The sequence below is a fragment of the Zingiber officinale genome, chromosome 11B, assembly GCF_018446385.1.
Source record: "Zingiber officinale cultivar Zhangliang chromosome 11B, Zo_v1.1, whole genome shotgun sequence".
NCBI lineage: Eukaryota > Viridiplantae > Streptophyta > Magnoliopsida > Zingiberales > Zingiberaceae > Zingiber > Zingiber officinale.
In genome coordinates this window covers 35,915,967-35,988,055 of record NC_056007.1, presented here as the reverse complement: position 1 = coordinate 35,988,055, position 72,089 = coordinate 35,915,967, and the positions used below count along the sequence as shown (strand labels likewise).

Genomic DNA, 72,089 nt, shown 5'->3' with positions numbered 1-72,089 from the left:
TACAAGCTCATGCCTATACATTAGTAGAATTATATCACAGTGTAGGATTTCGAGGATCCTACTAGACCCTTGGTTGCTATATCTTGTCAACCATTGTCTCCCATTCATAGTTGAAAAGTCATCAGCGACTATTAGTATATCCTGTCTCCCATGCATGAATGAGAGAGTCATTAGTGACCATTGGTTGTACCCTGTCTGCCCACAGGACCATCTGTAGTAGAGTGTTCTCCCACAGATAGTGACTAATTATTTACCATGTCCGCCCACGGGACCATCCGTGGTAAAACATTCTCCCACAGACAGTGACTAGTCATTTACCCTAACTGCCCACGGGACCATCTATGGTAAAGTGTTCTCCCGCAGTCAATGTTTGTTAAATACTTGTTATATGTCGGTCATGTATGTTCGTGCAGGTTTGGATGTACTGTATGTACTCTCGATTTGTTGGTTATTCTTGATTGAGCATGTTAGTGAAGTGCTATGTTATTGATTATACTTTTGGTTAGCCGGTGATTATGTTGGGACACTTACGTTGGTTAGTAAGTATTTTACCTGAGACTGTATCCTTTGATCTCTTGACAGTATATTATTCATGCGTTATTTTCTTCTATCCACTAAGTTGTACTCACTACCCCCTTGCTTTTCCTCTGACTTTCAGGTTATAGATAAAGGAGGTGTTGTGTGACAGCTCAAAGGTCCTGGCCACCAGTCCCACTCAAGTTGGATTTATGCCGAGGTGCTTCGTTTTATCGTTTTCGTTGCTTATAGTTATAGTTCTTTCTGTTCTAGATTTCTGAGTGTTTCACATGTACATGCATACATACACGCATTATTTTTGTGGCTTGGTGTTATTATATTATATTGATATTTTGTGTTGGTTTGAATTTGTTTGATATCGTATTTTCTATATTGTCACTAGGGGTACTGTCCGGTTTGGCGGACAAGTATACCCTCGGGGCGTGACACTTATAGTATTTAAAATGCCAATTAAGGCCACCATATCTTCTAAAATTAAAAAAGCTTGAATTTAAGCATGCATCATTCTTTTTCAATAGTTCTATTTGTTCTTTTAATTTTTTATTTTCAATTTTTAACTTGTTGAAATCTTCTAATCGATAAGATTTTGCTAAAGTTCCTTTTAATTCTAAGTTTTCCTTTAATAATTTTTTATTTTCAGTTTCTAATTGACAGAATTCTTAGATAGTATCTTAATGAACTTGTATAACTTGTCAGGAGGTAGAGATCATACCTGACTTACCTTGTTGATCTTGTTATGTGATGCTCCCCCTGTATTGTTGCTTCCCTCTGACGTTGCTTCTCCTTCATCAATGCTCTCGATGTTCATGTCGGATGAGCTTGCTTCGTCATCTTCTTGGTGACTTGCCATCAGCACAAGTCTGGCGTAGGCTTCAATCTTCGACTCTGATGATGACGTTTCATCCCATGTCGCCTTTAAGTTTTTGTACTTTTTCTGGGTCGGTCTTTTGTCCTTGACCTTGTCCTTCAGTTTTGGGCAGTTGTCCTTAAGATTCCCTTCTTCTTCGTAGTTATAACATCGTACCTTTCGTTTGCTTCATGAAGTTTTCTTAGCCTACGACTTGTTAAATTTGTTAGACTTAAAAAATTTATTGAATTTTCTTACCATAAATGTGGCTTCATCTTTGTCAAGTGACATGTCTGAATCTAGTTCGCCTTTTTGGTTAGCCTTTAGTGCTAGGTTATGAGCTGTCTTTTCTTCTTTGTTTCTACACATCTTGATTCGTGAAGTTCAAAAGTGAAAAGCAGATTTTCTAATGAACTAACTTCGAGGTCCTTAGATATGTAAAATGAGTCGACTATAGATGTCCACTCGGGTGTTCTAGGAAATGCATTTAAAGCATACCTTAATGAATCTCGATTTGTTACCTTTTCTTTGAGATTCGTGAATTCTGTGATGAGTTCTTTGATCCTTGAGTGTAGATATGCAACTGTTTCATCTTCTTCCATTCGAAGGTTGCTGATTTGGTACCGCAGCAGGTCCAGTCTCACGAGTTTTACCTCCGAGGTCCCTTCGTGCAATTCCAGAAAATTCTCTTAGAGCTCTTTTACTAACTCGTAAGCTCTGATTCGGTTGATTTCTTATGGTGGTAAGACGCTCAGCAGATGAAATTTTATCTTACCGTTTGTCACGAAGTTAGCTTGCTCCTTCTTTGTCCACTGATATTATTTTTGTCGCATCTTTGCTGATCCTTAGGTGCTACAAAATTGTATTTCATTATTAAAAGTAAATCTAAATCTATTTTTAGAGTGCCTCCATCTTCTTTTTCCAAAGTCGTGAATTCCCCCTTGAATTTTGACAGGTAGATATTCAGTCCGACCATTATCTTGTTTGCTTCGGTTGGTGGTTAATCCTTCTGAAGCGGTTGAGCTCTAATACCATTTGTTGATCCCAGTATGGCTGGCTAGAGGGGGGATAAATAACCTGAAATAAAATTCAACCATTTCTCGATCTTTGACTTGATTAGATTAGCATAATTAATTAAATTAAGCAGCAATAGATATAAAAGAAGTAACAACTTATAAAAAATAATAAGTAAGAATGTTGGGATTTTTACTTGGTTACAACCTAGGTGGTTAATAATTCGAGACAGTTGCAAAGCTCCACTAAAAATATCTCCTTTGTTAAAGGTGGAGAAGCATCATACACTCTTTGAAAAGCTCAGGTATTAGTTAGGGAATAAATACTGAAGTTGTTATTGATTTTCTAGCTCTAGAGGTCTTTTTATAGTCCGTGGAAAACTCTATTCATAGCTTGAAGGCGCCTTCAAGTGGGTCCAAGGTGCCTTTAATAGGCTAAGGTTTATCTGCCGAACATAAAGTTTTATCTTCGGCTAACAGCTATAGAAGGTGCCTCCAACAGGCTGGAAGGTTCCTTCGACACTATTCATGGAAGACACCTTCCAAGCCATTAAAGGCGCATTCCCTAAGGCAAACCAGCTCCTTAGCTAATTTTCTTTGTGTGGGTGATGCTCCAGTTAACTGGAGTTGAGCTCACCCGAACCCAACTCTGACTTCTCCTCAAGCAGGCTTCCTTCCCGGCTTCTCGTCCCTCAAAAGTCATGTATGTCCTTCTCGTCTACCAATGCACTCTTTCACAATTCCTCGTCCCTCGGATGCACCAGGCATATTGGCTCCTTTTTCCTGTGTCATCCTTCTTGTCTGCTGCATCTTTCGCTTGACTTCTTGCGCTCTTAAGTTCCTGCACACTTAAACACAAGGCATCAAACATAAGCATGACCTAACTTAACTTGGTTGACCACATCAAAACTACCATGGGATACTTACATTGTTAACTTTTGGGCCCAAATTTTATCGTTTAGGCCCTCAACTGAGCCTCTGAAAATTTTATTACTATTTTTAGTCATTTTTATTTTATGGTATTTAAAGTGATTTTAGTATTTCTGATATTTATAGGTCATAGTTTATCTATATCAACATCCTATTCTATCAAATTTTATTTTTTTTTCCATGAGATATATATTAGGATTTCTTTCCTTTCTTAGTTATAAGGTTTGGAGGCTATATAAGCACATGTATAATTGCATAGAAATTAATCTCTCATTCATTAACAAAGCTTCATTTTTTAGTAAATTCGACGAGTTTCCCTTGTTTTTGGCATTCTTTCTTCTTGAATTCTCCTCCAATCTCCCCTTTTGTTATCTTGCAAGATAATTGCTAGCTTGTCCGGTATCACTCTCCCTCTTATCAGAGTCGATGATGTAGATCTAACCTAGAACCCTACAGCTCGTGGATGGAAATGGAAGCGCCTCTTCCCAACCACGTCAAGGGCTTGTTGGTGACGGATTCTAATGATGAAGATGAGAGTGCCTCTCCCAACTAAGACAAGGGCTTGATGCAAATCGGAGATGGACTTTTGGAAGCTAAGAAGGTGGAAGACCTGTTAGTTAGAGCCCAAGAGCCGATAATTTGATGATTGTATTATGGACTTGTTGTATCATATTATTATATAAATAAAGGCATTTGTTTTGGTTATTATACTTACTTGTATTGGTGCCAAATAAACTAAGTATAATAGCGTCCTTGAGTAGAAGGTTCTTACCTATATCAATCGGTTAGTTGAACCGATAGTGAGATGATATAGGGAACACTACTCTTAATCATTCCTAGTCGAGTATTAACATTCAGGGACAATGTTAATGTGACGAGACTAGCATGTAGGTCAACTCGATGACTTGATCTCACAAGTCATGGATATAGAGATATCAAGTTGACACATGGGTATGCATTGGAGAATGTATACTGAATGACCCGCCATGAGAAAGTATCATGGATCGTTATATGAGTGTCATATACTTTCTCATGTGGCTATTAGTATGACTACTAGTCCTTAGACCTGAAGTCATCATGGATCCCTACATAAGGAGTTATGTACTTTGGTTTCGTCAAACGTCACCCGTAACTGGGTGGACTATAAAGGTGATTACTGGGTATATAACGAATTATGCAGAGGGATGTGAGTGATGTAGAGGGGATCTATCCCTCCTATATGACGGGAGCGACATCGATATTCTTGATAGAGTGAGACCACGAAGTACATGGTCATGCCCAAATGAGTCAATATGAGATATTAAGCTCATTTGATTTAGTGAGTCTACTTGGAGATCAAGATTTAGATTGGTCAGAGGATGACACGGTCTATGCCTCACATTGATCAATCTAGATGTCTAGGATAGAAGGACACTTGTCATATATTGTGAGGAGTCACAATTAGTAGTCACAAGGTGATGTTGGATCTCAACATTCTTGTAACTTGGGTAGTAATGATGTGTTGCTAGATACCGCTCATTACTTATGCTCCTAAATAGGTTTAGGGGAATTGCCAACGTTACAAGAACCTATAGGGTCACACACTAAGGACAATTAGATGGAGATTAGGTTCATATGATGAACCAAGAGGATTAGATTCATGTGATGAATCAAATTGGATTAAGAGTAATCCTAATTGGGCTAATTGAGTTAGACTCAAGTTGATTCATGTGTTCAATGAGTCTAATTTAGATTATGACTCATTGAATCAATTTAATTAAATGAATTAGATTCATTATATTAAATTAGCTTGAATTAAATGGTTGGATTAGATCAACCATGAGAGAGATTAAGTCAAGTTTGACTTGACTTGAGAGGAAGAGGAAGAGTCAAGTTTGACTTGACTTTATGTCACATCATTTGTGACTTGGCATTAAGTGGCCAATGATGATGTGCCACATCATCATGTTTAGCACAAGTGTGTGCCACCTTATGGAGGTTACAAATCTCTTTAATGGCCACATTAAATGAGAACTAGACCTTAGTTATTATGAAAGTGTGTGCTCTTAATCCTGATATAATAACAAGCATGTATATTTAATATTTATTTCTTTGACTTATCAAAGGGTGAGGTTTAGCTCGATAAATCAATATGCCCGATAAATTGGGAAATGATATTACTTATAGTATGTGTTGTTGATTATAGAAGGAATCTGTGTCCTAGTTATCTAGGTTGAGAATGTCCCCAAGAGGAGCTCATAAGGATTGTCATGTTAAACCCTGCAAGTGGACCTAGTCCAACATGACAATAAAGTTGAGTGGTACTACTCTTGGAGCTAGATATTAATTAAATGAGTTGTCAGTAACTCACTTAATTAGTGGGCATTCGTAATCTTAAACACAAGGAGACTAACACACTCATGATAAGAAGGAGCCCATAATGTAATTTGGGATTGGTGCGGTAGTGCGGTAATAACTCTCTAGTGGAATGAGTTATTATCGATAAACTTGAGTTGTGTGTTCGGGGCGAGCACGGGATACTCGAGCTCATCGGAAGGCCAAAACCAATTTCTCCTCTAGGTCACTGTTGTTGCCTCAATAAAGCCTCAAGTCCATCCAAAGAAAAGTCTATCTTGGTGTCCAAGAAGGGGCCGGTTCATTGCTTGGTGACCAAGCAATGACCGGCCACATATTCTCTAGAAGTGGCCGGCCCTTGCCTTGGGCAAAGGGGCCAGCCGCAATATTTAAATTAGGAAGGTTGTTTTTGAATTTTTAAATTTCCTCAGATATTTACAATTTTTAAAAAGAGAGATTTTAAAAATTTATAAAATTTTCCTAATTTAAATTAGGCCACAAGGTTTTAAAAGAGAGTTGTAAAATTTATAAAACTTTCTTTTAAAAAGAAATATTATTAGAGATGTTTTAAATTTTAAAACTTGGTTTTAAATTTTAAAACTTTCCTTTTAATATCCACATTAGAAAAAAAAAAAGAAAGTTTGTAAAATTTTATTAGAAGTTTTCTTCTTTTAAAATTTTATAAAAAAAATTTCTTTCTTTCCCTTTTAATAAGTGGTCGGCCACCTTGCTTGGTGCCCAAGCAAGGGGCCGGTCAAATAATTAAACATCAACAAATAGTTGTTTAATTAATAAATCAATCTATGATTGATTAATTAAAAGGAAAGAAAAAGAAAAAATTAAAAGGAAATAGGAATGAGTCTAATTTTTTATAAAACTCTTTCCATAATTTTCCGTTGGGAAACTAATATAAAAAGGGGGGAAGGGGAGGCCTTGAAAAATATAACAATTGATATTGTGTTGTTGGAGATCATCAAGTGGCCGGCCCCTCTCCCTCTCTTCCCTTTGCTCTCTTTTGCTCCTTTGTGGTGGTGGTGGACGAATTCTAGAGAAGGAGGAGAAGCTTTCCGGGTGGTATTCGTCTTAGAGGATTGTCGCCCACACGACGTCCAAGAGGAGGCGAGGGATACGGCAGAAGATCTCGAGGTTTTTAGCATACAAGGAAGAGGTATAACTAGTATTTAATTTCCGCATCATACTAGTTAATTTTTCTTTGTATAAATACCAAATACAAGAGGCATTCGATTCTTGTTTTTCGAATTTAATTTCGATGTTGTGTTCTTTTTCTTTTTTCCTTGTGATTTGATTGTTCCTTTTGGTTAACCTAGAGTTATATAAGGAAATTAAATATTAACTTTCCTTAAAAGGCTTTGTCTAGTCGGTGGTGGTTGCTCCCATATCCAAGAAGGCCAAGTGCCTCGTCATGCAGTACTGGAAGCCAATTTTGGAAACTAATATTTAATTAAATTTATAACCTAGGTGATTTGGATCAAACGTGTTAAGTTCCGCAGGAGATCCAAATCTAAACCTAAAAGAACATATAAGTTAAACTTGGAATCAAACGTGTTAAGTTCCGCAGGAGATACAAGTTTAACCTAAAAGAACACATGGTAGCTAGGAAAGGTTCAGATCACGTACAAAATTTTTGTACAGTGGAGCCATTGGATTTTCCGAGTAGCAACAAACAATTGATTTTTTCATTCAAGTGAATTCAATTCATCTTCTTCCTCCTAGAGCTCTCTCTTCTTGCTCTCCCTCTTCTCCTTGGCCGAACCACCTAGGTGCTAGCACACCTATTGTTTGGTCTTCTCCACCTAATTAGTTCGTGTGGATACACATAGAGAGTTGTCTACTTTGACAACTTGAGATCCGGCATCTCCTTGGACAAGCGGGACTCGCGAAGGGCACGCATCAAGGGTAAAAGGTTTTCTCCTTGTAAATCTAGTTTAGAACTAAGTCTAAGAAACTCGTACTCATCGTTTTTCGAATGTTTTATTCTTCGCACGGATCCGGTGGCGGGGTTTCGGGGTTTCTGCGACGCGAAAAAGCGGTTTTCGCGGCCCGAAAAATCCAACAGTTGTATCAGAGCCACGTGTGAAGACTTGTACGAGTTTAGTTTGTATTTTTATGAAAAATATAGATTCTGTAACATTCTGTAATTTTATGATTTTTAGAGTTTTTATGGGTATTTTTCTCGTAGAAGCGAAGCACAAGTGTTTCGACACTTGTAGGCTTCGACTACCGAGAAGATTTTTCTGAAACGGCAAGGTTTCGCCCCAAAACTTTTTGGGACAGCGGGCTAAGGCGCTGTAGGATCGCTTAGGGATACTCGCGATGGTTAGATCGCGGGTAGGGGCGATGCCCCTGGCCTCGCAAGGGGATTCGTTCCGCGATTGCGCCCGAAAATCGCTAAACGGGACCGCCGGGAAATTTTACTCATAAAATTGTAAAATTATGGAAAAATTATAGAAAATTATGAAAATATATAATTTAGAATTATATATTATTTTTGTGATAGTCATGGCCCAAAAAGACCCAATTGGATTGGTATATTTGTGTTGTAATTCATATTACGGCCTGCGCGCCGTCATTTGTATTGTGTGTGCTGTATATTTGATACGCGACCTGCGCATCGTGCCTTTCTCCATTTATTCTTGTTGTAAATTAGTTTAGACTCGAATGTAACTCGAGTTTCAAAATTGTAATGTACAAAATTGGAGCGGTGGAAGGTCCACTCGAGACGGAGTTACGAGGAGGGCACGAGCAACACAAGGTGGTCAAAGGGAGGAGCTTGAGAAGCTGTTGACCTTAGGTTGACCATCCAATCTTCTCATTGGCTTGAGAAGATCGTAGTAGGGCCATGACTAATCATAAATAATTTAATTAATTGCTTGTCTGTATGTGATGCATGATTAGTAATTAATTAGTGCCTAACAATTAGATTAGATCTAAATCGTGTACAAGATGCACCCTCTCGATTAGATTAGATCTCAATCGCATCAACTCTAATGCCTACCATGCCGTGATACCTATCACTACCTCGATCACATGTGTTGTTGAATCTGCCAAAGCAGAGCAACACATATTATCTTGGTAGGGTACGAAGGGACAATCTTGGTCCCGCTTATCAACGCATGGGCGAGTACAAACTCAATTAGATTGAGTATTCCTAGTTAACTCGGTTGGATCGAGTACAACTATAGGCATTCTTCCAACGGTTGGAAAGATAGGACATAAATCACATTTATATTAATTCTTGGCCGTATTAGCCAAAGCTAACTCAAGTTTTAATATAACTGCGGATAATGATCCTATGAACAAGAGTTGCATAGAGATGTAATTGGTAAATCGTTACCTACCGATCATACTAAATCTTGGGCGTATTAGCCAAAGCTAACTCAAGAGTTAGTATGATGTGGATCTTGTCCCACATGAATTATAGAATTCAGTGGGAGCATCATTTAGTTAAAGGCCTAATTAAATGATTTAAAAGAATATGATATTTACTTTCTGCTTTAATTTTTGTTGTAGATTACCATGACGTCGAATACAAACTCCTTCTCCTTGCATTCTGTCCTTGAGAAGGACAAGCTCAACGGAGCAAATTTCCTAGACTAATACAGGAACTTGAGAATAGTTCTCACCAAGGAACGTAAACTGTACGTTCTGGAGCAGCCCATTCCGGAGGCTCCTCCTGCCAATGCCACGCGAGCTGACAAAGATGCTTATAAGAAGCATCAAGATGATGCATTAGATGTGTCCTATCTAATGCTCGCGACCATGAACTCTGAGCTTCAGAAGCAACACGAGTTGATGGGCGCTTACGATATGGTTGAACATCTTCGTCAACTGTATCCAGGACAAGCGCGGCATGAGATATTTGAGATCTAAAGGGCACTATTTCAGTGCAAGATGTCAGATGGGGCTCCCGTAGGCCCATATGTACTCAAAATGATTGGGTACATAGAAAACTTACAGAGGTTGGGATTCCCGCTTGGCCAAGAGCTGGCCACTTGCCGGATAGCTATAGTCAATTCGTTCTAAACTACAATATGAACGAAATTGACAAGCCACTACCCGAGCTGCTTAGCATGTTGAGAACTGTTGAGCTGAACCTTAAGAAGGCTAAGCCCCACTCTGTTCTGATGGTTCAGAAACACAAGGGCAAGGGCAAGCCCAAAGGCAAAGGAAAGTCCCAAGCCAAGGGCAAAGGCAAGGCACTGAAGCCTAAAGGAGGGGTCGCCAAGGATGCTACCTGCTTCCACTGCGGTTAGACCGGGCCCTGGAAGAGGAACAGTAAGGTGTACCTGGAAGATCTTAAGAAGAAGCGAAGTGAGACTTCCACTTCAGGTATATATGTTATAGAAGTCAATCTATCTATTTCTTCATCATGGGTATTAGATACCGGATGTGCTTCTCACATTTGTACTAATGTGCAGACGTTGAGAAATAGCAGGGCATTGGCAAAGGGTGAGGTGGACCTACGCGTAGGCAATGGAGCACGGGTTGCTGCTATTGCTGTAGGGACTTATTTTCTATCTCTGTCCTCTGGGATTGTATTAGAGTTGGATGATTGTTGTTATGTGTCTGCATTAACTAAGAAAATAATTTTAGTTTCTTGTTTGGACAAGAAAGGTTTCTCTTTTATAATTAAGGACAAATGTTGTTCTGTTTATTTAAAAGATATGTTCTATTGTAGTTCACCTCTGATGAACGGACTCTATATTCTAGACCTTGAAAGCCCTATCTATAACATAAATACCAAGATGTTCAAGTCAAATGAATTGAATCAAACCTATCTCTGACACTGTCGCTTAGGTCATATAAATGACAAGCGCTTATCCCAGCTCCATAAGGATGGTTTGCTGGACTCATTTGATTTTGAATCTTATGAGACGTGCGAGTCATGCCTACTAGGCAAGATGACCAAGACTCCCTTTAGTGGGCACAGTGAGAGAGCGACTGACTTGTTAGGTCTTATACATAGTGATGTATGTGGCCCTTTCAATATCGCTGCTAGAGGCGGTACTTCATCACATTTACTGATAACTTCAGTAGATATGGTTATGTGTACTTGATGACACATAAGTCTGAATCCTTTGAAAAGTTCAAAGAATTCAAGAATGAAGTACAGAACCAGCTTGGCAAGAGTATTAAGATACTTCAATCAGATCGAGGTGGAGAATACCTTAGCCATGAGTTTCATGACTATCTAGCTGAGTGTGGGATTCTATCCCAACTCACTCCTCCTGGAACACCACAGTAGAATGATGTATCCGAAAGGAGGAATCATACCCTATTAGATATGGTACGATCTATGATGAGTCACACAGATCTTCCGACATTCCTTTGGGGCTATGCTCTAGATACGGCAGCTTTTATACTCAACCGAGTTCCATCCAAGGCCGTAATAAAGACACCATATAGGATATGGACTGGGAGAGATGCCCAGGTGTCTTTTATGAGAATATGGGGTTGTGAGGCTTACGTTAGACGTCAAGTCTCAGACAAATTAGGACCCAAATCCGACAAGTGCTACTTCATTGGATATCCCAAGGAAACTAAGGGATATTACTTCTACATTCCCAGTCAGCACAAGGAAGTTGTGGCAAAGATTGGGGTCTTTCTAGAAAGGGATTTTGTTTCTAGAAAGACTAGTGGGAGTACGTTCGATCTTGAAGAAGTTCAAGATGCGGACCATAGCACTGAAGCCTCGATGGAAGTTGAACTGGAACCACAAAGTGTTGTGGATGATGTTGTTCCACAAAGAGTTGAGGAACAACAACCAGTTCAAGTAGACATACCTCTTCGCGTCTGATAGGGTACGTCGTCAGCCTGAGAGATACTCATTTCTCTTGTCTGACCATGATGACGTTGTGCTCATAGAGGATGAGCCTACCACCTATCAGGAAGTTGTGATAAGACCAGATTCTGAGAAATGGCTAGAGGCCATGAGATCCGAAATGGAATCCATGTACACCAACCAAGTATGGACTTTGGTTGATCCACCTGAAGGGGTAAAACCCATTGGGTGTAAGTGGGTCTTTAAGAGAAAGACTGACATAGATGGACTTATCTATAAGGGTCGCTTGGTAGCTAAAGGTTTCAAGCAGATTCATGGTATTGACTATGATGAAACCTTTTCTCCAGTAGCGATGTTTAAGTTCATTCGGATCATGCTTGCTATTGCAGCATACCATGACTATGAGATATGGCAGATGGATGTCAAAACCGCGTTTCTGAATGGAAACCTGCTCGAGGATGTGTACATGACACAACCTGAGGGTTTTGTAGATCCACAGCATACTAGCAGAGTATGCAAGCTGCATAGGTCCATTTATGGACTAAAGCAAGCTTCTCGGAGCTGGAATCTTCGATTCGATGATGCGATCAAACAGTTTGGTTTCATCAAGAATGAAGATGAACCTTGTGTCTCCAAGAAGGTTGTAAGGGACATAGTTGTCTTCCTCATATTGTATGTGGATGACATACTACTCATTGGGAAAGACATCTCTTTGCTACAGTTTGTCAAGACTTGGCTAGAGTCATGTTTCTCAATGAAGGACATAGGTGAAGCATCCCGCATTCTAGGGATACAGATCTATAGAGATAGATCTAAGAGATTGCTTGGCCTAAGCCAGAGTACATATATTGACAAGGTACTCCTACGGTTTGTCACTGATTGGCACTAGTGCTAGTGAGAGATTGTTAGTTAGAGCCCTAGAGTCGATCATTTGATGATTGTATTATGGACTTGTTGTATCATATTCTTATATAAATAAAGGTATTTGTTTTGGTTATTATACTTACTTGTATTGGTGCCAAATAAACTAAGTATAATAGCGTTCTTGAGTAGAAAGTTCTTACCTATATCAATCGGTTAGTTGAACCGATAGTGAGATGATATAGGGAACACTACTCTTAATCATTCCTAGTCGAGTATTAACATTCAGGGACAATGTTAATACGACGAGACTAGCATGTAGGTCAACTCGATGACTTGATCTCACAAGTCATGGATATAGAGATATCAAGTTGACACATGGGTATGCATTGGAGAATGTATACTGAATGACCCGCCATGAGAAAGTATCATGGATCGTTATATGAGTGTCATATACTTTTTCATGTGGCTATTAGTATGACTACTAGTCCTTAGACCTGAAGTCACCATGGATCCCTACATAAGGAGTTATGTACTTTGGTTTCGTCAAATATCACCCGTAACTGGGTGGACTATAAAGGCGATTACTAGGTATGTAACGAATTATGCAGAGGGATATGAGTGATGTAGATGGGATCTATCCCTCCTATATGACGGGAGCGACATCGATTTTCTTGATAGAGTGAGACCACGAAGTGCATGGCCATGTCCAAATGAGTCAATATGAGATATTGAGCTCATATAATTTAGTGAGTCTACTTGGAGATCAAGATTTAGATTGGTCCGAGGATGACACGGTCTATGCCTCACATTGATCAATCTAGATGTCTAGGATAGAAGGACACTTATCATATATTGTGAGGAGTCCCAATTAGTAGTCACAAGGTGATGTTGGATCTCAACATTCTTGTAACTTGGGTAGTAATGATGTGTTGCTAGATACCGCTCATTACTTATGCTCCTAAATGGGTTTAGGGGCATTGCCAACGTTACAAGAACCTATAGGGTCACACACTAAGGACAATTAGATGAAGATTAGGTTCATATGATGAACCAAGAGGATTAGATTCATGTGATGAATCAAATTGGATTAAGAGTAACCTAATTGGGCTAATTGAGTTGGACTCAAGTTGATTCATGTATTCAATGAGTCTAATTTAGATTATGACTCATTGAATCAATTTAATTAAATGAATTAGATTCATTATATTAAATTGGCTTAAATTAAATGGTTGGATTAGATCAACCATGAGAGAGATTAAGTCAAGTTTGACTTGACTTGAGAAGAAGAGGAAGAGTCAAGTTTGACTTGACTTTATGCCACATCATTTGTGACTTGGCATTAAGTGGCCAATGATGATGTGCCACATCATCATATTTAGCACATGTGTGTGCCACCTCATGGAGGTTACAAATCTCTTTAATGGCCACATTAAATGAGAATGGGGGTTACACTTCCCATTGTGGCCGGCCACTTTTCATAGTGAATGAAATTGATTTTTTCATTCAAGTGAATTCAACTCATCTTCTTCCTCCTAGAGCTCTTCTTGCTCTCCCTCTTCTCCTTGGCCGAACCACCTAGGTGCTAGCACACCTATTGTTTGGTCTTCTTCACCTAATTAGTTCATGTGGATACGCATAGAGAGTTGTCTACTTTGACAACTTGAGATCTGGCATCTCCTTGGACAAGCGGGACTCGCGAAGGGCACGCATCAAGGGTAAAAGGTTTTCTCCTTGTAAATCTAGTTTAGAACTAAGTCTAAGAAACTTGTACTCGTAGTTTTTCGAATGTTTTATTCTTCGCACGGATCGGGTGGCAGGGTTTCGGGGTTTCCACGACGCGAAAAAGCTGTTTTCGCAGTCCGAAAAACCCAACAAGACCATCACAGCCTCTTCTCCTCAAGTTATGTGCCCCTTATGAGGAAACCGGGATGAGATGGATGATAGTTTCTCCCAACCAAGATGAAAGCTTATGAATGAAGGTGGTCACCAAAGATGGAGATGGTAGTGCCTCTCCAAACCAAGATAGAGGTGGAGGAGGAAGAAGATGACTCCCCGAACCCTAGATCTAAAATGGCCTTTTATATCTCCCAATGAACCGTGAACTCAGCCACAAGCATCATGGTTGTTCCAAGGGCACGACTTGGTCATGTTGGCTACTAATGGGAGGCTCCAATTGATTTCCTAGACCGAGCAGGGTGGGACACAGCTAGGCCATTTCAGTGGACATGATCGGGTTGACCGTGTCAGGGACACAATCAGGTCGTGTTCCCTACTGTGATGTGCTTTGAGCTCCTCTTTTAACTCCAGTTGAGCTCTCCTTTGATCTCCTATAAGATAAAGTTCAAATCTTAATAAATAATATTCTAAATGTAGGTAATTTACTGTGAAGCTCCAAATAAATCATTTTCTCATAAAACATGGTATGAATCAACATTTAATCATATGTGAGGATTAGAACGTCAAATATAAAAGCTAAAATAATGTGTCAAAACATTTATTATCAATGACCTTGCGCACACAAGCATGCCAAAGCATCATACACCACTACTCATTACTCACTGCCTAGTATGCGCAAGGCCAATGGAGGCCTTTGAAAGCTTACGATTTCATCCATCCGAGAAACAACACTTAGTCATGGGCCACTATCGTTTGAAAGCCTTACATCATGTCAAAGTATAGCTTTGTCTTGTGGCTGCTTACACACAATCGAAGGCAAACCAAAGGATCGTCTACCTTACGCACAATGCACCTTTGAAAGCTTACTATCTTCCATCCAAGAAATAGCACTTAGGCATGGGGCACTTAGGCATGAGCCACTATCGTTTGAAAGTCTTACATCATGTCAAAGCATAGCTTTGCCCTATGGCTGCTTTCACACGATCGTCGGCAAACCAAAGGATCGTTTACCTTACGTGCAATGCAAGATGTGCCCATGATGACAAGGGGCAGATGAGGCAATTGATCACACCTTTCAGTGCCTGATCAGTATGGTCATATGGACCAAAGTGCAGACATTACTAAGAATAGACAGAGGATCAGCACAACCAGGAGAATGTTGTAGTCTTTAAGAGGACGTTCTAATAGAGCTATCATTTCACTAAGATGAAGTTTTTGACTCTGTCATGCACAGTTATCTCATTTGATGACGGTGTGCTAAATATTGAGTGTTCATAAAGATTCATGTATTTCAATCTTTGACACCTAGTATGCATTTTTTTTTTTTCTTTTCTGACTCCTTAAGAGTATTTACCTTATTAGAAAAAATAATGAAGCAGACTAACAATAAGGCATGTACCAGACTCCAAGCATCATAACCTCATAGAGAACCAAAGAATTGTAGTATACTTGCAACCAATACCCATTTACATATTCTTATGATGCTTATCGACACTCGCACCACCAGAACTCGATCACCAATTGTGCCTAGCCATTTTATTATGCTCTAACATTAGTCTGCAAGTCTTCAAGGCTGAAGTGAAAATAAAAGAGAAAAAATAGCTTCTATTAGACCGACTTGAGTGATCTCATGATTGCTTAAGTTGACTAACGGCAGAACCATCCCAAATCTCTTCATCACCCCCATCGATTCCCAAACTTCCTCTCATGCATGGGATATAATAATTGAGCTGACTTGTCGTTGTACAAATTAAAATTTTAAAAAATAAACATGTGGCCGACAAAGCATTTTCTTTGCGTATCCTATAATGTGAATATTTATGCAGTACAAATCGTATCAGTTAAGCTTAGCCTATGAAACGAATTCACCATTACCTTTTTACTGTAAACTACGAAATTTATACATGGATATTAAAGGAACGATACCACATTCCTAAGGAAAGCTCAGCAGGAATAGGTTCTGTTTTTTTTTTCATACAACTGCTTGCGTAAATTTCACTTTTATGGGAATTCAGTTTTCAATTAGTTGTCATCTAGTTCAAAGTCAATGGAGAGAATAACAATTTACAAAACAAGTTACGAGAAGCATAATTAAATTGAAGCACACATGCTCGTCCAATATTTTTGTTCTCTAGTTAATTAATAGCTATAGGAGTAATACGCTTCTTGGCAGGCTTATTTGGGTCAGCATTTTTGGTGGCAGTGGGTGGCAGTCTTTCCTCGTCATTTTTGGCAACTGATTCATTGTTAACTGGAATAGCTTTGATCTTATCAATTTCCAAATTGCATACCACTTCAGCTTCAATATTGGATGCATTCGCCTTGCCTTGTGCTTTTTCTGCAAAATAATGATGACAATTTACCAAAAATAACAGGGAGTTCTGAAACAATAACCCTGAATCATGACAACAGCCCAACTGTACTGTAAAACACATCAAACTTTTCAAAATAAGCAACAGAATCTGAGGTATTTGACTACCCATAACTAATAACAAAATGGCACAAACTTGTATGCCGATTGTAAACAGTCATAAAGTACAAGAAGACCATACCATTTTTTTTTGTCATACCAACACATACATCCCAAGTCCATATGGGGCATTTGGTAGGGCAGAAGGAAATTGAATAAAAATGATTCATTCCTTTTATAAAGTTATTCCAATATTTGGATTGACAAATTGAGGTGGAATAATCCCTAGTCATTCCATTCTGACAAAAATTGAAAATTGTACAACTCAAACCTTATCCAATACATGGGATGTTAACCCCTTTCTATAGATTGACAACACAACTTATTCTTCATAAAATACCATCCTTTTCTAATAAAACTCCTAATTCTCCCAATAAAAAGTCTAACATACTTTTCTAAAAAAAAATAAACCACCTTTCCTAGAAGTAAAACATAATCCTACGATTCATGGAATATTTCAAGCCTGATTTTAGGGATATACATGGTTACAAAATCATGTTTTCTCATACTCCCCTCAAGCTGGTTAATAGGAGACTATCATTCCCAATATGGATATAATACTTTGAAACACTGAACTACTTAACTCATTGGTAACTCTATCTACAAGTTGTCCAAATGTATATACGTAAGAGATGAAAATCAACACTCTTTAGTTTCTCTTTGATGAAGTGTTTGTCAATTTCAATATTCTTCATTCAATAATGTTTGATCATGTTGCATTGGATTGTGAGTTATGCTAATCGCAATTGGACCATCCTACTTGATCTTCAAATCTTCAAAGATGATTGTTAACCAAAGCAGTTCACACACAACTTGAGTCATTGCTAAGAATTCTACCTCTACACTAGACTACAACACCACATGCTATTTCTTAGTCCTCTTATGTGAGAAGGTTACCACCAAGAAAGGTGCAACTTCAATGGTTAACATCTATATATGGCTCTAGCACCAAACTTTTTTATATCTTTTAAACAAAATTCCTCTTTTGAGATACTGTAATACCTAATGAGCTAGTTGAGCTACTAGCAGATGAACTTAGCAGACGAATTGACTAATCACATTAATTGTGTATGTTATGACTAGTCCTGAATGAGACAAATAAATTTTTCTATCTAACGTTGATACATTTCCTAAGTATCATGACATCTTCCTGTCATTCTAAGCCTAAGATTTGGGTCTTTTCAAGCACTTGCTAACTTGCAAGCTATCTTCTTTGTCTTTTAAGAAGATTTGTTAACATATTTTTATTGAGAGATAAACATGTCTTGCTTAGAGTGAGCCACCTCAAACACAAGAAAGGGTTTCGTCCTTCCTAACAATTTGATTTCAAACTCTTTCACCAAACATTGATTTAGAAGTTCTCTTTTTATCATCATTTTCTGTCACTAACATACACAAATAGAGTTATGACTCCTCTTGAAGAAGAGTGTTTAATAAACAATCTGTCCCTTGACTTTGTCTATACCCTATGATAATCATAACTCTCACAAATCTGTCAAGCCATGCCCATGGTAATTGCTTAACTCCATATAGTCAAGCACAAATTATTTCCACATCTTAGTGGGAGCTCCATATAAATTTGTTCTTCTAGTTCTCCGTGTAAAAATGCATTCTTGACATCAAACTTGTTCTCAAGATCTAGGTTATTCTTGGACTTGTATTAGTCAAGCACAACCATCTTCCTTGAGTCCGCCTTATCAAGTCTAATATTCTTAATGATAGAATTATAATTTTCAAACACAACCATCTTCCTTGAGTCCGCACATAGGATTTGACACAATCCAAACACAAATTCAAATACTTAGACATTAGAAGTAATAACACGTCAAGAAAGAAATTTTTGTCCTTTGAAGATAAGGTGTAGTGAAGTAAGGCACTTATTCATTGAAAATGTTCGTCTACACATGGAACTTCTTTAATGGAGGATGACAACACTTGTACCCTTCATGAGTTAAGAAATAATCAATGTTTCATGATAGCAGAGCTCATCTCATTCTTTAGCATGTCCAATCATCTTCTCCAAATTATTATCCTGAATGCACCAATGATTAACTAAGTCAGATAACATCGAACCTGGGGCAACCAGCTTGGCTCCACAAAGGTTTCCACCGGTCTCTTGGGTAAATTGGGAAGTGCTCGTGACGGGCAACCCAGAAGCGCAGTGTCCCTTGGTTATGCGTTCCATTTGGAGAAAAAATTCTTGCAAATGCGTCGTAGCTGGAAATCGAATCGTGGGTGTCTAGTGACAACTGGGCGCTTTTCCACTACACCATAGCTCCCGGGGGCATCCTGAGTACACCAATGAACAAGTAGTTAAAGGCTTGTCAAAGTAATCAATGCCAGATTCTAACCTCTCAGCCTCTTCTAACTATTTTGTATATGTTATTTATACAATTTTCAATGTTCTAAATGATGACCGAGACGACACCTAGGCGAGAGGTGGGCAACAACTACATCGTCTTTGACTTAGACAGTGCTTCATGCAATCAAAGATGAGGCGAAGCTGGTGAGGCGGGCAAGGCGGTGGACGAGGCAGTCAAGACGATAGGTGAGGCCGTCAAAGTCAATAAAATTTTAAAAACCCTAGGTATATTAATACTCTCCCCCTTCCAAAACAAAAATAACTCCACCAAGTCACCCATAACCCACCTCCTTTTTCTTGGAACTGCCCCCATTGTCGTTGCCGCTGCCGCCTCCTGCCAACTGCCATCGTCGCCGTCTGTCGCCCAACCTTGAAATCCTAATAGTAGAAACCCAACCGTTCCAACCTCGAAATCCTAAGAGCCGACTTTACATTTAATGGACCGTTTGACCAACCCACTAGTTCGGTCGATTGATCGAGTGCTATAAAAATAGCACGGGGGAGAACAGAGCCTTCACACCAACATCTCTTCCTCCCTCTCCTATTTCAATGTCGAAACAAGCTTTCTGAAGCCTTCTGAAATTTTTCGAAGCCTCCGAAGCATCGAAAATGCCTTGGTAATAGCTCCTAACTTCCTTTTTAAACTTAGTTTTTGTCCTTATTTATTTTGTTCATATTTATAGCCAAAATAAACACCAAAACATCCAAGATCAGGTTGGTCTATCAAATCCCAGTCTAGACCCTAGGTTCCCATAAACTAAGGCATTCATTCCAAACTAAGATATTTCATCATTTAGGAACCCGGTATATAGACATATCATTTTTCACCATATACTGTCCTAATGTGATGGAAATTTTCAACTATTATGCAATACTGAATTTCCTAACCTACATGCATTTTATCAATTTTGACTTGTGTGCTTAATTTTACAACAACCTTCTACGGCAAAATTAACGAGTATAATTATAAAACCAGAATTGCATGTCAAGATTTTCTATTTACGATTGACATGGTTCGATCTTTTCTTCATACTTGGGTAACTAATAATACCTTCTACTGTTTTCCGAACTTTGCCAATCCTTACACTCATTTTACCTTAGACTCCATGTATGCTGATTTTTTTGAAGGTTCTTGTCCTAAAGTAATGAACTCAGCCAACCTAAAACCTCAAGACAATACTTTTTATAAAGCAATTGTCGGTTGCATTTTGCCTCTACCCACTCCGAGATCAGTCTGTCATTACACCCTATCATCTATTTCTCATGTATGCTCTTAAACACTGACTTGACATTGACATAGGTTTATGGGTGTTTAAAACCATTGTTTATTACTCTAGTTGTAGTTCCTCCAGAAAGATTCACATGGCATACTGTCATGTCATCACTTCACTCTTAGGATCCTTTGGCATTAACATAGCAACGGATAATGTCAAACCCATATCCATTCATTTTCACAAGATATGCATTAGACAATTGTCCTTGGTTGTGATAAAAATAAGTGGTCAAACTCTAGTATTCAAAGACTATCATCCATATGCCCCACATGATGAGGAGCGCATTGCCCAGCTAGCTTTGGAACCCACTAGTGCACCCATAGATATACCTCCTCCAGCCCCCGCAACTCCTCTAGAGTTGGATGATCGATACACTAGTCCTTGACAAGAGATGCAATGAGGGATTCGATACACAAGCGAAGGAGCAGCAGGACATGTTTGCCTTTCTTAGAGCTTGGCACATCAGCAGCCTCCGCCATCATCTGACTAGACTATGGTTATGTTTTGTAGTTTGATTACTAGGTACTTTATTTGACTATTTGCTATGGTTTGCTTTTTGAACTTATGCTTTTGCACTAAATTTATGTTTGATAACATGATTGCCTTAGAATAGCATTTACCTATTTGCATGTTATTAAAAATTGGTTTTAAAAACCAGTTCTACAAATCCTTGAAAATGTTTTCAAAAAATATGCAAATTCTTTGGAAAATTATGTTTTATAATTTTGAAAATGCTTTTGAAAAATATGTTTGAAATTACATATTTGAAATAAATAAATAAAATGCATCATTACCTTTGAAAATTATGCTTAAAGATGCAATATTGCTTTGAAAAATATTTTTGATACATATTTGAAAATATTTCTAATGCATTATTGTCATGGAAAAACCCACTATTTTAACAAAAATTGTTTTAAATTTTCTTTGAAAATTGTGTTATGATCCCTATTTGTTATGTATGTCAAAGGAGAGAGATTGGTTTAAAGTGAACTCAGAGAAAATTTAGAAAGAAAATTGAACAATACTTGGATTAAAGTTAAGTTCAAGTTAGCTATCTCAAGCTTGATTGAACTTTCAATGTAAAACATGAACTGATTACTTACCATTTTTTTTACCATAATTTAAGTTGTTAAAGTTAAACTTTAAACTCTAATCTAAGTTTAAGTTAGCTTTTGATTTAAGTTTAACTACTTTAGATTAAGATTGAAATTTTGTTTTAGCATGTTAGACTCCGTAAAAGAAAAGTATATTTTTGTCTAACTTTAAATTGTGTTGTTAAATATCAAAAAGAAAAAGATTATAAGCAACACTGATAATCGAACTTGTATTTTAATGTATGGCAAAAGGTTTAAAGTTAGACATTATATATTTGATATGTTAGTTAAGTGTATAGGTCACTAAACATTCGAAGTCCTAATGGGTCAGGAAGACCAAACATAGGCATTGAAAAGACCTAATAGGGTCAAGAGTGTAAGTACCCGGGTTAGTTTTGTTGTGGTCAATCGAGTTAAGTTAGGTCCTGTTATTTTGATGTCTTGTATCTAAGTGTACAGTGACTTAGGAACATAAGAAATCAAGTGAAAAACACGACGAGCGAGAAGGATGGCAAGGGAAACGAGTCGACAGGCTTGGTGCATCTGAGCGAGGAAAAATTGTGAAAAAAGTACACTGATGGACGAGAAGGACACGCGCAGAGCGTTCGAGAAACGAGAAGCTGGGGAGGAAGCCTATTCAAGGAAAATATCAGAGTTGAGTTTGGGTGAGCTCAACTCCAGACAGATGGAGTATCACCCACGCGAAGGAAATCAGAAAGCCACTCTAAAGTTGACTTTTGGAGTCTTCAAGACCCGAGGCACCTCTGATGTGTGAAGGCACCTCGGATGAGCAAAATCGCTTCTGCTGGCAGACTAGAGGCGCCTCCAATGGAGCGAGGGTGCCTCAGATGAACAGTATCCGAGACGCCTCAAGCAGGCGCGAGGGTGTCTCTAATGAATACTGTCGAGGCGCCTCCAGGAACATTGAAGGTGCCTCCAACACGGAAGAGACGTTGGTCAACCGTTGCACTTCGATCCCTTTGGAGGCGCCTTCAAGTCATATCAGCCAACGGTAATATTCTTCCAGGAGGATATAAAAAAACCCCTAGAACTAGGAATTATATAATAATTACTGTACTTATTTCTTTAGTCATTTGTGAGCTTCCAAAGTCTGTAAGAGACTACTCCACCTTCAATGAAGAAAAACTTTTAGTGTACTTTCACTCGTCTTGGATTAACAACCACTTAGGTTGTAACCAAGTAATTCCTTTGTCCTCTTATTATATGCATTTCTTTTTTATTGTTTAATTAATATTGTGTTCTTGCTAAATTCAAAAAGCAAAAGATTTTTCTAACTTTCTTTTTAGGGATATTCATCCCCTTTAGTCGGCCTACCTAGATCTGCAAGTGATATCAGAGCTAGACCACTCTAGAAGGACTAACCGTCTGCTAAAGCATGAAAACGATGGTAGGATCCAACATCTATAAGCCAAAGTTCAAGGAGGAATTCACGCTTTGGAAGCGCAAAATAGAAGTATTCTTTAAATTCGATTTATACATTTTATTTTTTTATTAAATATGGTTTTACAGTACCTAAGGATGAGAATGGAGAAGACAAGGAAGAACACTAGTGGAATAAAAAATAGCACACTGAGTTCATGGCATACGATAAGGCTGAGTTCCACCTCCTGAGCGTGCTACCGCCCCAAAAAGTCAACCAGATCGGCACCTACGACTCGGCAAAAGAACTTTGGGAGAAGTCCCTGGATCGGCACAAAGGGACATCTGAGGTCAAGTTAGCAAGACGAGACATCCTCCGTCGACAAACCAACCTCTAAATGGAAGAAGGAGAAAAGGTAGCTCAACAGCACGCCAAGATCAAAGATCTAATCACAGAATTCAAAAACCTCGGAGAATCGGTAACAAATCGGGATTCATTGAGACGTGCCTTAAATGCATTTATTAGAACACCCACATGAACATCTAGTAGACTCCTATTATATCTCCAAGGTTCTCGAGGTAAGTACGTTAGAAAATTTATTTTCAACTTTCAAACTTCACAAGTCTCGATGTGCGGATCTTAAAGACATAAAAAAGTCGAATAACAACATCGCCCTAAAAGCCAAGAAGATCGAGCTGGAGTCCGAATCATTGCTGAACGAAAACAAAGAAGCCTATATGATAAGAAAGTTTAGTAAGCTCTTTAAAACTAACAATTTTGATAAGCAGACAATGAAGCAAAAGGAAAATTCATTACTACAACTACCAAGAGGAAGGATACATCAAGGACAACTGTCCGAAGCTGAAGAAAAGGGAGAAAAAAAAAACAAAAAGCCAAGACGGACGAAGCACAAGAATCTAAAAGCCACGTGGGATGAGTCATCATCTAAGTCCGAGATCGAGGCCTACGCCGAACTTGCACTTATGGCAAGTCATCAAAATAAAGATGCAGAAAGCTCATCTGAGATGAGCATCGATAGCATCAATGAAGGGGGCATTGAACTACAAGTCCGACAAGATAAGTGAGGTACAACTCTTACCGTCTGATCAACTTTATGATGCAATACAGATGTTATCTACATCCCTATGTAAATTTCGAACCAAATATGTAAATATAATAACATTGAATTAAAAATTAACTTAGCTAAAGCATGTCCATTAGAACATTTTGACAAAGTTTAAATGAAAATTTCAAAATTCAAAGAACAAATAGAAATATTGAAAAAGAATTATGCATGCTCAAATTTTTTTATCAATACTTAATTTTAAAAATATTAGAGGACTAAATTGGTATATTAGATCTCATATGAGTCAAATTACAAAAATGCCTAGAAATTATATTCCAAGAAAATTTTTTACTAATCAAGTAAATAAAAATCTATGTTGGGTTTCTAAATCTATTCTAAATTGATTTTATATGCATACTAGAAATTAGCTTAGGTGAATACACTAGTAAAATTATTTCTTTACTTTTTGTTCGATGATTTTTTTGTTTCAATTTCTGTGTGGTAAATTAATATGCTATCTGTTCTTAGAAAAAAATTTAAAATTTTTTTAACAATTATAATTTTTTATGAACTTATGATCGATAACCATAATTTTAAAATCTAAAATTTTTCGAAATTTAATTTTGATAAATCTGATTTTTCGGTGAATGACCATTACATTTTGAATACTTAGAAAAATTAACAAAATTTTCTTAAATAAAAACCTATTTGTAAATATTTAAATTCGAAAATAACTATTTCTGTTCAAAAATATTTATTATGATTAATATAATAATATTCTATTCATGGATATTTTTGTCGTGTTTCAAATGCTTATGTTTGTCATTTATAAAAATTTTCAAAACTTAAAAATAATAATTATTTTTACCAAAATTGAGGATTAATTGATAAAAATTATTTCTATCGAAAATTAATTTTAGTAAAATGAGATTTTTTTTAAAATTCTGTTTAAACCCCTAAGAAATTTTCCTAATATTTTTTATATTTTTCCTAATATTTTTTTATATGATCAAAGGGGGAGAGAGATTAAGTTAAGGGGGGAGAGGGATTAAGTTAAGGAGAGGTAAACTTAATATAAAATTTCATGTTCTTTACTTGTATTTATTGCAAATTTATTACTAGTAATAATTGCAAATTTATTTGCTTAAAATGTTTTATTATTTGTTTACCCTAACTTTACTTGGGTTGATGTAAATAAAAAAAAGAGAAAATTGTAAGCACCCCAGGTTAGTTTTGATGTGGTCAACTGAATTAAGTTAGATCTTGTTGTTTTGATGTCTTGTGTCTAAGTGTGTAGGAACTTAGAAACACAAGAAGTCGAGCAGAAAACGCGGTAAGCGAGAAGGATGGCAAGGGAAACTAGTCGAAGGGCTCGGTGCATTCGAGGAGCGAAAAGCTGCAGAAGAGTACACTGATGGACAAGAAGAATGTGCACGAAGCGTTCGAGGGACAAGAAGCCAAGAGGAAACATGCTCGAGAAGAAAATTGGAGTTGGGTTCGGATAAGCTCAACTCTGGACGAATGAAGCATCACCCACGCGAAGGAAGTTCGAGTCTTCAAGACCCGAGGCGCCTCAGATGTGCGGAAGATACACTGATGGACAAGAAGAATGCACACGAAGCGTTCAAGGGATAAGAAGCCGGGAGGAAACCTGCTCAAGAAGAAAATCGGAGTTGGGTTCAGATAAGCTCAACTCCGGACGGATGGAGCATCACCCACGCGAAGGAAGTTCGAGTCTTCAAGACCTGAGGCATCTCAGATGTGTGGAGGCACCTCATATGAATAATATTCGAGGCGCCTCAAGCTGCGTTGGAGCGCCTCTGATGAACAGTGCAGAGGCACCTCCAAGAACATTGAATGTGTCTCCAACGTGGAAGAGACGTTGGTCGACCGTTGCACTTCGAATATAGTTTTATCAACACCGGAGGCGCCCTGGATCCCTTTGGAGGCACCCCGAACCATGTCAGCCAATGATAATATTCTCCCAGGAGGCTATAAAAACCCCCTTAAAGATAGACATTGTATAACAATTTCTATACTTATTTCTTTAGTCATTTATGAGCTTCCAAAGTCTGTAAGAGACTACTCCGCCTTCAAGGAAGGAGAACTTTTAGTGCACTTTCACTTGTCTTGGATTAACAACCACTTAGGTTGTAACCAAGTAAATGCTTTGTCCTTTTATTTTATGCATTTCTTTTTTATTGTTTAATTAATATTGTATCCTTGCTAAATTCAAAAAGCAAGAGATTTTTCTAACTTTTTTTCAGGGCTATTCACCTCCTTTAGCTAGCCTACCTGGAACTGCAAAGAGGATTGGACACTAGGCAAGGATTCTTAGTGGGATCAAAAATAATAGACAACAGGCAAAAGACTAAATAAGTTGATTTGGCAAAGCACTTGATGGGTACTAGACGTCAAGGAAAGTCCTGGTGGGTCGATCGGACACTGAGCAAAAGAAGTCCAAATAGTCCTGGTGGGTCGATCGGACACTGAGCAAAAGAAATCCAAATAGGTTAGTAGATCGGATGTTTGGCAAGTAAGGTAAGAATATGAAGAAGAGAAGCCCTTCTGAAACGTGTAAGAACGTGTTCTCATTTTTTAAGACAATCTTATGTGTTGATCCAACTAAAGAAATCAGACAGTCCTAATTGTCAGACTCATTTATAATTATATTTGTCTGCTTTAGAGGAACCTTATTATTATTATTCTTATTGTACTAACTTTATTTTGCAAGAAACAAAGTTCGGGTTGACCGAAGGGTTTGGTCGGCCTAATATGGAAGTTCAGCCGACTGATCCTAGCAGCTAGGCACAGATCATATCAGATCAAGATCTTGCAAAGAAGAAAATGAGGGTTCAATCAACCGAATATGGAGTTGGTCAACCAAGCACATTTGGTAACCAAAGATCGAATAAGATCATATCAAGCAACAAGAGAAGGCGGAAGTAAATATAACTGTTGATGTATAGGATGATGATTATCAAGTGGAAAGAGATTCTTCAAAAAGAAGTCAAAGCACCTCGAACCTATTAACAAACGGACATCTGCAATCGATCTAACAAAGGCAAGACAACAAAACATAAATGATACATTGAAGCTAAAGTTTACAAGATGTGCAAGAGTGCCTTGAAAGATAAATTTATGAGGCGGTGATTCCTTTTCATGCAATTAACAATCAAAGCTTTAGACAATTTGTAGAGGCAGTTGAGCAATTCGACTTGGACTACAAACCTCCAAGTCAATATCTTCTAAGAGAGTCATTTTTGAAGCAAGAAGTTTAGAGGACCAAATTATCTTTTAAAAAGTGGATGAAAATTAGATGTTTAACTATGACTGGTGCGTGGATGGATCACAAGAGAAGCATTATGAATGTATGTGTTAATTGAAAACTAGGCACTTCATTCCTTGGTTCTATTGAAAAATCAAACGGAGGCACACACCGAGGCTTACATTTCGAATTTATGAAAAATACATCAATTAAATTGGCCCTCAACATGTTGTTCAAGTAGTGACGAATAATGTAACAAATAATATGGCCACGACGGAGTTGTTGAAGGTTACACCGCCTCAATTATTTTTGGACGTCTCAATTATTTTTGGACGTCTTGTGCAACTAATACAATCAACCTCACAATTGAAAAATTACCCAAGTTTAGCAAAATGCTTGAGAAAGCAAAGGCCCTAACAATATTCATCTATACACATCATAGAACTTTGACAATTATGTGAAAATATAACAAGAAGAGGGATATTGTGAGGCCCGGGGTGACTAGATTTGTTATTTCATTTTTGACCTTGAAAAGTCTCAAAGGCAAGAGAGATCAATTAGGGCTTATGTTTACATCCAAGGAGTGGAGCAAAATAAAATTAAGGAGTAGTGTAAAGGGAAAAGTAACGGAGGCGACGATAACAAAAGCCCTATGATGTGGAATGGTGTTTCTTTGACTTTGAATGTTTTCACCCCTTTAGTGAAAGTTTTACGTCTTGTTGAACAAAAAGCCCTCAATGGCATTTTCATTAGATGCAAATAAACAAGCCAAGGAAAAGATTAGAAAGGCTTTCAAAAAAGAAGAAAGTGTCACCCCTAGTTTGAAGATTATTGATGAAAAATCTAGAGGTAGATTTGATAGTCTTTTATATCATGCCACTTGTTGAATCCGATTTTTTACTTCAGCATACAAAATAACACCAATGTTATGAATAAGTTTTTGAATTCTGTTTAAAGAATTTTTTCCACCGACAAGGGCATGCAATCCATCATTTCTAATGATGAATTATTGAAGTATAAGAGTAAATTCGAAAACTTTAGAAGAAAAATGGCAGTCGCGATATATGAAAAGGTGGATGTGTACCATGACATTGACCCGGATACATCTCTTTCCTTTATTTCTATTCACTAACACGCTTTTACCTATTTTTTTGTTTATTATTTTTTTTATCTCTTTACTTTTTTAAGTTGGATGACGGTCCAATTATGGTAGTGGCACTCCAAACTTACAAAAATTGACAATGAGATTTCTCTCTTTGACAAGTAGTTCATCAGGGTGTTAGAAATTAGAGCAAATTTGAAGGGAGAAATAGTAATTCATAAATTATATTATCTATCCTTTTTTCAATTAGTTTTTAATAATTTTCTAATTATTTAGATGCATACTAAGAAGAGGAAGAGGCTTGAGACATCAAAATTAAAAGATCTTGTATATGTCATATTCAACATTAATCTTATGAAAAATAAGAGTAAAAGAGAAATGAACGGAGATTTTTTCTATCCTCTCAAGCTAGTGAAGCTGAAGGTTAGCTTGTTGATGGTGGTAATGAAGATGAGTTTAAGTCGAGTTCAGGACTTACTTGGAGAATGGTGGTGGAGACCTCGAGAGCGGATAAAGTGCTACAACCAAGGAGTACAAGGAACATCCCCATAAGAGCGGAGGAGGAGAATAAAGATGTTGATTTTAAGTCCGATGATAGAGAAGATTATGGAAGTAGTTAATAGTGCATGTGTAAATAATTTAGAAGATTAGTTATGTTTAGTCTAGTCCTTGTTGGCTTGTTGTCATGTGGGATTGAAACTGAAGTTTAAACTTAAACTTTTGGTAAAAATAATGATATTGCTTTTTTACAATGTTTTAAATCGCGTAGTGTTAGTTCACAGCATTTTTGTCTTGTCATCACGTAGCATAAATAGCGAAGCACATAGCGCAAGCTTTTCGTACACGTTAATTTAAAATTTAAAAAATAAAATATACTTATATAAATAAAATAAAAATAACATAACCTAAAATTAATCATAATAATTCAGTACATGTCAAAATATCTAAGAACAACAATTTAAAAAGTCTTATAATTAAAACAACATACCTAAAAATAATCAGTATCATCCAACTCTATATCACTATCATCATCAATAGTGTCTTGTTTGGAAAATTTCTACTATCAAAAGTTATTGGAATTACTCTGTCATAATTTTCAGCATCAAGATGATTATCTTCCACATCAACAAGACTCCACCTATTATATAAGAGATACGACATTTAAGAATCAATTATAGGTGAAGTAGATATAAGTAAATAATTTGCATATGCTTATTGAATTTTCAACAACTCTTTTTTTTTTAATTTGTAGGAGAAACTTCAACAATATCATCAACATCTTCGACTCGTTATTTGAGTCGAAAAGACTTTCAAAGATAGTCGATTGCACACTCACAATAGGATCACTTTCAAATAATTCATCATCTTCAAACCATTTAGTAGTTACAGGGAGGACGGGACCTTCTTTCTCAGTTATTCATTCATCATCCGAATCAATTTCATCAACTACAATGGGATCAATCTTGTCTTTCCTCCTAATGCTTCTCTCCATAAGCTTGAAGTTATATTTCACAAACACCAACGCATTCAACTTCGCATGTTTAAGCTTATTTCTCTTTTTTTGTATGAATCTAATATTACAAAGAAGAATATATATAAAAAATTAAACAATGATAAGAAAATTAGAAAACAATTAAAATTCAAATACAGTTAAAAACTTAGAATATTCACTGATTCAAAAGTGCTCCAATTTCTTTCACATTCCGAAGCACTACAAGTGAGACCAAGCACTCGAATTGTAAACGTAATAAGCTCAGGTGTCGTACTTCCAAAACGTTCCCACAATGAGACTAATAAGTAATAACAGAAAGAAAATTACAAGAATGTATATAATTTTAAAATATGAATGCTAGTATAATTTTACAAGAACGGTTACAAGAAGAAAATTTTACCTGAAGTCCGCAACATTCTTATTCGTTTTGCTATTGGAGTTTCAAATTCTCCTTCAGCTTTGTTATACAAGTCCAATTGGATGCCCGCTTTAAAACGATCATCATCCTATCCATGCAAGCATACAAGCCATCTCTAACTTCATCACAATCGAAAAATCTTTCTTCATAACGCAATTGTAGGTTCAAATAGTACCCAGCCATGTGTAGAGGATGATGAAGTTATGGAGTCCATCGTGAATCAATTTTTTCCAAATGGGCTTGTATTTTCTGTCAACTCCCCCCATAATTAAATTTTATTGTCTCTTTTGCCTTATCCATAAGTTCATAAATATATCTCATGGACGATCTCTCCTCCGAATCAACTTCCCTTAACACACTTATAAGAGAAATAATACTCTTAACATAAAATGCAACATGTGGCGAAAAGTTAGGATCATTAACAACAATTCTCTTCACGACCTTTCCCTGAGTTGTTTGAGATAGTGGTGAACTAACCCAATCTTCGGAAGCAAACATTTGTTCAACTGGTCTTTTAACCTTATACATACTCTGAAGACTGAGAAATGAAGTAGCAAAGCGAGTAACAGCAGGATGGAGAATTTCTTTACTGTTTGTATACTTTCTCATCAAAGAGTATAGTCCCATGACCATAAAGGAACTTCACAACCATTTTAGCATGCTCAATTATGTCAGAAAAAATCTTCAACTTTGCAATATCTCCAACATTAGATCAATGCAATTCGTCATACAAGGTGTCCACCAAATTCTGTGTCTAGTCTCCATAATTTTTTTCCCGCCTTAATGCAATTTAAAGCATTATCTATGACAATTCGAATCACATTTTCCTCTCCCACCTCATCAACAACATCATCAAGATATTTAAAGATCAATTCCCCATTTTTAAATGAAGTTGATGCATCAATAGATTTCAAAAAGAAAATGACGGCGAGACTATTTACCAAAAAATTAATCAAACTTCTATTTTTCCCATCCGTCCAACCATCGGACATAATAGTGCATCCATATTTTTTCCATACCTTTTTATGCTCCTCATATATTAGGTTGATGTCATCAACCTCAACTTTAAGTATCCAAGTTCTTAACACATGCATTAAAGGAGACTTGAACCCTCTTCCATATTCCGCAATACCCTCAACCATAGACAACCAATAAGGATCATTCACAAATTAAATGGAAGTGCGGCAGAGTAAATAAAATAACTTACTCTTCACATCAACCAGCAAATCTTTTTTGTATGCCAAATTTAGGGTTGTTTGTCTAGGTTTCGAACTAACAAACCCATGAAGAGTACCTTTACCATTTGATTCACCACTACTAGAGCATCCAATTGAATTTCCCCCTGCACTTTCTACTTATGATGATTGCGTACTCATTCTCTAGGGACCCTCACCAATCTCTCGTAACAATTCGATTTTTTTGCTTTTAGATGGTCTAATTTTGTTGAGTGATTCTCTAATTTCTTGCTTAATATCATCCGAAACACTAACACAAGGTGCAACCCCTTTATGAGTTTGAACTAAATGTTCCTTTAAGCGAGTAATTCCTCCATTCGATAAATGATGATAATTTGCACCGAACAGATTTTTTTTTCCCCTCCTTTTGATAACAATACTTCCAACTAATATATTTTTTATCTTTTTTTGACAAATCCGTAGTCATTGTAAATTCCAAATATACAATCAAAATCCTAGAAAAACAAAAGAAAAAATCAGAACCAATAATTAATTAATTATAAACAAATCAGAAAAAAATCGAAATCAATCCACGGTGATCGATCGAGGGCATCTGGATCGATCACGTGATCGATCTAGATCCTTTTTGTTCATAGAAAAATTTGCGAACAGAAAGGATCTGGATTGATCACTGACCGATCTAGGGTATCTAGATCGATTATTGGAACAATCTAGGGCATCTAGATCGATCTAGTGATCGATCCAATATCCATTCTGTTCCAGATCGATCAAGATGCCCGCCTTTTGGAAATCGCGATTGCTTTTGCTCCTTCGAGAAATGAAAAAGGAAAAGGAAAAACCAAACGAAGAAAATCGAAAAGGAAGGAGAAAACCTGACCTCCAATCGTCGTCCCTCACCGCCGCTCGTCGTTGACAGGTCGCCAGTCCCTGGTCGCCTCTGCCCTATCTTCTCGAAGGTCACGATTCCACTCGCCTATGCCTCCTCGTCTCTGCCTTAGCTATTTTGTAAGCAACTATACTGTCCGCTATGGGCCGCTAGGTCACGATAACGCACGGTATATGCGCTATCAACGTTATTGTCCCGAACAACGTGGGCTATTCAGAACAATTGCTAATCGGCGAACGCTCTGCAGCGTTCGCTGATCGTAGCGCGCGATAGCGCGCTATCACCGCTATTGAAAACACTGCTTTTTTAGTATTAATATGATGATGAATCTTTATTAATTATGGATGTAGTTAATGGTACATGTGTAAATGAATTAGAAGAAGATTAGTTATGTTTAGTCTAGTCCTTGTTGACTTGTTGTGACGTGGGATTGAAACTAAATTTTAAAGTTAAACTTTGGGTAAAAATGATGATATTACTTTTTTAGTATTAATATGATGATGAATCTTTATTAATTATCTTGTTAGTTTAATTTATATATTTATTTGTATTGTATTTTATGAAGTTTATTTTTGCATAAACATCATTTAATTATATATATTACATAAAGAATGATGGCTATTTATAATATTATATATAAAAAAAGTAAAAAAAAATTAATCGCCTAGGCGGCCGAGGCAGTAGGCCCCTCCGCCATCACCTATCATCATTTACAATGCTAACAATTTCTAATAGGGTTGAGTATTCAATTAAAACCGAACCAAATTAACCGAACAAACTGAATTTTTTTGAATTAACTGAATCGACCAAATTTTCCATTAAAAATTAAACCGATAAAATATCGATCAATTTGGTCGAAAACCGAATTAGCTGAATTTTTTTTCATCTTTCTAGATTGCATTTTTTTGCTACTATAACTTTCCTAACCAATGTAATTAAGTACACAAACAATTTCAATACCATTCCATAGAATGGAATAGACGAATACAAATTTCATCATGTAAGGAAGTTAAAATTGAGGGAATGGTATTCCCACAATGATGTTGTACGATTATAGATGATACTTCAACTATAGTAGTTTGAAAGTAAAATGTTGACTACTTACCTGTCTATAAAGATTTGATGATATTTCATATATTAGAATAATTTGAAAGAAAACAATTTGACTATTCACCTGCTATAAAGAAAATTTTCTTTTAAGACAAGCAACAAGAACCAAGATATATATAGATTTGGATCCAGAAATTTAATGTATAACTTACCTTTGTGAGATATATCAAAACTACCGCCACCATGAGAAGCAAAGCTTGGTCTTCATTTGAAGTGATTCCACCATACTTGCAACAAGTTGTAAGATGTAGATTTTGGATGCCAGGGATATAAGAGAACAAAACCCCTTCAGATTGAAAGAACAACGGTCCTCTATAGTCAAATTCACCTATAACTTCATACAAAACTGATCTCGCATGGTGGAGTTGTCTGCTGAGATCGGGGTCGGCAATCGACATAGCAATTGTACGTTCGCTAACCTAGAAAGGTTCGGATGTAGAAGGCATCGCTTGAGTCTCATTACAACTTGGAGAATATTTCTAATGCATAGGGGAAACGTTGCTAACACAAGATCGAGGGATCATAGAAAATTTGGGCAAGGGGCGAGGAAGAGAGACCGAAGATGAAGAGGACTCATGAGACGAAGAGCAACATCTCAAGCAGGAAAGGGCACTCCAAAAGATCGCTAGCACTCGGCTAGACTCGCAACGGATAGGGGCACAAGGCATAGGGGACTCGAGTAGCACAATAGAGATGTCCATCGACAGCCACACGAGAGAAGCAGCCGGCACGGCTAGGAGCCCTGTGACATCCACAAACTCTGAGATCGAGCAAGAGAGCTTGAGAGTATAGACGAGAGGGGATCGAGGTAGGTGCCAACGACGAGAGTGATGAAAGAGATCGAACTGGACAAAGTGTCTCTAGAGCAAGCACATATGAGGAGCGAAGTCGGAGTCGTGGATTCGGAAAGGAGTTGACAAGCAGTTTGAGAAATCGCCGACTCGGGAATTAAGGTTCAGTTTATTTGGTTTAACTGAATCAAAGATTTTAAAACTAAAATCGAACTGAAATAATCGATATAACTAATTTTTTTAAACAAAAATTCAAAATAATCGAACCGAATTTTTTAATTCAGTCGGTTTGTTCGGTTTAATCAAACTTTTGCTCACCCCAAATTTCTAACATTTTATTAGTCAAAACTTGTAAAAGAAAAAGTAGTGAGACCCAAAAAAACAACAATCAAGGCTGAGCAGCATGAAAAATCTAGGTAAAAAGGCTAGTAAAAGGAAACAGGAGCAACAAAGGCTGAGCAAAAAATATGAATCACCAATGATGAAGGCTAGAGAAAGGAATCCAATTATAGTTGGGAAAAAAAGAAGAAAAAAATGGCAATAAAGGTCAAGCAACAAAGATAGACTACAAAAAAGATGAACTGCTAATGATGAAGACTAGAGAAAAAAAAAATCATGTTATGGCTAGTAGAAACAAGCAAGGAAAAATTGGCAACAAAGATACACCGCCCATGATGAAGATTAGGGAAAGGAAGACTAGAGAAAAAAAAAATCATGTTATGGCTAGTAGAAACAAGCAAGGAAAAATTGGCAACAAAGATACACCGCCCATGATGAAGATTAGGGAAAGGAATCTAGCTATAAAGATCAGTAAAAGGGGTAGGAGAAATATTATGTTTTGTCTTTAGAAAAAAAAATAGCAAAACAAAAGGTGGAGACGACTGTAGACGTTTGGAGAATGCGGTGAAGGAAACGATGTGCAATGATGAGGAGAGGAACAATATAAAGATAAACACCAATGATAAGAAAATCAAAAACAAAGAATAAGTTAAAGAACAATAAGAAAAATATAAAAACTTAATAAGACCAATATAAAGTTAAATAAAAGAGCATGAAAAAAAGAAAATAAATAAAAGAAGTTAACTATAAATATGATGAAAAAGAATAAGAGAAAAAACACAAGGGACGAAAATAAAAATGTGAAGAGGACAAAAGATGAGACAACAGAGAGCAAGAAAATGTCTACAAGACTAATAAAGATGTAGAACAAAAGCGGCGGGAAAGAGAGAACAAATAAGAAATGGGAATGATAATAAAAAGATATATGCAAAAATACAGGAGTAGAAGTACTAGGGTAAAGAAGAATAAGATCAAGAGGTAAAGAAGATAAAGAGAGGATGGATTATGAATAAGATAGAACACAAAAGAAAGAAAAAAAAAGGAAAGAATTAACTTCTTATTGATAAGGAAAGAATAAGGAGAGAAAGAAATAATAATAAAGAGTGACGGTCAAAAAGAACCAAATCAGGTAACGAAGTGCGGACGATTCATGGATGGTGGTGTTGAAGTTTGAGGATGATGGTGAACAAAAGGATAACTAGTATCGAGACCAAATTACCTCACCAAGTTTCATCTCTAATACCAAAACGAAAGCTAAAAATTGTATTCACTCAAAACTTATCTAATATATGGGATCCTAACCTCTTTTATATAGATTGACAACACTTATTCTTCATAATAACAAACTTTTCCAATAAAAATCCTAATTATGATAATAAAAACTCTAACAAACTTTTTTTTTGAAAAAAAATAATACTAAGCAAACTTTTATGAAACTAGCTACACTATATATCTCATTATTTACAGAATTATGATTACATGATTTATGAAATATTTTCAACCTAATATACATATTTCAAAATCATGTTTTCCCACACACTCCATAGTTTAAGAGGAATACTTAGTTCCACCTCTATTAAATAAAATCCTATTTATCTTATCATTTCATTGTAAAACAAATAAGCTAGATGGGAAAGTCCTGATTGGTTCATACTAATACTTCACTGCAAGGTTCTCTAGGACAAGAGAGTATGACAAAATGTTATTTCAACTGAGAAAGTTCAAGTCCGTATGACACTATATATTAGCTTTAAATAACAGGAACAAAAGGGACATAATCAGTTCTAGGATGCAATACTCTATCACTGACCAGGTGGAATGAATTCAAGATTTTAGCCCAAGCGTATACCTGCAGTAGCATATGGTCAGGTAATTCTAAAAATCCTCAAACATCCTCTGATTTGATTCCATTTGCCTTGTTTAACAAAGTATTGTAAACCTAATCTAAGTCAAAATTGAATGAAATGGGGTACACAAGAAATAATGTGATAAATGCAAATTACCACATTAATTGGTAGGGTTCCAATTGATGACTTGGTGTACAAGTCCCTTCAAACACCCAAAACAAGACACTCAAAATTGAATGAAATGGTGTACACAAGAAATACTGTGATAAATGCAAATTACCAGATTAACTGGTAGGGTTCCAATTGATGACTTGGTATACAAGTCCCTTGAAACACCCAAAACAAGACAAACATTGTTAGTGGGCACAACATAAGCTTGGCTCTTCAACCATCGGAGCAAATAGTCTAATTTCTGTTACTATAAGGTTGAGCTCAAACTAAGGGGGCGTTTGGTTCTTTCCTAGGAATAGGAATCGGAATGGGAATCAATGTATTGTGGAATGAGAATGGGTATGAGCATGAATCTCACTCTTAAAAGCATTGTTTGGTTAATTGCATATCTTCTATCGGAATAAATCAAAATTTCCTCTTTTACCCTTAAAGGAAAATAAGAGAAAAAAATTAGATGTGAGAGAAAGATGAATGTGAGAGAAAAATATGATGAAAGAGAATGTATGATGAGAGAGAAAAATATGATGAAAGAGAATGATGAGAGAGAAAGTATGATGAAAGAGAAAGCGTGCTGAGAAAGAATGAAGAGAGAGAAAGTGTGATGAGAGAAAATGAGAAAAGAGAGTGTGATTGGAGAGAGCATGATGAGAGAGAAAATATGATGGGAGAGGATGAAGAGAGAGAAAATATAATGAGAAAAAAATGAGGAGAGAGAGTGTGATGAGAGAGATTGAGGAGAGAGAAAGTGTGATGAGAAAAAAAAGATAATAGTGAGTATGATGGGAAAGATTGAGGAGAGAGAAAGTATGATGAGAGAGAAAGTGTGTTGAGGAAAAAGGAGAGAGTGTGACAAGAGAGATTGAGGAGAGAGAAAGTATGATGAGAAAAAAGTGTGATGGGAGAGATTGAGGAGAGAGAAAGTGTGATGAGAGAGAAAGTGTAATGAGAAAAAAGGAAGAAAGAGAGTGCGATGGAAGAGATTGAGGAGAGAGAAAGTATAATGAGAGAGAAAGTGTAATGAGAAAAAAGGGGAAAGAGAGAGTAATAGGAGAGATTAAGGAGAGAGAAAGTGTGTGATAAAATGATGAGAGAGAAAATATGATGAGAGAGAATAAGGAGAGAGAAGTGATATGAAAGAAAAAATAAATAAATATATTTTGATATTTGATATTAATGGAGAAAATTTTAGTTTTAAGTCAAGGATATTTTTGGAATAAGGGAATATTTTGATTGATGAAAATAGGGTAATGGCTCATTGAAGGGGAGGTACATGGGAATGAGTTATTACCCAATTTCAAGGATTCATTCCCTTATTTGTATTTCTATTCCTATAATCCAAACATTAACAATGGCAATCAATGATTCTCATTCCCATTCCCCACTCCTATTACCCTAAACCAAACGCCCCCTAACATGATTTGCACATAAACTCTTAACCCAACCCCAAGATGTTTGCAAAGAAGTAAGTTTTTTAGTTAAAAGAGGAAGAAAGCTGCTACTGTGATTGAATTATCGTTAACAAAAACTAACCATTGTTTCAATATCTCATCTCTCAGCCTTCTTTCACTCACCATGCTTTTAGTTTCACATAATTAGATACGATTTAGGAAGGACTTAAATAGTCTTAAAAATTCAGAAACAAAGTAATTAGCCTTTTATTTAAATCATTCATTCAATACAAGGTGACAAGCTAACAACTAGTATCATAAGAAGATTGTACAAATTTATTCACTAGATTACAGCCATACACACCAATAGAGAGTGATCCAAGAATGAGACCATAGGTGGACCACACTACCTAGGGACTATGACCAAAATTTTTTACCATTTATAACAATATCGCAGGGAAACTTCATAAACTATTGCACAAACATTAGATGTTAGGCCATGTAAACAAAGCATAAGAGCCTAAATTAACTATGCTATTTTATATGACTTCTATGGCTAGAAAATATTCTCCAGCAATAACTCAAGAACTCCTGAAACCATGATTATCATAGAGCATCCAACAGTTAAAACCAAAATGGTCCAATGGTGGTATTGGCTCAGAAATTCCAGTTCTTCCCACTACCTCCTTTTTCTCCTCATTTCGTTTCTTTTTCTATCTACTATCCCAAAACATTGTTAAATTTAAAAGTACTTCATGACAGAGCCTTTATGATACACTTTATGAAAATACATCTAAACGATAAGCGGTTATCATTGCCTAAGATGAAAAGGTAACTAAACAATAATCACATCATGTGGTCTATGTTTGACAGATTTTTACATATTCAAGAGAAAGTGATCGTGTACATATCCAAACAGCGATATAATTCAGAAGAAAAAGTTGAGATGGCTTCTAAGAACATGATGAAATTACCAATCCCAAGATTTGAATATTTGAACTACATGAATCATAGAAACACGGAAGAGCAGATAAAAAGTAGATCTTAGATAAGTGAATTTAGTATCAAAAGGGATAAACAATAAAGCATAAAAAAATGATTTAATCTATGTACCTGAGGCAGACAAGGGTTCTCCAAGTTCACCTTTCTCAAATTCTATAATGGTACAATATCCATCCCTTGAGGACAGTGACACATACTTAGCATCAGAAGACCTTACAAAAAAAAAAAGGTAGTTTGATAAGAGACTAAAAAACATAGCTCCTTTTGCTAAAGGCTCTTGAAAATATAGTTATTGACCATGAAGGATAATCATAGGATTCCTCTGGCTAAAAAATTGCCAACCACAAATCATAATTCACTAAAACAGACCATGCAATATCTGTGATGGCTGCATAATGTAGTCCAGCAAAGATGGCAATGGGTGGCATGCTTTCGGTGTCGTAGATGTACAAAGAGTTCAAGGTTGCCAGACCAAAAATGACTCTATATGGTAGTTTAAAGAAACCAGCTGCAGGTAGCAAAAAATAATTAGCTCCAATATAGCTTCATCTAAACTTCATTGTTGTAAACGAAAAGACTTACCTGAGTTAGAACCTCGAAGAGCAAAAAGAACAGGACAGAATCTGACAACAACTATTGGTTTGCTAGTCTGTGAGAGTTGCATGGCTGGTCTGTCAAACAAGTGCAGTGGTCAAATTATAAAAGCAAGGTATAGTATATTAATGGTAGACGCCAGCTGAAGGCCATCTACACTATAGGGGAATTAGAATTGTCATATTTAACTAATAGACTGCTCAAAAATACTGCATGCCAGCAAGATTTTCACTATTTAGATATTCATGTACTAGAGTTATCATATGGCTGACAATGTTTTGTCTTGAGTTGGAGTATCAGTTATATTAAGAACAGATACAGTTCCTACATGTGTCCATTACTAAAGAGCCCGGACTGACATCAATCTTGACCCCACACACACAAACATGAGCATAAACATGCAGAGACATGGGCACCCTCCGCATATATCAAAAAAGCACAAAAGCAAAGTACCTGAAAATAAAGAAAGTTAAAAAATGAATACTTATATGTACCTAAAAAGATCCCTATAAAGATGAACATAAGCAGAGAGAACATACCCTCCTTGAGGAATAAAGAAAAAAATAAAACATACCTAGAAAGATCGCTCCTTGAGAGAACATAAGCAGTATTTATAGTTCCAGACGAACATGAATATTTGTATGTACCTAAAAAATGCCAAAAAGGAGCAGAGTTAGAAAACTTCAAGCCAACCTCTTTTTCAGTATTTCAGTAAACTTCCATGACCAATTTAGTTACAAGTGCAGGAAAATATGAAAATAGCAGTGAAATCCACAAAAATGAACTTAGACACTCTAGTAATGCCTATAAACAATGTCCACTAATAAAATATTTTGGCACCTTATTTCCATCCATATTTCCTTCTCTCGTAGGAGGCATGATGCAAATGAATAAGTAGGTTATGTCAAGTGCAGGCACACAAATTTGTAAGATGAAAAGGAGATATTAGGCACTAATGGCCATAGATTGAAATATTAGCCCATAACACCTCAGGCAGACAACACTTAATAGTTCAAGCACAGATGAAGAAGCATCATAGCTCTAATATGTTGAGACCAGCCTGAAGCGCTGAGCCACATGCTCATCCAACAAATTGTTGTATACCAATACTCATTCACAATGAGCCTTGGAAATATGAGAGCTGCCTTGAACCAATCAAAACCATGATTCCATTATGAGTCATGGCTAGTTTTCCAAGATGACAAATTTCATTCACCGTGACAAAACCAACAATACATTAAATGAATTAGAATGTGCTTCAAAAAAAAAATTTGTTACATTGCATGAATTACCCATATTTGTTAAATAAGAATGGTGAATTTATAATTGAAAAACTTCCGAAAGTTGTTTGGCACCCAACCTAAATTCTCATCAACTTTTCATCTACAAATTGATGGTCACACCAAAGTTAATGGTTATAGTTTAGGAATCTTGCTTGGATTTCAAGCAGATGAAATGTTGATGTAATTTAGAACAGTTCTGCTCATTACCAAATTAACTTACAACAATTTTACAAATAGATTATTGCTAGACGTCCTTTCGTTGTTGTTTAGAGATTTAAAGCTCATCAAGTTGTTTACTTGATTTCTCTTTCCACCCATTAGAGTCTATTGAGGAGTTTGCTAAGCAAGTTCAAGGGATTCATACTGATGTTAGGATAAGATGAACTAAGTAATGAGCTTATAGGATCCATGCTGATGCCCACCGTAATCATAAAGAGTATGAGTATGAATTCTTTCTAAAACACTCCAAGAAAATGGACGCTTGCTCTATCAATCTCTGTTTTTTATTTTTTATTTTTGATAAATAATTGATTATAAGAAGATCATGAAATATACATCATATCCCTTAAACACTTATTAAAAACACATCTAGCCATTCATATAAGATGAACTATACAAGATATTGCCAAGTGTCATGCCTTGGTGAAAATCTATGAGCCCCTATATTGCTACTTGAAAACTCGTATCATCTGCTCCTGTTGCATCTCAAGTCATGCTCAAATCTTCAGCCAAGATATGGCATTCGTGGAGCATCAAAAGAATGCATGCTCCAACAATTACTCCACAGTCTTGCATAGCACATAGTTTTTTTTCTTGTACACCTGGAGATCAAAAGTCTCCCATGCGCCAAAAGCCAAACTGTGAAAGCATGCCTTGGCTAGATATATGGCTTCCGCACAATGTTGGTCCAAGCCTTCTTGTTTCCTTGAGTCCGAAAGAAACGATATGCTCTAGAGACATCCTTGCCAGTTTGCGCAAACCATCCACAGCCGACCAGAGCATTCAAGTGTTTCATCCCAGATTGTTAGTATCTTTTTAATCAATGGGGAGTCTGCATGCTTTGTTGTCCATGTCCATACACCTACATGGCCCACATATGTGTAATGAATCCATTTGATCCATAAGGTGTCCTGTTTTTCAAGAGAAAATTACGTTTTTAGTCATGTAAGTTACACTTTTTTCAATCGTAGTCCTGTTATGAGTCAATTTATATTTTTAGTCCTGTAACTTATAATATTTTCCAATTTCAATCCTTTTTCCTTTAAAATTGAAATTTTTCAACGAAAATGATGAGTTGTAAATTGAATTTGGGGATTTTAATTTTTTATGACCCATGTGCTTTTTATATTCCAACCACAAACTAGACATTTTTAGTTGAAAATTTTCAAATTTGGAGGAAAAAGGATTGAAATTGAACAATATTATAAGTTACAGGACTAAGAACGTAAATTAACTCATAACAGGACTAAAACTGAAAAAGATACAAGTTACAGGACTGAAAATGTAATTTTCTCGTTTTTCATGGATAGTCCATAAGACCCGAGAAAAAAGGGCTTTGTTCCATACCCATAAATTTCTTAAGCCATATCCCCTCATCCCTTGGCAAGCATATATATCAGCCCGAGATATAAGTGGGTGTTTTGGCGTCCAAACAAATGACCTATATAATAAATATATCTTATCTATGATATCATATGGGATTAGCAAAATGGATAGCCAAGTATTGCTCTGATTAACTCCATTTTCCTGCATATGATAACGCTCGTCTCGGTCGAGAATTTATTTTGGCAATTACTGCATCTATTAGAACTCCATAATTCGATGCTTACAATTTTTCCAAGGCTATGAGTATACCCAATTATTGCAAAAGAAATCCAAAACCTCTAGTAATCTACTCTTGGTACCTTCATCAACTCCAGCCATAGAGATGCTTGATTTCAAATGATTCACATAAAGTCCTGCCATTCTACTAAAATGCTATTCTACTAAAATGCTGAAAACATTACACAAAAATTGAGGTCGACGTGACTTCCCGCCTCACAAACAATAGATCATCTGCATACATCAAATGTGTGATTCCCATGGCAGCACATTTTGGATGATAATGAAAGTTCGGCCTTATTGTTGCTCTCTGCAATGCACGCGAAATTATTTCCAAGAACATATCAAAGAGATACGGCAAAAACAAATCACCCTATTAGAGGCCCCAAGCACCCTGAATGTGGTCATGCATTCCTCCGGATACTTGTTGATGCAATTGTCTCTAGGTTAAAGCTGACCAGTTCGACTCAAGCTTGAGTTTTAATGTTTGACAATATATGGAGATTGCATGTGCAATTGTCCATTAGGGAGAATGTTGGTGCAAGTCTCCTCTGGTCAAAAGTTGACTGGGTTGATATGTGAGAAAGGTCAAGTAGGTCAAGGTATTGGAAAAGTCCTAACTGCAGGTTAGGCAAAGACAAAACCAACAGAATGGTTGGTAGAAAAAGAAAAACTAAGTGGGTCAATAAAAACCGGACACTTTGTGTGAAAAGTGCTAGTGAGTGAAGGCAGACAATGAGAAAAGTCCTAGTGAATGAAGCCGGGTAGTTGGAAAGTCCGGGTGAGTGAAGTCAGACAGTTAGAAAGTCCTAATGAGTGAAGTTAAACGGTAAGGAAACGTTGATGAGTGAAGAATGAGTGAAAATAAGTGGTGAAATGTCCTCGTGAGTGAAATCAGACATTAGAAAATCCAGGTGGGTCAAAGATTGACCGGACACCTAGTGCTTGGAAGTCCAAGTGGATCATGAAGGACCGGACACTTGGTACGAAAAAAAAGTCCAAATGGATCATGGAGGCCCCGACACTTGGCACAAAAAGTTGACAAAGTCCAAGTGGATTAAAGGTTGGCAGGACACTTGGTGGACAAGTCCCAACAGGTCACGATTAATCGGATGTTGGGCAAAGGAACCCTAGATATGGATTAAGCAAGTTAGGATTAGGCAATCGATTGGGACAATCAATTGACCCTAAGCTAATCGATTAGGTAATCGGCTAGGAAATTCTTACGAGAACATAGAAACGGCCCAGATCGATTGGTCAATCGATTGGGTTGAGCCTAATCGATTGGACCAATCGACTAGGGCCAAGAGATTCGTGAAGGGAAATTCGAGAAAACTAGACTGCATCAATTAGACCAATTAATTAATCGATTGGGTCAATCGACTAGGCAGTGTTTTGTCGCGAGAAGAGGGAATCAATTTGGGTTAATCGATTAAAGTCTTTTTGCAAGTGAACAGAGAGTTACGAAATCGATTGGATAATCGATTAAGGCTCTCTGAATCGATTGGGATGACTCACCAATCGATTAGGGTTCGAAAAAAGAGTCGTTCTACATGTGTTGGACGATCGAATAACATGACAATCGATTAGGGAAAAGCCTAATCGATTAGAGACGTCAAGTGAACCCTAGAAAAGGGTTTCGGTGAAGGCTTGAATAAAAAGACTCACGATAGCTTTCAATGCTGGTTCTTAAGATTGGGGGAGACAAGTGCTTCTGTATTTCCCACCTTCAAGAGGCATTCCAAAGCAAGAAAAGCTCAAGCAAATCAAGGTTCAAAGTGCTAAGTCGTGTTTCAATTTGTATTTGCGTTTGTTTCCTTGTTTCAAGTTGTTTTTCGTGTTGTGAGCTTGTACGAGGCTACTCTGTCTTCGGATTATTTCCGAGAATGAGTGTTTTTATAGTGTAAATGTGTGCACTGTGTGGATCCTTGGATTAGTCACCTCGTTGGGATTAGTCACCTCGTTGAGATGGATACCAAGTAAATCCTTGTGTTAGCATTGGAGAGTTCTTCGCTTCAAGTATTTCATTGCAAATCATCTTCGTCGAATCGAGTGAAGCTATTCACCCCCTCTAGCTCCCCTTGGTCCTAACACATATCAAAGAGATACAACAAAAACAAATCACCCTATTGGAGACCCCAAGCACCCTAAATGTGGTCACACATTCCTCTATTGATCACAATAGAGTATGTGATCGAATCACATCATCCGCAATCCAAGAGGTTAATCATTGACAGAAAAATCATGATATGCATTTCCGTGGACTAACTAAATCATTACATATTTCTCGTGGAGATTTTATTTACGCTGGTACTTTCTAAGTAATTAAACTGGAACGGGAATGCGAAATGACTTTAGTTTTCGTTGATTTATTAAGTGATGATTTTATTGAAAAAGATCAAAGTCGTGGTATTTTCTTCACTAAGATTGGGTTTCTATATTAGGTGTTATACTCAAGGCTTCAGGGGATATTCATGTTTGGCATATGCCTGTGCTGACCGAAATCTTTGGGGATGATTCCATACTACAGTTTGGAGGAGAAACTTTCGGACACCCTTCACATTCCTCTTGGTGATGGATCGACCCTGAATAAAATTTGCTTGTGTCGGATCTAAAATGTTATCTATCATGCAAGTTATGTAGCTTCCTCCAAAATGATAACAAGATGATGCCTCCAAGGGCTTATTCACCAAGGAGGTCGACGAGATTTGTCGCCTTCACACCAACGATGTGACTATAAGGACTCTATTGAACTCCCCCTCGTCAAGCTTTGCCTCGAGCATAATATTTCTTTTCTCAACATTTGTCACAATTTGTAGGTCCTTAATGTGGCTTGAAGTGGATCCCCATATGAGGACGCAGTGGTGTTCGATGTGATTCCTAACCCAAACACCATTCTCTGAAACACACTCATCTCTAGTTCGACTATTTTAGTCACCTTATCTGTCAATCATAGTTGTAAAAAGCGTGAGCGCAAAAAAGCGTGAGGCGCAAAAAAGCACTAAGGGTATGAGAACTTAAAGCGCAAAGTGAAGTGCACACTTTACGAAAAAAAATGTAATAAACAAAAGGACTATTATATCTATTAAAGTCTTTGAAAATGTCTTTGAAAACCCAAATGGCCATAAAAATTATTCATTAATAAAGCTATAGATTATTAAAAAAAAATAAAAATAAATATGATTTAAAAAAACTATTAGAATTTTTTAATTTTAAATATAAAATTATTAGAATATAATTATGATTTATATGATTTAATAATATTTATTAGATTTTTAATTTAAAATATAAAATTATCAAAATATAAATGAATTAATAAAATTTATTATAATTTTTTTTATTTTAAATATAAAATTATTAGAATATAAATATGATTTATATGAATTAATATATTTGATTTATTTTAATTCTAAAAATATATAATAAATTTTATCTATTTATCTCTTGGCTATGTTATTATTATTTTTAATATACCCAATCAACCCCTAACTTAAATAAATAGCCAAATATATTTCTTAAAATCTTAATCAAATAATCCTATTAAAATATATAAAAGTTTATTTTAAATTCTAAAAAAATCTAATAAATTTTATATATTCCTAAAATCCTCCACAAGAGTCACTCCGTGTGTTACCGTAACCACAATTTTTTTAGTTTTTTAGTTTAATTATTTTTTATTTTTTATTTTTTATTTTTTAAATATGTATTTTTTATAAATAAACTGTAATTAATAATAGTTATAAAATATTAAAAATTATTTCAAAAATTTTAAATAATTTTAAAATTTAATAAATACTTTATAAAATAATTTAAAATTTTTAAATAATTTTAAAATTAAATATAAATTAAAAATAATCTAAATTTTTTAAAAATATATATAATTCTTCCAATGATTTTTTTCCGTGTTTCAGAATACGGTTAACCAACATGTTAACTAATCGATTACGATAAATTGGATCGGATTTTGCAGTTTTTTCTTCTGCAGTACCTCGACGTGACATGGGCGTGAAAGAGGTTCAAGAATCAGTTTTCTTTTTATAAGGACATTTCAAATAATTCTTTTAATTAATAATTTACAAATACATTTAAATAAATAATTTAAAATTTTCAAATAATTTTATAATTATTTTTATCTTTTCAAAAGATTTTATAATTTTAAATTTATTTCTAAATTTTGAGAATCAACTATTTTTTAAAATAATTTTTATAAAAGTGTAATAGGTATTATGCTATGAGATAATATTGAAATATAAATTCACTATCTCAAAAAATAAAGTATATTTAATAATCAAATATTAATAAAATTAATATACATTTATATTTAAAATTTAAAGAAATACTGAAATTATATCGACACGATACGATACCGAAACCGTATCGTTTGTCGAGATTTTAAACCTTAATTATAGCAAGTGGTGAAAAAAAAAACACAGATATCCTTCAGCTGATCCTTCGGAGTTGTCTTTAACTAGTGGAAGATCAGTAGATGGCGACAACGAAATTGAATGGGAGGAAGAAAAGCCAACACAAGTAGATCCTCAGGTATGAATTTCTCAGACTCAACTCTACATATCCTATAGTTATTAATGCAAGTTTGAATGAAGTTGAACATGCTAACTCTTACAAAGAGCAAACCAAACGTTGGCATGACAAGCCAATCCTACATAGAGAATTTCATGAAGGAGATCTTGTGCTACTTTTCAATTCTAGGTTAAAACTTTTCCTAAGTTCAAAAAATATATTTTTATGGAGTTGTTGATGTATGAAGTGAAACCACAAGTTCTTTTAAGATGAATGGGTAAGATTGAAGACACTTCCTTACTGTGACAAAAGGTGAAACTATCATCTTGATAGTCCCTCCCAGTGGCCCCACACTTCCTAGAATAGGATAAATCATGAGGGGCTTTGCCCAACAAATTCCAATGAGTCATATATTCAGGACCTTACAATTGAACCATTGCCCCGGCTATTTTCAGGAATATAGGTAGTATACCTTCCTTAGCTTGCACTGGACTTATCTGGTCAAAACTTCTGTTATTCCTGAGATAGTTTTCACCTCTGATTACTGAGATAAGAACTGAGGAAGTTTAAGAAGAGTAATTACTAGTTTAGAAAAACAAGATAAAAGTCCCTACTTTGTTCAGTTCTTTATAGAAATAGCGTTATTAAACATAGACACATGGAGACAGATGTTTACAAAGAGGTGGTATAAACAAATGGAGACAGGTATTTACATAGAGGTGGTATAGACAAATGGACTTTACATTGACTGAGAAACGAAACAGCAGACTTACAAAAACTTACGGAGCTGAGATTGTGTGCACGCTTTTGGGGCACTCTCTCTTTTTGCCCTGGGGTGGAAACAGGAAGGGCTTTTATAGAGAAAATGGGGGAAGAAAAGGACAGGTCGAAAGCATAAGAGAAGAAAAAGGGAGGCCTTAGTGGAGAAAAATTCCTTCGTGAAGAAGGAAAGACAGCTGGTGAGCAGGTGGAAATGGGGACCGTTGGGGAAGAGCAAAGTAAGGCACTTGGAGGATAAGAGTGAAAAGAAAGTGGAGCTGGAAAGTTATAATAGTAGTGGGACCCTTAAGCTTCTATCATGTTTTCAAGGTTCTGGTCACCGATAGAATCCATTGAGGGAGTAACACTGGTTTCCTGGGCTTCATTGAACTACCATGTTAAGCGTAAGAACTGTTGGCTTGGACCTCACTTCTTTAGGCCTTGGCGAGAGCTGTTTTGTAAGCTCTAGCAGAAAGGGCTGAAGTAGCTCGTGCTTTATAAGACCATCGTTCAGCTTTCCTTTTGTAGTGTTTAGTAATGTTGTATGTTGGGTTGTAAAAGAAAAAGGGAAAAACCAAGTACCCATGTCTCTGGGCCAATAAATTTTTTCTGTGTATGTTTCTTCGGCTAGGATGTATTCATTAGGATCTTCTTGCACGTCCAATTGGACCCTTGGACAGAAGCTCTCTAGTGTTTGACTTGGTCTGTTAATGATGGAAAAGCATCTCAATCAATATCAAAATCAGTAGTGTAGTCATCAAATTCTGGTTGTCTTCCATTAAGTTCATCAATATCTATTATAATAAGATGCTTTGCAGGTTGAATCCTCAAATCAACCCATTCTGGAGGAGAGCTATCGATAGTACATATGACATATGTTTCTTCTTCTTCAAGAGCTAAAGAAATAATCTGCCCAAGTTTCTTTGGGAAGTTTTGGATGGAATCAGGATCATGTACCCATAGTTTATGAAGAAGGCCATAATCCATTACGAGGAATGGGGTAATTAATCTGCCTTTAATATTTGGAGGTTCATAGGTATCAATATTGATATGTACCTTTTTTGAAAGAATATACAAGTAGCGCATGCAGGGATAAGGCAACTAGTGAAAGATACTTCCTTAATGAACCTATTGAGAAAGGAGGGAAGCATAACATCCTTTCTAGATGGAGAATAATAGGGGTCAAGCAAGCTTATGACCTAAAATAAGTGTGTTTCTTGGGAGGCAACCCAAATTTATTTTTCATTTAAGTTTAATTTCTTTTGGTAGTTTATTTGCAATTTGATGTTTTAATGTTTTGATTTGATTAATACCATGTTCGGGATAGCAAGATCCACAACCAAACCGCGGTAACCGTCGTGGATCATTCATGAGTGAAAGGCTAAAATCTTTTGGAACCAGCAAGAAACACGGTCTAACCGTGGTAGCCACCACGACCGTAGAGAAAAGAGGAATGGTTACAACATGCACCACAGCCCGCCCGTGGTAGCCACCACGACCATGGAGCACAAGGGAACATCTAGTTGTGTGGAAGCAGTGTGAACCATGGCCAAACAGTGGTAAGCACAACAACCGTGGTCCCTTGCGCACCGAAGGGTTGGAATACTCAAAATGCACCACGGCCAGATCGTGGATCGTTCCATGACCGTGGCACGTAAAAAATCACGGGTAGAAGTGTAAAAGACACAGTCATGGAGGGTATAAAACAAAAAAAAAATCTATTCCTCTCTTGATACTCATCCTCACAACCATCAAAACCACTATTCTCCTCAAAACCCTAATTTTCCCGCGCTCCCAAACCTCATCCTCTCAAGCCTTCTAAACCCTCATTCTCTTCCTTTCCCAACCTTCTTCTCACAGCCTCCAAAAGAACTGTACCTCTTCTCACAGCCACCATCTTCTCCTCTCCTTTTCCCCTCAAAACCCTAACCTCCATTTCCCCTCTTCTTCAACTTTCTCTTTTTTTTGTTGCAGTGACACAATGGCGTCCAAAAGACAATGTAGCAAAGGTTCAAGCTCAAAATCGAAACGGAAGGGGAAAGCTTCCACTAGGGGTAACAATTTTAACCCTCTTGGTATTATTTTTCGTGATGAAACCCAAAAGGCTACGTACAATACACTTGTTAAAAGAAAAATTGTGAATACTAGATACCTAGATGGTAATGTGCTTGATGTTTTGGGACTTAAGGATGACGTATTTTGGATGATAGAATAAGTAGGATGGAATACCTTTATTAACATGAAATATCCTATTGATATTATAGTATCACCCTAGAGTTTTTAAGTTTTATTGAGGCTAGTGTGTCGTGAGGAGGGTTCTGATGAAGGTCACATCTCTTTCCGTCTTTTTAATACTGAACATAGACTTACCCTTAAACAATTCAATACCGTCTTTTTTTTGGTAATTTAGGCATCCAACTTTTTGAACTAACCGACTAATCCTGGAGGTGATCGGCTCGACTCCACGGACGATTCCCACTGGCCATAAATCAAGAAGCGCTCGCGGAGGTCCATCCAAACAGTCAACGTTCTTAGGGTGGAGGAAAATCCCTGTAGTGTATCACAGCTGGGATTCGATCCTTAGATTTCTGGTTAACCGCTTGGAGGGTCTAAACGCTGCACTGTATCCCTAAGGGAAATTCAATACCATCTTCAGTTTACCTTGTGGTGGGGAGGAAAGAGATCCCTCCGATTTTAGAGTGGATAATGCTTGGGTTGATTTCACTAACGTACTTAGTTATGATTTCTCTAGGGCTAAGGCCTCCACAATCCTTGTTTCCGCTATCTCCAACGAATCATATCCCACTATTTTCAATCACGGAGATAGCGATGGTGCGGTCCTTCAATAGTGAGTTGATGTTTTTATAGGCTATGCTGAACAATGTAAATTTAGACACAAGCTCCCACTTCGTGAGACACCTCGCCAAAGCCTATAAGGCTTCGTAGGGAAGATTGTTATAGGCGAGCGCATCACCCTTATTGTTCTCACCTTAAATTATGATTTAATGGTTTATAAGAAGCCACGGGCAGCACAAATTGACATGGAATTTTGTGTTGCAATTATAATGATTGTCAAGGATGAGGATTGCTATAGCCTCTCCTTAAAGACCAAGCTCCACGTCCCGTTCCTGATCATGAGCATACCACCGTAGGTGTACGAGCCAACTGGGCCTTTCCTAGTGGTCCTCGGCATAAACCACTTACCGTGGAGTAACCCACTCGTCCATCCACTCAGGCTATAGGCATTCCTCTTCTTTTGCGGGACTCTTCTTTTTCAGGTTATACGAAGGACGCTTTCTCTTGGATTCACACCTCCATTAATGTTATTCAAGTCGAGCAAGCCGAGCAGCGCGACATGATTGAAGCGCACATTTCTCGAGGTCATTTCCCTTTGAGAACAAATGGAATTTTTAAGTTTGGGGGAGTTATAGTATTTCAATAGTTATCATGTTTTTATTTGCTTTTATTTCATTAATCATGTTTTTATTTATTTTTATTGTATGACATTATCATGTAGAAATTTTTTGCATTTATGAATTTGTGCTCATATCTTTAGCGATTCGTTTTCTTCTATATGTAATATTATGATCTAAGTATTGTTAAGTCAGAGAGTTTCGTTGTTTGCCTACTTGATAAGGATCCCTTTTCACATAAACTTAGCTTCTAGGGTTGAAGCATCCGAGAAGAGTTGTTATTTCCTACACTTAGTACCCTAGTTTCCTTGGGGGCTCCCACTTCATTTGGCTAATGGAGAAACACTCTACTCGAAAGACTGAAAAAAAATGTTATGATGAGCAAAGGCAATAAGTACCCCTTTGAGACCAAGTGGTTAATGGGGAATACTTATTGCATTTAAGCTTATCTCGACATCGAGTGCTCCTTTAAGACTAAGTGTGGAAGATGCAAAACATTAGGAGGGACGAGTCATGCGTTTGGTGCCAAAAGTAATGTGCCCTTTACATCGAAAATTTGGAGAATGTAGTGGTTAATGGGGAATACTTATTGCATTTTAGCTTATCTCGACATCGAGTGCTCCTTTAAGACTAAGTGTGGAAGATGCAAAACATTAGAAGGGATGAGTCATGCGTTTGGTGGCAAAAGTAATGTGCCCTTTACATCGGAAATTTGGAGAACGTAGTGGTTAATGGGGAATACTTATTGCATTTTAGCTTATCTCGACATCGAGTGCTCCTTTAAGACTAAGTGTGGAAGATGCAAAACATTAGGAGGGACGAGTCATGCGTTTGGTGGCAAAAGTAATGTGCCCTTTACATCGGAAATTTGGAGAACATAGTGAAATGAAGAAATAACTTGGATTTGCATCTATCTTAGAGTCAATACACTTGCACCAGTGAAGCGAATACAAAACTTTCAGATTAAGTCATAGTGAAATAATTTGTAAGCCTATGCACATAAAATAACACTACGTAATAGGATTAGATAAATTTCTCAAAAATGATAAGTTTCATTCACACACATTAGTTTTTGACTATATATTTTGCTTAGGGATAAGTAAAGATTTAAGGTTGTGGAAGTTTGATGTCATGTGTGAATTATGCATATGTTTTTTATCTTATTTAGCATACATTTGTTGCATTACATGAGTATATTTTTTGTAAAATTGTTGCATTTGCATTCATTTTATCTTTTTAGTTTGGATGACTGTAATTTGTATTTTGTATTGACAAAAAGTGAAGATCTTAGTGTTGGAGCATGCTTGGAGATGCAAAATTTGAGAAAACAAATGGCAGAATGATACACGGCCGTGGATAATCTGAGAAATCAGATCAGCCTGTGGAGCGTTGACTAGAACAAGCAGCAAGAACCATGACCGTAGACACTACTGAAGTAAAGTGTAGATTCAAGGTAGAACGATCCACGGCCACCCCGTGTAACGTTCCACGACCATGGATCATTAGGTTTAAATGATGACAACGCCCTTTTATTTCAAAAAATATGTTAGGGTTTGGGGGATATAAAAAGAAGTAAAGGACAGCAGTTTAGGGCATCTGGTGATAGCCGATCAGAGTGAAAGTTGCATCCAAGACTTCCAAGGAGCTAAGAGATACCGAATATCAAAGAACATGTGGAGATCTTCCAGAAACAGACAAACATCCACAATCAAGTTCTTTCATTACTTGATCTTTATTTTTCAGATTGTAAAATGCTTTTATTGATTTCAATGAATTGTATCTTCAACGTTATGGAGTAGTTTTCTTATTCCAGGATTAGAGATTAGCCCGATAACATATTGACATTGAAGTTTGGTTTCCTTCTCTTATTAATGTTATGATTGTCTTGATTCAATTTTAGTGTGCTCAAATCGTTTGCATTACTTAGAAATTAAGTGACGAACTGAGAGGTCAACCTTAGTCTCGGAACTACAAAATTGAACTTGAGTTTTTGATCACGAAAGTAGTTCAAAATCTCTCAAGAGTAACACTGAATATCAAGGATCTTAAAGGGTTTAGTCTAATTCAATCGTGGTTTAAAGTGTCGTGCCGAGACGGTCGAAACAAGCGAAACATCTCGTTCCGCCCAGCGATTGGCATCGGCATGTCGATACGACCACGACACCAGACCCATGGCAATTGCGACGTGTTGCGCGACCCCGTGGCTGCAACGGAGGAGTTGCTCAACCCCGCAAAAGCAGCGAAGGGGTTGCATAACCCTTCCGCTACCGACCCTAGAGGTGTCGCGCGACCCTGCAACCGCTGTAGAGGGGTCACACGACCACCGTAGTCGTGCCGGAGAAGTCACGCAATCCCCGCGGCCATGGTTGAGGGGTCGCGCAACCCCACGGCAGCGCCGAGGTCGCGCAATCTAGCGAGTGGTGTCGGATTTTGGATTTTTTTAATTAAACTTAGGTTAATTATTTTAATCAACTCCTAGCTATGATGGAGATAATCTAAAGAAGCTTTATTAAACCCTAATAAAATTATCTAATTAATTTTATATTTCATTTATTTTAATTTAAAAATTATAATAAAATTTTTATTTATTTATTTATCTATTTTCATATCTTTTCCTTTTTTTAAAGATTATTTTTTATATTTTTATTTTGTTTATTTTTTAAATATTTTATTTTTAATTAATATATTTTATATTTAAAAAATACTGAAACTATATCGGCACGACACGATATAGTACCGAAACCTTATCATTCTGGTCTAGAACCGAAACCTCGTCAAAGGTCGAAATTTTAAATCTTGAATTCAACTACCATGAGTAAAATAATAATATTATTAATAACTAGCATAGAGAATGTTACCAAAAATAATAATAATAATAATATAACATTAAGAGTAAAATAAATTTTAAATAGAGGAAAGGAAGCAAAGTAATGGGGCAAATAACAAAAACTATGAAAGACCATTACATTTATACCTGCAGGTACTATTAAAAAGGTTCCATCGGGAGACCATGCCAACCTTCTGAAGAAGGATGGTAACGTTTCATCATGAAATAGATGAGATTTTCCTGAGATAGACTGAAAATCAATCAACAAATAAATAGACACCTATTAGTATGGTTTGCAAGTCTATATGCAATATGGTTAACCAAAACAATTTCCAACTTACTAACCTTGGAATGATCAAAGTTTTGTGGGTCTGATTTTGTGAGAACATGCTGGCAGACATAATTCAGTTTCTCACCTCCCTTATGTTTACTCTGAGTCCTATTAGCATAAATCCGGCAAGTCCGGTCAGAGCTAAGAGAAGCAACATAATGGCCCAAAGGATCCCATGCAACACCTTGAACATAATGCAAATGTGCATCCAGCATTTGGCGGACCAATCCTAAGTTATTGGCGCACATTTATTCCAATGACTATCCAAGCGGTAAAGTGAAAGAAGTTTAGGCAACTAACTGTGACAAACCTTTATTGACATCCCATATTATGCAAGAATTATCAACTGAACCAGAAATCAAACTTTCTCCATTAGGAGACCACTCAAGGTCAAGAACATCTTTCCGATGAAATCTAATTAGAACATTAATATTAGGACCACAACAATTTCAGCTATGATGGAAAAAAAATTTACTAGAAGGCCTACAATAATGTCTTGTGCACTTTCCAAGATTGACTATCATCTGTCAAGTGTAGCTTCCAAATAACCAGCTCACCTCCTGCAAATCCAAAAGATGTGCATAGACAACTATCAGTATCCATAAATAGTGAAAAAAACAAATGACTTAAATCAAGTAACTAATTGAACAAATGGAAGATGCATACCATCAGCACCTGATGCAATGTAATCCCCTGCAAAAAATCACAATAACTTTTACTATGTTTATAGAATCAACTTGAGAGAATATGTATGGACAATGGATAATCAGACCTGAAATCATAGAACATTAATGCTCAAATAAGCAATTACTTTTTTTTTGAAAATTAGTCTATGTCAAAATGTTGTACTTCAATTTCTTTCAGAAACTGATTCCCAATAATATATCAGAGCAAAATAATTTATATAAATGTTTAATTGTGCATTAAAAAAATATTGAAAATTGTACTGAAGCACCAGGAAATGTGCCAGATGTTCGTCTAAGACAATTAAAATGATCATATAAGTAAAATAAAATAAAATAAAATAAAATATAAAGCGAGTTTCATTCATATGAATTCCTTCTTTATTGCTTGGGACTACATGCCACACATTACAGAATAAAAATAATTATGAGACGGTACCTAGACACAAATGTTAGTACTGAAGGCAATAAGGATGACAAAAGATATCAATAGTTAAACAATCTGTAATGCAACTTCTGATATAGCACATGCAAAAATAAAGCCTTGCCAAATAGAGATCATGCAAAGAAGATAATTGTAATCACCTTGAAAAGTTTTTGTGGATTTAGCCACAAGTATTTATTAACAATCAATAAGAGAGTAAAAGAATGTGGGAAATAACTCAAAAACATACTTAGAATAGGTCACATTTTTAAGTGAACGACTGAAAAAAAATGTAGATGTCTGTGTTAGTCAGGTTAATCTGCTAGTATCTGCTGAACCATTTCAAAAATGAAAATGAGGAACACAGATTATATTTAATGAAATAAACAGTATTCCACGATTGCTGAATCATTCCATCTCAAACAAGAAACACAAACGATAAGTTAGCTAACTAAGGTAATCTGGTCTCAAGCAACGTTTGAAATGTCATTTCGTGCCGCCCGGCGGGAGGCGTCCCCGTCTCGGCCGAAACCGGCACGGGAGGCGTCCCCGTCTCGGCGGCGCCGGAGGAGACGCGGGACGCCTCCGGCGGCGTCCCGCGACGCCTTCTGCACCGAAGGCGCCGTGCACGACGCCTTCGGCAGCGCCGAAGGCGTCGCACACGATGGCTTTTGCGGCGCCGGAATCGTCCGGCAGGGTCGCCGGAGGCGTCCGGCGACGCTTCCGACGTCGCCGGATGCCCCTCGCGAGATCGCGGCGCGATCTCGCGTACTGCCGTGAGTTTTTTTTTTTCTTTTTCTGTTTTTAATAATTATTTATTTTATTTAATTAATTTAAAGAATTCCAAGGAGGATGTGCGGAGGATGTGTGATATTTCTAGGAGCCTTTCATAAATCCTAATTAAATTATCCTAATAAAATATATAAAAAATATATTTAAAATTAAAATAAATTAAATAAATTTTATTAATTAATATTCTGAAAAAATAATATTTTAAATTTCATTTAAAAATTTTAAAAAATATATAATAATTCTTATTTATATTCTAATATATTTTTTATTATTTTAAATTTCATTTAAATTTTCAAAAAAATTCTAAAAAAATTTAAAAAATTCTAATAAATTATATTTATATTCTGATATTTTTTTAAAAAAAATTTACTTGATATTTTTTACTATTTAAAATATATATTATTTAATTAATAATTAATTAAATGAATAAATAGTTAATTTATATAATTATTATTAATATAAAGTAATATCTTGTATTAATTTATATACTTATTATTATTATTATTATTATAAATATTTCCATTTTAATTTGAATTATTAATATATCAATTCTATTTAAATAATTTTTTTTAATTATTTTTTCTAATAATATTAAATTATTCAATAATTGAGAACTTATAATAAATCAATATACAACTTATTTTTATATATACAATAAACATATTTATCTTATAATTACTATAGATAAATAAAAAATACCGAAACTGTATCGGCACGGCACGATACGATACCGAAATCGTATCGTTCCGGTCTGAGACCAAAACCTCGACACGGGTCGAAATTTTAAACCTTGGTCTCAAGACATCATAGGTTGTCATAAACAAACTGAAAACTTTTTGTTACTTTGGAGGGAATTATTCCTCAATGAATAAAGGTAGGTAGCGCCAACTACCTTATAAAAATGCTATTGATATCATGTAACATTACAAAAATAACCCTATGAGATACATATTTACACATAGGTTCCAACACTCTCCCTCAAGTTGGTTTGAATACATTGTAAAATTCCGAGTTATTACAGTATATTCAACTCTAGTTGCTCTCAACGAGTTTAGTTAGCAAATCTATCAACTGATCGTCCAAAATAACAAAGAGTTGTATTTTCTCTCCAATGGAGTAACAATTAATTTCTATGTTGTCTTTTCATGAAAAAAATAGATTGAAGACTATATGCAATGCGGCTTGATTGTCACAAAGTTTCATTTGTTCTAAAGGGCATCTTACCTCAATTATTAAATGCTTACCCTCACATATTGTTCTACCACTGTTTACTTTTACTATTTTTTTTTTTTTTGAAATAAGATTCCCTCCCTTAAAAGGATATAATAACCCGATTTAGATTGCTTTCTCTAGGACAAACCAGTCTACATAGAACAAAATACATTTTCCAAGAGCATTCTTAAGATATCGGAGAATTCTTAAGGCCATTAGCAATGGCCCTGACATGGGTTATTCTAGAAATTAAGTAATTGATCACTGCAAATGAAATGTCAAATCTAATGACTGAGAGATAGTTCAATTTTCTAGGTTGATCAAGGGTTCCCTGTCCTAGTACTATCCTACCACTATAATCCACAGGAGTATCTATTGGTTAAATCCCTAAAATCTAAACCAACTCAAGCATATCAAATACATAATTGCGCTGAGAGATATATAGATACCTTAGAGTAAGCCACCTTCATGTCAAGAAAATTCTTGAGGATACCTAATCCTATTCTAGATGTGTTGATAAAGAAAAACCTTCAATTGTGCAATTCCAATGGAATCATCACCCGTAATGATGATATCATCCACCTATACAATAAGAAGAATACACTTCCCTAATTAAAAGATAAGATCAAATTTCGAGTGATCTGTCAAGTATGACTGGAGCCATAGTAGTGGACACACTATCAATCTGAGCAACTTGTGCAATGTGAGACAACTAGCTAGTAGGATATCCATGAAGCATGTAACAAGTATCTCTGATATGTCCAAGTCTACCACAATAGGTACAATTAATCCTATTTTGGCCAAACCAAACACCCCTACCCCTTCATCAACCTCCTTGCCCCCATGCCCACCACCATCCAGCCACTCCAAAGGTCAAGTAGACCAAAGCAAAATGATTGGCAACAAGATCAACTCATGGTGAAGTTGTAGTAGAGGCTTGCAATATTCGAGGAGCCGCCCAAAATCTAAGACTTCACTAGTAGTTCATATAAAACTGTATGGAGAAATATGATAATTAACAGCTTATTGAAATGGTCACTTATGTCTCAAACATCCAAAATGATCAAGAATATGTCCATAAAATGGGTTGTGATAGTCTAAACGAGATTTGCATGAGAGGTCATCTTAGTGTCACCATGGTGCAATAGAAATAGACTACCAATCACGTCGTAAGCTCAAGAGATGTCACCCATATCCAATGCTTGATTCCACGTCAAAGTCTCATAACTCAAGAAGTAGCATCAAAAGTTAGTCATTAAGCTAAGATTAATAGACAACCACAAGGCAAGAAATTGCACATTAGTTTGCTCCCGCATGACCTATACAGGCTCTAAAGTATCAATTGCTCATGTAGTGATGATCCAACTTCCCTTAACCCATAACCCACACACAAACAATTACAGCCCATGAAAAATACTTCTTTCCATTCAACTTCTCGGTGGTAATCATCTTGGATTCTAAGAGACTAGAGGGCGGTCACAGTCCGAGGCATTGGGGATATAGAAGACGATGATTCTAACATTTGAGAGCTTTCTTAAATTTGAGTTATTCACTAGGACTCTAGGGCTTTAGAGTATTGTTGTTGCGAGAAGAGAAACAACTTGGTGTGATTAGCAACTGTGGATGCTGGCAGACGAAGTCAAACTACACAAAAAAAAAAATGTAAGACTTTGCAGGGATGTGTGCTGAGAATGCAAGACAGTGCACAAAGGATGTCAAATAGGAGCAACACTTGCCAGTGTCATAAGAAAATAGATATACGCTCAGCATCATAGACAAACGGACTAGACAATTAAAGCTTGCACATGTCACTAATTTAATCCACAAGAGCTTGTGGATGGGCAGGACACTCATGACGAAAGAACAAGATGCATGAAAAGAGAAGAATACAATGCACATAAGAAAAGGGAAAAGAGAAGAATGTCCGTGAAGGGAGTTCATATAGATTGAAATATTGCGCAAATGATCCGAAGAAAAGTTATGTGAGAAAGAATGACGGCTCTAATATCATATTCCTTTGGGGAAATTATTTCTTGATGAATAATCCTAGGTAGCCCCCAGTACCTTATATAGATGTTACTGATATCACAGAATATCACAAGTGTACCCCTATGAGATACATAGTTGCACATAGGTCCAACACTTCTAACCAGCATTTTAAAAGTTGAATGGCAGTTTGATAGAGAAGAATGATTGAAAGTTGCTTCAATAACAAACAATTGATATGCCATCAATGATTTATTACCAGAAGGAGAGAACCGCAACACATTGACAGCTGTACAGTGGTAAGAAAGACTGTTCTGATATAAAACAGTTGGAAGTTGCTTTTCTGATTCACCCGATTTCAGAAGCCACAGCTGTAGTCATTAATATTTCAATAAATTGGAAAACAAATATTAGAATAGCATTCAAAATACAAGATCAATTCATAAATATTAAACACTAAAAAGGCAGCCTGGAGCAGCTCCTGCCAATGCAGGATCCGAGAAAAGGGTTTATTGTACGCTACTTGCTTTGTAAGAGGTTATTTCCAAGACTCAAACTCGTGACCTCCAGGTCACATGGGGGCAACTTTACCGTTGTGCCGAGACTCTCCTTCTCATAAATATTAGTGTTCTCATAAATATTAAACACTAAGGACAAAATAAATCCCAGAAAGGTACAAAGCTTAGCATGTTGTGGATATTGTAGGTGTGTCAATTTCTTTGGTAATTCACTTTGAAAGAGATGCACTCAAGGTGATACAAGTAGTACTTCTTGAAGATAAAACTCATCATAAGGCATAAGGCACTTATGATATTTTTAAAAGCCATAAGGCAAGCCATGTGTTCAACAAATCTAGCCTTAGGGTCTCGCATCAACAACTAACAGTGGGGGATAACAAACAGAAACATTAGTTATTACCAAGCAATAACTGACCAACAGCTTTTGTATTCAAGTGCATACCCCAAAGCTGCAAGCTTTTGGGTTCAGATGTGGAGAAATAGCTTAAGAAGTGAAAGAAAATAGACGGTGGTAGTCTTCTTGTGTGTTCCCCAGATGAAACGACAAAGGAGCTAGCAGTATCTCATTTTGTCGAAAAATTGCAAATGTGCAGTTACCAAAGATTAGGAGAAAAACAATTTTGCATGAGAATTGGTACAGCATCATCAAAATAGAAGGAGAAATTCCAATTTTGATCAACTTCACAAGAAAAAAGACAAGGAATTAAAAATTACTTGACTGTGAACTAACCAAAACTAACGCTTTTGTCCTTAAATTAAACAAAAGACGGGAATACGTCAAAACCCGCATTTTAGAGCATGAAGCTAATGTGACCGGAATGCCGAGAATTCTTGAATCCACGGAAAGTAGAAGATCAGGACCTTGATATCGTGATCGGCGCCGCCGGTGGCGAGTGCCCCAGTGCGGGGGTGGAAATCTAGGGTCAGAACCGGCTGAGCGTCATGCCAGTTGACCTGTACCGTCCCTCCCCGCATCCTTGTCTATAACTGCGTCGGGCAGTTTCTTACTTCCGATCCTTAGTATTAGGGTTTAAAAATGTGAAACGGTTCGGAATAGATAAACCCTTTAAATGTTATTTAAAAAATAATTAATTAATTAACGACGTTAAAGTAACGTTGAATTTAGAATCATCGACTTAATTTCATATAAATTTTTTATCAATCATACGACGGATAATTCAGAATTTTAGTATCCATTACGAATTATATTTAGAAAAAAAATTATATTTAAAAAAAAATACTTATAAACACATCATAACTAAAAATTAAATTTATCAATGGAACTATGAATGTCTAATCCTTCTAAATATTATTTTTTAAAAAAAATAGATCATTACATTAGAATAGGTAATTAAATTTATTTTTATGTTTTGATAATTTATCAAAGACCGTAATGAAATTCTTAAATGATGCACAATAATTTATTATTTTTTAAAGGACAATTATTTTTGATAATACCCATCCCACAATTAAAAAGATATATACTTATTAGATTGCATATAACATCGACATCCCTTCTCTCTCATCTTGCCAAAAGCAAATCTCTCTCCACTTCATTCACATAAAAGCAAATCTCTCAAAAAGACAAAACCTTATGCACAAGTCTTCTTATTTCCTTCTCAACTAACGAAAGTCTTACGGTTTTTATCAAAACTCACCTACTAATAATCTTTCTCTCTCTCATTCGAATTTACGATTTAATTTGGCTTTCTCACCCTATGTGTCGATGTTGATCATTTCTCTCCTCTCCACTTCATGCAAGAACTTGGTTCAACCTCTCAATCATCTTCAAAGGTATGTTAGTACTCATCTCTTTCACATGTTTAGGGTTTCTCTTTCACATGTTAGGATTTATCTTTCACATGTTTAGGGTTTCTCTTTCACATGTTAGGATTTATCTTTCACATGTTAACTTACCTTCTTTCGCATGTTAAGAATTTATCTTTCACATCAGGGGATGGACTGTTGGAATCCTAAGATTATTTTAATGTGATCAAACAAGATAACTTAGGTCATGTTGGTTTTAATACATGTGTCTAAGTGAGTAGGAACTTAGGAGCACAAGAAGTCGGGCAAAAGACGCAACTAGCAAGAAAGAAGACACGGGAGAGAGCCGACGGACTGGTGCGTCTGAGAGACGAGGTGTCTAGAGATCTACTCGGTTCTTGTTTTAGCTTTTAGAAACAGTTTAGAACCGAAAAGAATGTTGAAGATGCAAATGAAGATCAATGCAAGCAAGGATTGGAGTGCCAAAGTCATTTTAGAACCAAAATGGACCTGGTCATGCTTAAACCATGGCTAAGTGGCACGACCAAGGAACAAGAAAAGACACTGGCCATGCCAAATGGCACGGCCAGGAAGTGGACTCAACAGTTTTGAAGACTAGGTCGTGCCTTAAAGCACGGCTAGAAGCTTTCCATGCCATCATCCAGAGTCAAATTGGGTTTGGCCGTGTCTTGAGTCACGGCCATACACTTGAACCAACAATTTTAAAGAGCTGGCTGTGCCAATTGGCATGGCCCAGAAGAACCAAAGCAGAGTTACTCTACTTTGTCCATGCCAAACGGCAAGGCCTAGCCATGTGGACAGAGCCAAACAGGCTCTGGCCGTGCCTTAAGACACGACCAAGAAGCCAACAGCAGTGAATGGGTCATGCTATTTGGCATGGCCAAGTAATTGTAGCTGAGACAAATTGGATCTGGCTTTGCCAAATGGCACGACTAGATGCTTAAGGCTTAGTCAGGTCATGCCTAGAGGCATGGCTACCCCGTGCTTCACCTTTATTTAAGGGGCACTTCATCTATGAGCTTGGGGAGGAAGATCCAAGGGCAGAAGAGGACCATCTAGGTCAAATTCTCACATTCGGGGATGCCATCTGGACGATCCAAGGTCGTTCCACTGCTCCATCCTCGTCGGCATTCCAAAATCTACATCCAAGTCATTCACTCGATGTCAAAGGATAAGTTTTTACTCTCTTTCCTTAGGGGTTTAGAAATTTCTATGTTTTTTAGTGCTTGGATTGCATTTCTTCCTATTATGGAGTAGATTCTTATTGTTCTAGGATATAGGAAGTAATTATAATATGTGGATGGTGTAAACTCTATGGAATTACCAATTTCCTAGTTTGATGTAGCTTGTATGCACTTGTTCTGTTTGATGAAATGCTTATATAAAGGCTTTCCCTTATGATCATGAATTTATCTATCTAGATTGCATATCTATATACATAGATCTTATTCTGAGTAGATACATTACTATGTGTCTAAATTCGAACTGTGCATGAACCTAAATTTTTGTTGATCAGATGCATAAATTATCGTCTATTTTGAGTGTGCGTTCAAATATAGCTCAGCATGGCCTTAGGATACTTATTTGAGGTTGAGTATCTAAAGTAATTATCCTTCTATATGGAATGTAACCTCCTAAGGGAGGATGATTCTATGTATGGATAAGTTTATTACTTGACATAATTGGTGATGGAGTCAAAGAAAGAGAGCAACAAGCTAACGATATGGATCATGGTCAACCCACTCTAGATGTTAATGATGATCCATTATGCATCAATGGAGGCTCAATTACAAGGGCTAAGACTAGAAAATGAAGGAAGTACTTAATGTACTAATTGAAGATGTAAAGGTCAAAGCTACCATTGAAGAAAGTTTGACCAAGAGTAAGTCTTTCGGCATAGTCAACCTAATTCAAGCCTTAGATGAGCTTAATTAGCACTTAAGTCTCATGTCTATGTAGTAGGGATATGTAGGCTTAATTTAGACTCAATTTCTACTTTTATTTGCGTTGTAATAAAGTCATAAGCTTAAAATGGCTAAGTAGTCTACATATGCGTTTACTAAATGAGCTTTCTTTTGGCCTTTTATGGTTTTTTGGTCACCTTATAGCTATAAATAAAGGGAGTGACGACCACACATGTATCTTTGATATATTTTTTCAATCTAAAGTACGGTGAGGCTCTCGCTTGTTGGTTCTTCATTGAACTTGAACTTATCAAGGCATCTCCTTGTGGCATTCAAAGACTTATCAACCTCAATCCCAAGGTTGTAGCGTCTTCCATCTCGTATACCAAGGTTCATGCTTTTCTAAGCATTGGGTTGAGGTTTCTTTCATCCATCTTATCGTCTTTAGACATTCCTTCTTTCTGTTTTCAATTCGTTGTAGGTTCTTGAGATATCTTTCTCGTTGCGTTCACATCTTTTGGTATCAGAGCTTTGGTTTTTCTAAATCGATTTGGTTATCCTTTTGTTCTTTGTGCTTGAAACTTTGTCTATTTGTTCAAAATTATCTGTTTATCATTATCATCTCGATCTTAGTGAGTTTTATTCATCTTAATGCTATCAAATTATTTTCGGCAAAAAAAATAGTAAAAAAAAGGGCTGAAATTCAAAAACAATATATATATATTTTTGGCAAAAAAAATAGTAAAAAAAAAGGGATCGAAATTCCAAAAAAAAAATAGAAAAAAAAGGTGAGTATAGAGAATTGTTATTTCTATACTTACACTTTCCAATTCCGTATTTCCTTTAAAGTTTTGCTTATTATATTTACACTTTCCAATTCCGCATTTCCTTTAAAGTTTTGCTTATTATATTTACACTTTCCAATTCCGCATTTCCTTTAAAGTTTTGCCTAGTATACTTTCACTTTCCAATTCCGCATTTCCTTTAAAGTTTTGCCTAGATTTAATTCTGCACCTATCTAGATTAAGTTCTGGCAAATTCCTTTTCAGTTCTTATTTCAAATATCTTTATCTTTTAGTCCCGCATTCTCATAAGTTTTGCCTAGATTCAATTCTAGCAAATTTCCTTTCTGAACTTAATTTAAGTTTTCAATTCTACAATTTGAATTCTTATATCAATTCCTTTCTTTTATCCTATACCTTTGGGATTTTCAATTAGCCAATGATCGTTTACAAGGAATTGTCATAATTCTAAGTTCTTTAAAGAGCTAACATTAACGAGTTGAGTAATTGAGTGACAACAGATTGCATTAATGACGACAAGTGGAGAAGAAGCAAGACCTAGAGAAACACTTGAAACGTGCCTTGAGACAACACTTGGAACGCATGGAAATCAGATTCAATCAAATCCTCGATAGATTGGAGAGACAAGAAGCTGTAATTACTGAATTGCAAAATAGCAAAGCTGATAGAGTTCCTACACGAAGTTCGAAGCAATATAATCGTGAAGACAACAATGATGATGATGATGATGGCATTTCTGAGGACATTGATGATAGAGCTTCTAGTGGCAGATCTGGTGGTATCGGAATTGGTGGTAGAAGGGGAAGGAGTGATTATGTTGATAGAAACTTGGGAAATATCAAAATGAAGATTCCTTCTTTTCAAGGCAAAAGTGATCCAAACGCATATTTGGAGTGAGAAAAGAAAGTAGAATTAGTATTTGATTGTCACAACTACTCTGAAGAAAAGAAGGTAAAACTTGCTGCTGTTGAATTTATTGATGATGCTATTATTTGGTGGGATCAAGTTATTCTAAGCAGAAGAAGAAATAACGAGAGACTTGTTGGCACTTGGGAAGAGATGAAATCAATTATGAGAAAGAGGTTCATTCTATCACATTACTATCGAGATTTGTACCAACGGCTACAAAGTCTAACCCAAGGATCCAGGACTATGGAGGAATACCATAAAAAGATGGAAATTGCCATGATTCGAGCCAATGTGGAGGAGGACCGAGAAGCAACCATAGCAAGATTTTTACAAGGTTTGAATTCAAAAATTGCAAATATAGTAGAGTTGCAACATTATGTAGAGCTGGAAGATATGGTGCATATGTCCATGAAAGTTGAAAGGCAACTCAAAAGAAAGGATTCAATCAAGCATGGTCAAAATTCTAATTTATTCACTTGGAAATCTAGTTGGAACAAAAGAGATGATAAAGTTACATCAAAAAATAAGACTGAGTTTTTAAAGAATAAAGATGTTAATTCTCCATTGGTTAAAGGTAAAGAACCTATCCAATCTTCAAGAAATAGAGATATTAAATGCTTTAAGTGTTTGGGAAGAGGACATATTGCTTCACAATGTCCAAACAAAAGAAGTATGCTTTTGAAAGAAAATGGTGATATTGAAACTGAGAGTGAGTCCGAAGATGATAATGCCTTGCCACCATTGATGGAAAGTGATGTAGAAAAGTATGTTGTTGAAGGGGAAGCCCTTGTCACTAGGCGTGCTCTAAATGTGCAAGTGAAGGAAGAAGATGAAGAACAACGAGACAACATATTTCATACCCGTTGCCACATCGAAGACAAGGTATGTAGTATGATTATTGATGGAGGAAGTTGTACTAATGTTGCTAGTACTATCTTGGCTGAGAAATTATGCTTACCTACCACTAAACATCCTAGACCTTATAAACTACAATGGTTGAATGATTGCGGGGAGGTTAAGGTCACTAAGCAAGTGTTGGTTTTAGGTAGGCCATGGCAATTTGATAGGTATCATGATGATGTTCATTGTGATGTAGTACCAATGCATGCAAGTCATTTGCTTTTAGGTAGGCCATGACAATTTGATAGGAGGGTCATGCATGATGGGCTCACAAATAAATATTCTTTTAATATGCATGGTAAACTTGTAACTCTTGTACCATTGACTCCTAAGCAAGTATATGAAGATCAATTGAGGATAAAAAATGAGAGTGAAAAAAAGAAAAGATTGTGAGAGGAAAAAAATGGAAAAGAAAAGGAGTGTGAGAAAAGAAAAAAGTGAGGATGAGAGGAGTGAAAAAATGGATGAAAAAGAAACAAAAAATCTAGAGAGTAAAAAAGGGAGCTTTTATGCAAAAGAAAGAGAGGTTAAGAGAGCTTTTTATTCTCAACAGCCGATGATTGTATTTTTGTACAAGGAGACTTATTTCAACACTAACAATCTTAACTCTTCTTTACCTAGTGTTGTTAAATCTCTTTTGCAGGAATTTGATGATTATTTCCGGAAGAAGTTCCTAATGGATTGCCGCCACTTAGGGGAATAGAGCACCAGATTAACTTTATCCTAGGAGCAGTCGTTCCTAATCGACCAGCCTATAGGTGCAATCCTATGGAGATGAAGGAGCTTCAAAAGCAAGTTGAAGAGTTGATGAGAAAAGGGTATGTTCGAGAAAGTTTGAGTCCTTGTGCAGTTCCTGTTTTGCTTGTGCTAAGAAGGATGGAACTTGGAGAATGTGCGTTGATTGCAGGGCTATCAACAAAATTACGGTAAAGTATCATCATCCTATTCCTAGATTAGATGATATGCTAGATGAACTATATGGTTCTTGTATTTTCTCTAAAATTGATTTGAAGTCTGGCTATCATCAAATTCGTATGCGTGAGGGAGGTGAATGGAAAACTGCTTTTAAGACTAGATATGGTTTGTACGAATGGTTAGTCATGTCATTTGGGCTAACTAATGCACCTAGTACTTTCATGAGATTAATGAACCATATTTTGCGTGTTTATATTGGGAACTTTGTTGTAGTATATTTTGATGACATCTTGATTTATAGTAAGAATTTAGATGAGCATGTCAACCATTTACAAAAAGCTCTACTTGTTTTGTGAAATGAAAAATTGTATGCTAACCTTTAAAAATGTTCTTTTTGCACTAGTCAGATAGAGTTTCTTGGTTATATTGTTAATGCTAAGGGAATAACAGTTGATGAAGAAAAGGTTAAGTCAATTCGTGAGTGGCCAACACCAAAAATGATAACTGAGGTACGTAGCTTTCACGAGTTGGCAAGTTTTTACAGAAGGTTTGTTAAAAATTTTAGTTCTATAGTTGCACCCTTGACTGAAGTTGTTAAAAAGAATGTTGGGTTCCGTTGGGATAGTGAACAAGTTACAGCTTTCAACTTACTTAAGGAGAAGCTAAGTTCGACACCATTACTTGCATTACCTAACTTTGCTAAAACTTTTTAAATTGAGTGTGATGCATCAGGAATAAGTATTGGAGCTGTGCTAATACAAGAAGGTCGACCCCTTGCTTATTTTAGTGAGAAACTCAGCGGAGCAGCTTTGAACTATCCAACTTATGACAAGGAGATGTATGCATTTGTGAGGGCTTTAAAGACTTGGCAGTATTACTTGTGGCCCAAAGAATTTGTTATTCACACTGATCATGAATAGTTGAAGCATTTAAAGAGCAAAAGTAAGTTGAATAAGCGTCATACAAAATGAGTAGAATTCATTGAATCATTCCCTTATGTGATCAAGTATAAACAAGGTATAGAAAACATTGTTGCTGATGCTTTGTCTCGAAGGTATACCTTGATCTCTACTTTAAACACTAAATTGTTAGGATTTGAATACATTAAAGATCTATATTCTAATGATTCTGATTTTGGAAATGTGTTTGAAGTTTGTGAACATGTTGCTTTTGGGAAGTTTTATAGGCATGAGCGATTTCTTTTTAGAGTGAATAGGTTGTGTGTGCCTAATTGTTCATTAAAGGAATTATTAATCCAAGAATCTCATGGTGGGGGACTAATGGGACATTTTGGAGTAAGAAAAACTCTAGAAGTGTTGGTAGAGCATTTCTTGTGGTCACACATGAAACAAGATGTAGTTAAATTTTGTTAAAAGTGTATTACATGTAGGCAAGCAAAATCTAGATCTTTACCTCATGGACTGTATACACCTTTACCAATTCCTAGTGAACCTTCGGTTGATATTTCCATGGACTTTGTTTTAGGACTACCAAGGTCCAAATGAGGTATGAATTCTATTTTTGTGGTTGTGGACAGATTTTCTAAAATGACTCATTTTATTCCTTGTAGGAAAATAGATGATGCTAACCATATTGCTGATCTATTTTTTAGGGAGATCGTACGACTTCATGGAGTACCGAGGAGCGTAATTTCAGATCGTGATGTAAAGTTCCTAAGCTACTTTTGGAAGACACTATGGGAAAAATTGGGAACAAAGCTTTTGTTTTCTACAACTTGTCATCCACAAACAGATGGACAAACTGAGGTAGTAAATCGAACTTTATCTACTTTATTGAGAGCTATCATTCAAAAGACTTTAAAAGGTTGGCAAGATTGTTTACCACATGTTAATTTGCTTATAATAGATCTGTGCATTCTACTACTAATTTTTCACCTTTTGAAGTGGTATATGGGTTCAACCCTTTAACTCCTTTACATTTGTCACCTTTGCCTGTTTCTGAGCGTGGCAGTTTAGATGGTACCAGAAAAGTTGAGTTTGTGAGGCAACTGCATGGAAAAAGTTCGATTGCAAATTGAAAAGAGAACTGAACAATATGCTACGCAAGCCAACAGGGGACGAAAGAAAGTGATCTTTGAACCCGGAGATTGGGTTTGGGTTCATATGAGGAAGGAAAGATTCCCTACTAAACATCGTACTAAGTTGCATCCACGAGGAGATGGTCCATTTCAAGTCATTTCTAGAATCAATGATAATGCATACAAGCTTGACTTACCAGGTGAGTATAATGTGAGTGCTACATTTAATGTTTCTGATCTTTCTCTCTTTGATGTAGGTGATCAAGATTCGAGGATGAATCCTTTTGGGGAAAGGGGGAATGATGGAGTCAAAAAAAGAGAGCAACAAGCTAACGATATGGATCATAGTCAACCCATTCTAGATGTTAATGATGATCCATTATGCATCAATGGAGGCTCAATTATAAGGGCTAAGACTAGAAAGATGAAGGAAGCACTTAATGTACTAATTGAAGATGTGAAGGCCAAAGCTACCATTGAAGAAGGTTTGACCAAGAGAAAGTCATTCGGCATAGTCAGCCTAATTCAAGCCTTAGATGAGTTTAATTAGCACTTAAGTCTCATGTCTATGTAGTAGGGATATGTAGGCTTAATTTAGACTCAATTTCTACTTTTATTTGGGTTGTAATAAAGCCATAAACTTAAAATGGCTAAGTAGTCTACATAGTTCTTTACTAAATGGGCTTTATTTTGGACTTTTAGGGTTTTTTGGCCACCTTATAGCTATAAATAAAGGGGGTGACGACCACACATGTATCTTTGACATATTTTTTCAATCTAAAGCACGGTGAGGCTCTTGCTTGTTGGTTCTTCATTGAACTTGAAATTATCAAGGCATCTCCTTGTGGCGTTCAAAGACTTATCAACCTCAATCCCAAGGTTGTGGCGTCTTCTATCTCGTATACCAAGGTTCGTGCTTTTCTAAGCATTGGGTCAAGGTTTCTTTCATCCATCTTATCTTCTTTAGACCTTCCTTCTTTCTGTTTTCAATTCGTTGTGGGTTCTTGAGATATCTTTCTCGTTAGGTTCACATCAATTGGCTTCTCCTAATAATAGGATATGCAAGTGACCTACATAATCTAGAGATGTATACCTGGGGAGACCTTGTGACAAGAGGCACTCTACTAAAACTCAAACTCTCTAAGTTACTTCTTCATTTGATGACATACTTAGTTACTAGCAGGGGAAGTACTCCGATACACCGTCGCGTGGTGGAATTCAGTAAATGTTTAAGCTATTCTGCAAACATACAAGCAGAGAACTAGGAATGGGCCAATTTATAGCACAACATCCACTATTACAATGAAACCTTCAACCTAGAATATTTTCTGAATTAAGGGCTTCCTCAACTATTTCTTACTTTATTTTCACATTTTAGTTGAAAACCTCATAAAACTCCATTATCGATTTTGTCTAGTTAAATTTGAAGTATAGAACCAACTAGGATTTAATCTTCAATCCTCTAGGATCGACTTTTATAAATTTTATTACTTGATGACAATCATGCGCTTGCGATCATGATATCAAATTTTTGACGTCGTTCCTGAGGATTGAGTATTTTAAATCTAATTAATTTACATTAGAGTTTATATAGATAATTATTTTAATCTTTAATTCTTTCATTATTTATTCTTTATTCTTTATTCTTTATCTTTCATTACTACATTTCCTATTTTGTTTTTAATTCTACATTTTTATGTTTTCTCATTTTTTTTTAGACACTATGAGCATTAACATGTCAAGTAGGCCTTTAAGAGAATTTGCTGTACCCATCTCTGTAAGATTTTTATCTCTGATTGTGCAACCTCATATCAAAGCAAAAAGTTTTCAACTAGATCCAAATTTAATCACCATAATACAGGGTCACAAATTTGGAGGAGAAGTATCAGAAAGCCCATATATGCACCTTGAGACATTCCTGGAGCTTTGTGATACGGTGAACTGTGAGGGTGTCTCAGCGGATGTCATTCAGTTGATGACATTTCCTTTCAGTATCAAGGACAGGACGAAGACTTGGTTTTATTCTCTCTATTCTCAAAGCATCACAAATTGGGAACAATTGGAGCAACAATTTCTAAATCATTTTTTCCCTCCAAGTAGAACAATGTATATGAGGAAGTGCATTACAAGTTTTGCTCAAGCAGATGGAGAATCACTATTTGAAGCATGAGAGAGATTTAAAAGTTTATTAAGGCAGTGTCCTCATCATGGTTTAGAAAGGTGGCTACAATTGCACATATTCTACATGGGGATTTCTTTCTCAGATAAATCTTTATTAGATTCATCAGCTGGAGGCTCTTTTATGAATAAAAGTGTGGATGAAGCATATATATTAATTGATCAAGTGACATTGAACCTTCAAGAATAGTTAGATAATAGTTGAATGGATTCTCCCCTGATAATTCTAGATGTGCAAGCCATAAAGGCAAAAGAGTCTGTCAAACAAAATACAATTCAATCATTCAAGAATTTTAAAATTCACAAGTCACAGAATGAGGGGTTCAAATAGTTAGAGGCAAAGATTGATAGTATAATTTCAAAATGGTTCAAACATGACCCCCCCCCTACCCAAACAAGGTCTAGTGAATAGTGTAATTATATTAAGTTGAGAGCCAACAAGAATCATGAAGAACTTCTAGAAAAGGACTTATACATAATTGAGGAGACGAACAATAAAAAGACCACAAAACCTTAGTTTCATTACTTCAAAAAGTGCTCAAAGGCCACAAGTACCTTTCCCTCAACGGTTGTTCACACCATCACTAGACAAACAAGTTGAACCTCTAC

At 36.3% G+C, this 72,089-nt stretch overlaps 1 protein-coding gene and 1 non-coding gene across 3 annotated transcripts; both read right to left on the bottom strand.

Annotated features, from left to right (window-relative positions):
• Positions 1 to 16,223: 16,223 nt before the first annotated feature.
• On the bottom strand, positions 16,224 to 61,091 carry LOC122034440 (chromatin assembly factor 1 subunit FAS2 homolog). Of its 2 annotated transcripts, XR_006126707.1 has the most exons (13): positions 60,907 to 61,091; positions 59,787 to 59,898; positions 55,097 to 55,123; positions 54,918 to 54,990; positions 54,741 to 54,844; positions 54,445 to 54,659; positions 54,247 to 54,349; positions 40,050 to 40,122; positions 39,464 to 39,552; positions 39,251 to 39,389; positions 38,993 to 39,093; positions 18,768 to 18,983; positions 16,465 to 16,562 (listed from the first exon to the last, which is right to left on the bottom strand). XR_006126707.1 is itself a non-coding variant. In XM_042593696.1 (12 exons), exons 1-12 carry the CDS (start codon positions 61,018 to 61,020, stop codon positions 16,360 to 16,362), a joined length of 1,353 nt encoding a protein of 450 aa, XP_042449630.1. In that variant the 5' UTR covers positions 61,021 to 61,090; the 3' UTR covers positions 16,224 to 16,359. The 2 variants fall into 2 exon arrangements, 1 of the variants encoding a protein (XP_042449630.1); XM_042593696.1 differs by lacking the exon at positions 18,768 to 18,983 and having other exon boundaries at positions 16,224 to 16,562; positions 60,907 to 61,090.
• A 10,319-nt stretch (positions 61,092 to 71,410) lies between these two features.
• On the bottom strand, positions 71,411 to 71,516 carry LOC122035519. Its single transcript, XR_006127069.1, has one exon. It is a non-coding gene; the product is annotated as a small nucleolar RNA R71 (small nucleolar RNA).
• Positions 71,517 to 72,089: the final 573 nt, after the last annotated feature.

What these genes read in the sequence shown, in the direction of transcription:
- LOC122034440 (XM_042593696.1), bottom strand. Translation starts at nt 61,020, where the DNA reads ATGCGGGGAGGGACGGTACAGGTCAACTGGCATGACGCTCAGCCGGTT. An exon ending in CATTGCATCAGGTGCTGATG is followed by an intron (nt 54,991 to 55,096) that starts GTATGCATCTTC and finishes TTGGATTTGCAG; the next exon opens with GAGGTGAGCTGGTTATTTGG. An exon ending in AAAACTTTGATCATTCCAAG is followed by an intron (nt 54,350 to 54,444) that starts GTTAGTAAGTTG and finishes ATTGATTTTCAG; the next exon opens with TCTATCTCAGGAAAATCTCA.